The sequence below is a fragment of the Saccopteryx leptura genome, chromosome 7, assembly GCF_036850995.1.
Source record: "Saccopteryx leptura isolate mSacLep1 chromosome 7, mSacLep1_pri_phased_curated, whole genome shotgun sequence".
Taxonomy (NCBI): domain Eukaryota; kingdom Metazoa; phylum Chordata; class Mammalia; order Chiroptera; family Emballonuridae; genus Saccopteryx; species Saccopteryx leptura.
The window spans coordinates 64,647,039-64,708,658 of NC_089509.1; the positions used below are offsets into that span (position 1 = coordinate 64,647,039).

At 41.2% G+C, this 61,620-nt stretch overlaps 2 protein-coding genes across 2 annotated transcripts; one reads left to right on the forward strand and one right to left on the reverse strand.

Moving 5' to 3' along the window:
• Nucleotides 1-3,135: 3,135 nt before the first annotated feature.
• FKBP7 (FKBP prolyl isomerase 7) lies at nt 3,136-14,548 on the reverse strand. The gene is made up of 4 exons (XM_066346264.1): nt 14,223-14,548; nt 12,802-12,953; nt 6,509-6,636; nt 3,136-4,454 (listed from the first exon to the last, which is right to left on the reverse strand). The coding sequence occupies exons 1-4, from the start codon at nt 14,432-14,434 to the stop codon at nt 4,293-4,295; spliced, it is 654 nt and encodes a 217-aa protein (XP_066202361.1). The 5' UTR covers nt 14,435-14,548; the 3' UTR covers nt 3,136-4,292.
• A 3,097-nt stretch (nt 14,549-17,645) lies between these two features.
• PLEKHA3 (pleckstrin homology domain containing A3) lies at nt 17,646-44,680 on the forward strand. Its single transcript, XM_066346265.1, has 8 exons — nt 17,646-17,776; nt 22,193-22,309; nt 27,513-27,668; nt 32,538-32,674; nt 34,154-34,318; nt 36,767-36,810; nt 39,710-39,825; nt 43,775-44,680. Exons 1-8 carry the CDS (start codon nt 17,737-17,739, stop codon nt 43,900-43,902), a joined length of 903 nt encoding a protein of 300 aa, XP_066202362.1. The 5' UTR covers nt 17,646-17,736; the 3' UTR covers nt 43,903-44,680.
• The last annotated feature ends 16,940 nt before the right edge of the window (nt 44,681-61,620 follow it).

A 61,620-nucleotide genomic window follows, 5' to 3' on the forward strand; every position in this document is an offset into this window, starting at 1 on the left:
TCATCTATATTTTTTATTTTTATTTTAAAATTTTATCCAGTGAGAGGAGTGGAAGCAGAGAGACAAACTCCTGCATGTGCCCCGACTGGGATCCACCCAGCAAGCCCACCAGGGCACAATGCTCTGCCCATCTGGGGCATTGTTCTGTTGCTCAGCAACCGAGCTCTTCTTAGCTCCTGAGGTAAGGCCATGGAGCCATCCTCAGTACCTGGGGCCAACTCGCTCCAGTTGAGCCATGGCTGTAGGAGAAGAGGGAGAGAGAGAAACGAGAAGGGGAGTGTTGGAGAAGCAGTTGGGTTAGACTGGGAATCAAACCCAGGACATCCACATGTTGGGCTGACACTGGCCAATTTATAATTTTTTAAAACATAAGTTTAAGCACTGGCTTGTGGTGCAGTGTATAGAACATTGTCCCAGAGCACCAAGGTTGCTAGTTTGATTCCAATTGCTGGCTTCATCCTGAGGGCTGTGGCTTCATCCCAAGGGTATTGGTTCAACCCCGAGGTCGCTGGTTTTAGCCCCAGTCAGGGCATGCATGCTGTAAAACCAGTAGCCGTGGCCACCATCACAGCCGCCTGGTCCATGCACATGCAGGTTTGCATTTGATTCGGACAGATGGTAATGAAACAACGGAGCCAAGAACTGGTGGGCCATCATCTTTAATCCTAGCTTGCACTTGGCGGGCAAGAAATACACACAGTGGAAAAACACTTCCCTTTCCATTCAGGGCTCCCAAAGCCACTGACTTATCCGAGTTTCCTAGAATCAAAGGTTTCTACTTCATCAGCCTTATTCACCTCTGTTCCCCCATCTCCTTCTCTCTGCACAAACTGGCTTCTCCTTCAGCACTCTGCCATCTTGGCTGCCTCTCCTCTCCTCCACATGGCCTTTCTCTGCTCTCCTCCTGCATGGGCTCCTCTGCCCCATTTTATAGTGTAGAAGTCAAAACCTTTAATCCAATATGTAAACAAGGAAGTCTCTGATACAAAGTCACTTATCTGAGGCATAATGGGATTTCTCATGAGAGTGCACCATCCCACATCATGCAACAGTCAAGGGTGTGGGAAAAAACTTAGTCTTAAAACTAAGCCTTAGGCTATAATGACCCTGCCTGCTTACAGCCTGTCCCCCACACTCAATTCAAACTATAAGCGAGCAAACATATATATCATATTTACAAACTTATTTGACCAACACATGAGAAGTAATCAGTGGGTGAACAACTAAGTGGAATGAGTTGATGGTTCTCCCTCTCTCCCTTCTTCTCTCTCAAGAAAAACCAAACAAAAAGAAACATAAGTTTAAAAGCACTTGGTATGAAAACAGTGGACAGAGTTTTGAATTATAAACAGTTGTATTATAATTTTCATTTATATCTTCTGTCACTGTAATTTTGTTTTAGGCAGAGTACCTGCTTCAAATGCAAATATACTAATGAAAAGAAGGTCTAGTGACTTTTTTATGTAAGGAGAATGGAGGCAGTTTCCAAACCAATGTGATGATAAACTTAGTTTACTTCAACTAAGCAAGTTTTTCTAAGTAAAGGGATGAAAGACATGATTGAGCAAGTGAGGAGAAGTTCTAAAGAAGCAGAGGAATGATGCAATATTGGGAGGCAAAAAATAGGAAAAGTTTTTGTTTTATGAAGTGTCAAAGTCTGTGCTATGCATATGTAACATCCATTAAACTGGAGGTTTTTCTGTTATCCCTACACCTTTAAATAACAGAATTTCTGGTAGTACTATATCTAAAGAGGTTAAAAGAAGAACAATGAAAAATGATTTGGAAAGAGCATGTTTGGAAAAAGCTTTGTTTTGAATTCATCTGGTTTGAATAGAGCTATTTACTGCTTGACCTACATATGCAGTAGGCAAAACTTTACATATTCCAATAAATACAGTGTGTTCGTAAAGTCATGGTACACTTTTGACTGGTCACAGGGAAGCAACAAAAGACAATAGAAATGTGCGTTGGCCTAGCGTGCGGAGGACCCGGGTTCGATTCCCGGCCAGGGCACACAGGAGAAGCGCCCATTTGCTTCTCCACCCCTCTGCCGCGCTTTCCTCTCTGTCTCTCTCTTCCCCTCCCGCAACCAAGGCTCCATTGGAGCAAAGATGGCCCGGGTGCTGGGGATGGCTCTGTGGCCTCTGCCTCAGGCGCTAGAGTGGCTCTGGTTGCAGCATGGCGACGCCCAGGATGGGCAGATTATCGCCCCCTGGTGGGCAGAGCGTCGCCCCATGGTGGGCGTGCCAGGTGGATCCCAGTCGGGCGCATGCGGGAGTCTGTCTGTCTCTCCCCGTTTCCAGCTTCAGAAAAATGAGAAAAAGAAAAAAAAAAAAAAAAAAAGAAATGTGAAATCACCAAATAAAAGGAAAACTCTCCCAGTTTCATACCTATTCAGTGCAGTTCGATGTGGGCTCACGCACAGATTTTTTAGGGCTCCTTAGGTAGCTATCCCGTTTAGCCTCTACAGACTCGTCACTGACTGATGGCCTAGCAGAACGGGGTTTCTCCACCAAACTGCCGGTTTCCTTCAACTGCTTATCCCACCAAGTAATGTTATTCCTATGTGGTGGCGCTTTATTATAAACGCTCCGATATTCACATTACACTTTGGTCACGGATTCGAATTTAGTGAGCCACAGAACACACTGAACTTTGCTCTGTACCGTCCACATCTCAACTGGCATGGCTGTGGGCTGCTCCGCTGTATACACGGTGTTACATCATCTGCGCATGCGCATATGCTGTCGCATCATCTTACAGAAACTGGGAGGATTTTCCTTTTATTTGGTGCAGATTTCACATTTCTATTGTCTTTGATGCTTTCCTGTGACCGGTCAAAAGTGCACCATGACTTTACGGACACATTGTACATGCTCTGTCTTGGCACCAGCATTATCTGACACAAAATTTCTTGCCAAGGCATGTTCCCTCCCACCCTCCCTCTCTCCCTCCCTTCCTCCTTCCTTCCCTCCTCCTTATTGTGTTGACATGGTTTCAAGTGTCCCACTCAATGTAACACCCTCTATACACTACATCGTGCCCCCCATACCCCATGCAAAGTTTCTTTACACCCTCATTTCCCCCCTTTGCCCCCTCCCCCTACTGCTACCCCCCTTTCCCTCTGGCTATTGCTACTGTCTTGTCTGTATGTATGTGTTCTGTATAGATGATTTTGGCTAATCCCTTCATCTTTGATCCTGTCCCCTCTTACCCCTTCCCTCTGACAGCTGTCTGGCACATTTATTTCTTTTCTCCTTTGAGAATGTTTAAAACATTTTTAACATAGTTCTGAGAGATATTCCCATATCCTCATTTGTTATTCTTATATATCCTCATGTATAAAATAAATTCTACACATTTATCAAAAACTTGATGGCATGCCAGTTTGTAATGTTCATTCATGACTAATGACAATATCATTGTGAAGTGAAATGGCATAGGGTATGACATAGAATAGAGAGACCTACAGAAAAGGAACTGGAAACCAAGGAATACCATGACATCAATTTAAAATCAAGACAGAAAGTTAGGGATGGTAGATATACAAGTCCACAGGAAGGAAGAGGAGTGGCACATTTATAATGATGTTTGAAGGAGTACAAGATCATTCTAGTATAGGCTGTATTATGCAGCTATAAAAGGCACAAAGTCTTTGGTCTGATCAAATAGAAATACAGTACTCCCACCAGAACAAATGCCTAGGCCAGACACTTGCACCAGAAAGTACAGAGGCCGTGTTGAGGCTCTCTGTGGGACAGAGCTCTACAACTTCTATTTTCCTGCATGCATACCAAAAGGAGACTCTTCAGTCCTATGGTTTTATGTTCTACTGCCCACCAGTAATGCTATGAAATGTATAAACATTGAAATGCTAATTCCTCAGTTCCTACTGAATATTTAAGGATATGTTGCATTTTGACATTTAAAACATTAAAAAATGGTTATTTACATATTTCTACATATTGCTAAGGTTAGAGTTGGGAAAAGTTTTGTAGATTTTGACCCAGGTGTCCTCTTATTTCCTGAAGGGGGAAAACTGCCCACTGGGACACAGTGGTCGATTTCATGGTGCTGCAACTCATGTTCACAGAATAAAGCAATAGGAAACACAATCATATTTCCTGAAAGTTAAATTTGAAAAATAGTCACGTTTATTCCAAAATTACATATATTGAGGAGATCAAAATATGTTCTCATGGGGAAAAATAGAAACTATAACTTGGAGAAAGTGACATTGTTTTATATATAAAGCACAATAAGTAGGTAAGAAAATTGAGAAAAATATGCTATAGTTCATCATGTTGATATACATTGTATTCTTTGGAAGAAATGAAGCCATCACCATCATGGTCGTTCTTCTTAAAAATATCTTCTAGAACTGCGTTCTGATAGGACTTGTCTCGTGGATTCTCATCTTTTTCAAAGTCCCTTTTCAGGTAATGGTCTATCTAAAGGACCAAAATCATATCTTATTAATAAGAAGACATCACAATACATTTCTGGTAACTTTGAGGAAATGTTTACATAAAGAAACTCATATGTAAGACTACCTATAAGTAATACAAAATTTTAAAATCTATTTGAGATGGTATTTTTTTAACTTTGGAAGCAATTTTCTGAAGAGAACCATATTCAGATTAACTTCCCCTGAGGTTATAGATGGTTAGGTACATATTCAAAGATTAATATCTGAATTGAATTTTGTTGCAGCTAAATGTTTTCCAATAATCTTTATTGTCTCTCAAATCTAGAAACTGTGACAATCTCTAATAATAATATCAAATAAAGAACAGGTATTCTGAAGTATTTCCTTTTCTCTATATAATACATTTCTCTAAGCAAAGACACATTATAAGCCCTGCCTAACATGGCAGCTTCTAGTCACAGATGACTATTAAATGTGGCTAAATCAATTTGAGATATGCTACATTAAGAGGAAAAAACAACAAATTTTGAAGATAAAATTACCTTGTTAATTTTTATATTTAACGCTGAAATAGTATTTTAGATGTACTGAGTTAAAACATCATTAAAATAAAAGTTTTAAAGAGGTGGCTCCTAAAATTTTAAAATTATATATGTGACTCAATTATATTTCCATTGAAAAGTGCTAGTATGTATAATTATTAAATGAATGCACAGTCATCTGGACATAATGTTCAGCAAGGATGGGCACTATTGAGGCACTTAACGTTGACCCTGAGTGGTTTGTAGCAATCCATGTCCTAAACTCAATCCAAAGCTGGTAGACTTTATTTTAGAAAGATCAATGGATCTTAATGAAGGAAATATCAACTGTTATCAAGTGGGGCTTTGGTCCTGTATGATGGAAATACATTTTTTTTCTTCCAGTTGAGCCTTAGAAACCCTATGTAGGTGTAAAGAATTTTAAATAGCCTCAAAATTTCCTCAGTACCTAAGTAAACTAATATATCTTCCTACTCAATACTGTTGACTCTCAAAATATACTTTTTTAATACATTGCAATGAAGAGGTACAAAAAGGCAGTGGGTAAGCACATGCCTTTAATTTTGCTGGCAGCGTTTAATTTACTAAAAATTCCCCTACTCTCTCACCTTACCCTCTCCTGTTGCCTTTTATTACTTAAGTGATAAGAGGTATACATGTTAGACTGCCTCCAAATGGGAGGGAGACAAGTGGGTTACTCAGGTAAAGCAAAAAAAATATATAGTCAGTGGGACTAAGTAAGTAAGGCACCAGGCTTCCACGAAACAAACATTAACCCTGACACATTCATGATGCAAGGTCCCTGGAAAAGGCAGGGTGGATTCACGGTTAAGAGCACAGCCGTGGGCCAGACTGCTGGGTTTGCAATCTGTTTTTGCCACTTAGAGCTGTCTAACTTTAAGCTAGTTACTTCACCTGTCTGGATGTCATTTGCTCCTATAAAATGGAGATGATAACAGTGTCTATATCATAAATTGTCAAGGAGATTAAGAGGGTTTATAATTATACATGAGACTGAGAAAGTGTGAAAAAAACTATTTCAACATTTTTATTAATCTCTCAATTCATATATAAGACTAACTGGGATGCAGAAACTAGGCTGCTGAACTCCTGTCCTGTTTACTACCTTTCCAGTCTACACAATTCAAATTCTTGCTAGCTTTTTTCATAATCTCATGAAATCCTTAAAATCCATGAGGTAGGAATCATTTGCTTTGTTAGAAATTCCTACAGTGCTGCTTGAAAGACATCTGCTTCTGCAGTCTAAGTGCTAGAAATGCCCCATGGAGATTAGCTTGGTATTTTAATGACACTTGTAGGGAGAGAAGAAATGAAACAATGACTCAGTTACAAGTTTTTTTCTTTTAATTACATCTTGCAGCTCACATTTTTATTTGTTTGTAACCAGCTCTCTTAAAAGCTAAATACTGTAATCAGCCCCTACTAGGTAGAAGTAAAAACATAATAGTTGTAGCAAGATGTATTTAAACTGTGATAAAAAAGTTAGTGTACACATGAAATCTGTTTGCATTACCTCGGTTTTAGAGAGTAGGCTGTCATTGTCTGTGTCTATCTGTTTAAATGTTTCAATGCTTCGTGGTCCTTTGGTCACAGCATATAGTTCAATTTCAAAAATCAGGGTTGCATCGGGTGGAATCTTGCCTTGTGCAAAAGTATAAATTTTCACAGTTTAACTTACATGAAGATAATATTCAAATATTTATTCACAAATAGCAATTATAGCATTATGATTATATTATATTTATTTTAAAATGCATTCTAAATTGTGTGTGTGTGTGTGTGTGTGAATGTGTATTTATTTATTTATTTAGGAAGAGAGGTGGAGAGGAGGGAATGGGAAGCATCAACTCGTAGTTGCTGCTCATATGTACCTTGACCGGGCAAGCCCAGAGATTTGAATAGGAGACCTCAGCATTCCAGGTCAATGCTTTATCCACTACGAGTCAGGCACATTCTAAATACCTTTTTTTTTTTTTCCCAGAGACAGAGAGAGAGTCAGAGAGAGGGATAGATAGGAACAGATAAGACAGGAATGGAGAGAGATGAGAAGCATCAATCATTACTTTTTTGTTGCGACACCTTAGTTGTTCATTGATTGCTTTCTCATATGGGCCTTGACCATGGGGCTACAGCAGACCAAGTAACCCCTTGCTCAAGCCAGTGACCTTGGGTCCAAGCTGGTGACCTCGGGGTCTTGAACCTGGGTCCTCCACATCCCAGTTCGACGCTCTATCAGTGGATAGAGCCTGGTCAGGCTTAAATACCTTTGAGGAATTTTTACTATAAGTTTTTAAACCAACTCAGGGGATCATTATTTCCTAATTAAATTAAAATAAATATAAATGTTGTAATTTTTATTAATACACCCAATCATTATACAGAAAAGAACTGGTGCAGAGAAGAAATGCACAGGCAGAAAAATCTCAAAGCATGTCTCAATAATCTTTTAGAAAAGATTTTGTAGTTATTTGGGAGCATAAATAAAACAAATATATTTGTCTCTCAAATTTGTATAGATGTAAAAAGAATAAGTACAATGATAATAAACCAGTAACAATTTTATGAAGAAATTTTTAAACACAACAAAAATTTTAAGTACACGTATTAAATTGAATAGTTCTCCTTAATCAAGTTAACCTAATAACTGATATCACACATGATTTTAGCAAGCTATTGGCTATTTCAGATGATCATTTAATAAAAATGACCTGTAGAAATGACTTGCTACAAGGCAGTGGGTGGCTTGTGTCACTGATATATTCCTAGAGTCTCTCAGCATGCCTGATTCTAGTCATGCAAATACTTGTTGAATGAATGACACCTATCCTTTAAAAATGGCTAATTTTGTTCTTTGAAGAAAATATATAATTTCTTTAATAAATATAGAGACATTTTGTTAAAGCGTTATATAATCCAAAGAGAAAAGAGTTTGAAAGTTATAGCAAAAGGAGAGAGGAGTCAGTCCTTTCCAAAGCCAGGACATACCTACCCATGCATCAAATAACTAAAATGTGACTATCCCAACCAAAGTAGCATATATTACCTGATTTTAGAGTAAAAGAGCTAGGGAGAGATTCAATGGTCACTTTTACAAAACCAGTTCTTATTCTGTCTAGTTATGATATTCTTATAACAGAAAAATAACTTCTGATAATTAAAAACAAATTAAAATTTCTTAAGAAAAAATATTACATGTTGAAGTTTCTGAACAATTCTATAAACAGAAAGTATTGCTTATTAAGTTTTATCTTGAAAAAAATATAGTATAAAGAAGAAAAATGTGCATTTGCTATAGACTTACTGTATTTAGAGAAGCAGGTCAAAGATAGAGGAGTTAATATAAAGAATCTATACATACCACATGTATTGTTAATTAAAGCTCTAACAAGTCACATGCATTTCAAGACATGCAGGGGTGGCTCTGTGACATGAGGCAAGGACATTACGCAGAAGAAAGATATCTTCAAGTACTACCTAAAACAAAGTTATAACTAATATTAGTTCTTAATAACAACTTATTTTAAAAAGCTAATTTGATCAAGAAGTTTTGTTAAGCAGTTACATATGTTCTACAACACAGCTTGTAAAATAATCTAATTCAACTTATTGTAGTGCTGGTAAACTAGCAGTTAATTATACTCTAAAAAACACACTATGTTTGGGCCTCAGTTTCCTTATGTGTAAAATGAAAGTGGTGGTGAAGTTACTAGTGAGATTATTTTTTTGTTATTGGAGACACTTCAAATACTATGAACGAACTTTAAGTGAAATTTCTCTATCTCTGCAGCAAGGGTTTGGTTTATTAATTGCTTAGGTAGCCTGAGTAGTTATTTATATCTAAGCATAAATTTGTTTACAGAAAGGATAAACTAGGTAGTCATTTGCCTTAAGGTAATGGGACCCAGGATGAGCACCAATTAATGAAGGCTGACAGAAGAGCAGGTGCAGTGCAGTAGGCAGACTACGGAGGCACCTGATGAGACAACACAAAAAAGGAAAATTCTGAAAATGAGATTAAAGAGACTGAAAGTAAACTTTCCTTGTTATCATTTCACCTAGAATTGGCTTCAACCTATAGCAACATTTTTAGGACAAGTATTGAATTCAATTTAACTTTTTAAAATTTTTTTATTTTTATTTTTTAGCGAGAGAGAGAGACAGGAAGAGGGGGGAGAGATGAGAAACATCAACTCATAGTTGCTTCACTTTAGTTGTTTTATTGATTATTTCTCATATGTGCCTTGACCGGGGTTTGGGGGGGTGAAAGCCAAGCCAGTAACCCCTTGCTCAAGCCAGTGACTTTGGGCTCAAGCTAGCAACCTTGAGCTTTAAGCAAGTGACCTTTGGGCTTAAGCCGGCTACCTTGGGATTGCGTAGATTATCCCACACTCCAGCTGGCAAGGCTGAGCTTAGGCCCAGCTTAAGCCAAAGAGCCCGCACTCTACCCAGCGTCCTCTGGGGTGGGGGTGGGGGGAGTTTGAACCAGGACCTTCAGCTTCCTGGGCTGTCACTGGATCCGTTGTGCCACCACTGGTTAGGCAATTTAAGTTTTTTTATCTCCAATTTTTTAATTCTTTCCTAGCTTCCTCTATAATTACAAACTGGATTTACAAATTATCATTCAGAGGGAGCTATTTTGTTGGGAACCAAATGATTGCTAAAAAGCATTGAAAATGAAGCTATATTTATCTGGAACTGTCTCAAGGAGTTTTAAATGTTAATGGGGCAGACTTGCACCATTACCCTCCCTCCAAGCCCGTCTGGAGCAGTGATCCCTTGTTCTTGCTGAGAAGAAAAGGTGAGGGGATCACTACTCTTAATGAGTAAACCAACAGCCTTAAATGAGAGCACATTTCAACAAAATATTTGGGAGTTAATGGCAATATCTTATCCTAAAAAATTAATTTTTAACTACTTTCATTTATACTAAATATTTCAAAGAGGTGGAGTTGCCAAGGGCTCTAAACAGAATGAAAGGCAAAGATTCTTTATCATCCTCACTCAGCAGTAGGAAGCAAAGACCCAATTGAGAATGCATGATCGAAACTGTCCCTCTGGCTGACTCCCATTTCCCCCCTTTTAAAATTTCTCTGTTTGTTCCACTTTTAATTTTAGCGGTTTTTAAATTTTGGAAAAATACATATACATAGTGAAAAAATTACTGTACAATATATTGTAGAGAAAAAATTTCACCCTTGATCCTCAGGCCTCCTTCTCAGGACCACTTAATGTCACTGGATGACTGTGTATCTTTCTCAGGACCACTTAACGTCACTGGATGACTGTGTATCTTTCCTAATAGTCTATATAGATACATGATGCTTATGTGAGATTTCCTCTCTCACATGTAAGCTCAATGAGGACAGGGAATTGTTTGTTTTATATACTGCTTTATGCTCATGCTTAGAAGAAAGCTGTGCATCAGCTTAATAAATATTCATAGCATAAATATGTTCTACCCCACTTTATTGTTAACATTATTAATAAATATGGTTTTACTTCATTCTCTTTATTGGCTGTACAGTAATCCATTTGCTAGACATACCATAATTTAACTGGTTTCCTATTGATGGATAATAAGATAGTTTCTTCTTTTACTACCAAAAAGACCGCAATGAACTTTCTTTTACCTTTGTGCACATTCCTGGAAATGGAACTATTAGGTTGGAGGACATGTGCATTTTAAATTTTGATAGAAATCACTAGAAAGTTTGAATGATTTACATTTCCAGCAATAATGCATGAGCCTACTGGTTTTTCCATACCTTTGCCAATTTTTATGTCTTTGCAGATTAGCAGAGACATAAAATGGTGTCTTATTTTTATTTTAATTTTTTAAATTATGAATAAAATTAAGTATTCTCATAAATTTAAAAGCAATTTTATTTTTTGTTAGTGGGCCACTTGTTTATAAACTTGTGTATTTCTAAAGTTAGGCCATTTTTATTATGTGTTATTAGGAGTCTTCATATGTATTGCAAACATTTTTCTTTTTAAATTGCTCTACCTAGGTTTTCAGATCTCACTTTAGATTTAAAAAAATAGGTAAGATATTGAAAGCAGCAGTTCAGCTCTTCTGCATTTCAAGGCATCTCCTGAATAATGTGACTGACATTATTCAGTGGAAATAGTGACTGTTTCAGATGTCCTTTTAACTATGGTTCAGTGCTGTCCTTTTACTCTAAAATTGTACTAGTTTCTTGAGGTTTAGAATTTGACTTTGGTACTGCTTACTGAAGGTTTGTGCTATATACATTTATGTTGAAAACGTAAACATTATGCTAAAAACAGAAAAATGACAAAGATAGAGCTTATAGAATATACTTGATCATTATGAGTGCTGCCACCATGTGGGAGGAAGAACTCTGGCTGGAGATTTGTATTCCCACAATAACTTTATATGTAAAAATGGGGGTGGCTGGACTGGATTAGATACAGCTAAAGTTTATTGTACGCTCTAGTTCCGTAATTATTTCCTCCATGACTTTAACTTTTTTAAGAGACTAAAAAAATTGTATTTATTTATTTATTTATTTATTTATTTATTTTTACAGGGACAGAGAGAGAGAGATCAGAGAGAGGGATAGACAGACAGGAACGGAGAGAGATGAGAAGCATCAATCATTAGTTTTCGTTGCAACACCTTAGTTGTTCATTGATTGCTTTCTCATATGTGCCTTGACCATGGGCCTTCAGCAGACCGAATAACCCCTTGCTTGAGCCAGCGACCTTGGCTCTAAGCTGGTGAGCTTTTTTTTTTTTTTTGCTCAAACCAGATGAGCCTGCGCTCAAGCTGGCGACCTCGGGGTCTCCAACCCAAGTCCTTCCGCATCCCAGTCTGACGCTTTGTCTACTGCGCCACCGCCTGGTCAGACAAGAGACTGAAAAATTTTTAATGAGAGAAAATACATATAAAATAAAATTTACCAGTATAGCCTGACCAGGCGGTAGCACAGTGGATACAGCGTCAGACTGGGACACGGAGGACCCAGGTTTGAGACCCAGAGGTTGCCAGCTTGAGCGTGGGCTCATCTGGTTTGAGCACAGCTCATCAGCTTGAACCCAAGGTCGCTGGCTTGAGCAAGGGATCACTCTCTCTGCTGACCCCTCCCATCCCCATTAGGGCAGGTATGAGAAAGCAATCAATGAACAACTAAGGTGTCTCAACAAAGAATTGATGCTTCTCATCTCTCTCCCTTCCTGTCTGTTTGTCCCTCTCTTTGTCTCTGTCTCTGTCAAACACATACAAAAAAATTACCAGTATAACCATTTTAAGTGTATACCTCAGTAAACAGTAAAGTATATTCATATTGTTGGGCAACTACTCTCCAGAAATATTTCAGCTTACGAAACTGAAACTCTATACCCATTAAACAATTCTCTATTCCACCCTCTCCCCAGGCTCTGGCAACCACCCTTCTCTTTGTCTCAATGAATTTAGCTATTCTAGGTACCTAATTAAAGTGGAATCACACAATATTTTTTTTGAAAAAAGTGAAATGTTAGTTTATTAGCATAATGTGCTTAAGGTTCATCCATGTTATAGCATGCGTCTGAATTTCTTTCCTTTTTAAAGCTGAATAATATTTCCATTGTATGTAAATATCACATTTTGTTCCTCCATTCATCTGTCAATGAACACTTGTGCTAGTTCTACTTTTTGGCTTTTGTGAATAGTGCTGCTATGAACATGGGCATAAAAATATCTCTTTGAGACCTTGTTTTCAATTGTTTTAGATATATACCCAGAAGTCTATGATTTATTTTTAAGTATAGCATAGAAACATAAATATTAAAACATCTTACCATAGCCTTCCTTTCCATATGCAAATGAAGGCGGTATTATTACTTTTCGCTTCTCTCCTGGGCACATGTTCATCATAGCAATGTCCAGGCCTTTTATGACTTGCCCAACACCAAGAACAAACCATTTAGGGTGGCCTTCATTTTGTGTCCGGCTATAATAGAAAGCAACAATTAGATTAGCTGATTTCAAGAAAAATGAAATCAAACCTTAAAATACAGCTAAGCATTTAGTTGTATTAAAATTGGAGTCCTCTCTTACCATCTTTCCCCCATACTAGTACCACTCATTCTTAACCCCCTGGTGGGGTGTTTGGCTCAAACTTACCATATAACAGCCAGAACAGGTATGATTTGTCCAAAGGTAGTCATTAGAAGTCATCCCATTTTCTTTTTTGTCACCTTTACAAAAACTATTCAACAGTTAACTTTTTAATGGGTCTCCTGCCCCTACTGAGCTGCATGACTTGTCCAAATGATACATTTAACCTCTCTGTGTTTGTTCTAAAAAACGATGGTGCAGGTTTAGCCTCAAAAAGTTATTTGAAAGGTATTTAAAATTTGTAACTTTCCTTATCATTAAATTTCTCTATTTTCCTCTAAATGGAAAGAACTAATTTTCCCCAATCCAATCTTTATAGGGTAATAGTACAGATGAAGAAAAGACATTCTCTCTCTGAGTAATAAACCATCAATTAAATCAAACTAAGCAGTAGTAGGATGAGTGGTCCGATGGCAGGACATAGGGCCCAGAAATGACTAGGGAAACTCATTGTGTCTTCTTGATACAGTTGGAAAGTGGCCCCCAGCCTGTAAATGCAGTGTTTCTGAAGGCCAGATAAAAATCCCTTAAACTGCCCTACCTAACGTTCTGTAAAGAGACTCCACCACAGCGGAGGAGAAGTGTGACCATCCTTACAGACAGTACCTTGACTTACTTCTGTAGGTCCCAAGGGTAGTGGGTAGTGGTCGGGTTTGTGTGTAGACATAATGTTTTTTTTTATAATTTCTTGGATCAACATTTTTTTTTTAATTTTTAATTTATTCATTTTAGAGAGGAGAGAAAGAGACAGAGATAGATGAGGGGAGGAGCTGGAAGCATCAACTCCCATATGTGCCTTGACCAGGCAAGCCCAGGGTTTCGAACCAGCAACCTCAGCATTTCCAAGTGGACGCTTCATCCACTGCGCCACCACAGGTCAGGCTTGGATCAACATTTTAAATAATTTAGAAATATTCGGTTTAATAGGTAACTTCTGCACCTAATATGATTTTCCCAGTGTAAATAAAAGGCGCAAGCCTTAAAAAGCAAGAACCAACCAACCAACCAACCAACCATCCAACCAATTAAGCTTCCGCTTGCTGGAGGGAGGCTAGATTTCGCGCATCAACTGAGCGCGAGAGCGGTTCGCTACATTTCCTACCTGCAGTAGAACTTTGAGCCGTCTTTGGCCAAGAAGCCGTCGTAATGGGCATTTAGCAGGTCTCCCTTCTTGCTTGGCCTAGAACAGTTTTCTGGACGATGCAAAACTTCTATTTTCACTTCCTCTGCGCGCTCCTCTTCCTTCTGTCCCTGAGCAGCAAAAATGCCCCACATGTAAAAGAAAACGATTAATCTGGGTAAGAAATGCATCATTTCTGGAGCCGGACCCAGATAACCACTGCGTTAGCGTGTCACTAGCGCGGGGTGGCCCCCAGGCAGCTCAGTTCGGACGCGTGGCAGGCATTATCTTACGACACAAAGGGCCGGGGCGGGGCGGGAACGCGCGAGGCCCCGCCCCGTCCCCGAGCTGTACGCTCAGCCGCGGAGTTTTGCCAGGTCTGGTACTCGGCGCTTTTGCTGGCTGTTCTCAGTTGCTAAGGCAACACTGCTCACTTGCACCGTTTCTCCTCGCTGAGTCTGCTTATTTTACAGCCGGTTTCCTCAGGGTTCAGTAGTAACGTTTGCGTTTCCTAAAACGAAACTGGCAAAAGACGACAGAAAACAAAGAGCCTAAGTTAGGATGTAGTAGTCGGAGAATATGGGCGTAAAGGGCTTCTCGTCATACCGGTAGAGAACTAGCGGGCATCGGTGGAGGCATCTTGGGGTGTGTCTGAGCTCCTTTTCAGGGTTGGAGTCGTGCACTAAGAGGCCCCAGGCTAAATAAGCTACACACAACCTGAAGACTACCTGGTCGCTAGTAAAGAGGGGCGCTGTCCCCCTCCCCCCGTCACTTTCCCAGGGAGAGTGGACTCCAGTGATTCTGAAGGGCAGCTGGTTTGCGTTACTTTCTCCCACCACTGGGGTCTATAGAAATGCAGGGGGAGAGGGGTGCGGAAAAGCTCTTGACAGTGTCGCTTTTCTTGTCGACTCTGCCAGATTGGTAATTATCCAGGTTACACGTGGAGAAAACGAGGTACAGTAGTCCCCTCTTACCTTCCTGCCTTCTTATCCAAGACCCCCAATGGATGCCTGAAAGCATACTAGGACTGAACCCTACATATAATATTTTTTCCTATAGTACAGCTATTTTCAACCTTTTCCACCTCATGGCACACATAAACTAATTACTAAAATTCTGCAGCATAAACACCAAAATATATATTTTTTGCTGATCTGACAATAAAAAGTTATAATTTTGATTCATTCCCAAGGGATGGCTATTGTGTTGTCTGTTGTCATTTTTTTTTTTTTTTTTTTTGACAATCAGAAGTCAGTGCCCCTGACTAGTCAGGTATTGCATGTTTTAAAATTTTTTGCAGCATACTGGCTGAAAATTGCTGCTATAATACCTATTATAAAGCTTAATAAATTAGTCACAGTGAGTGATTAACAACTAATAAATAAATAAAACAGTTAAACAGTAGGCTATAATAAAAGTTTATGGATGTGATTTCTCTCTCAAAATTTCTCATTGCTCTGTGCCACAGCATGGCTGTGCTGGTCAGAGGGATGATTCATGTTTTGGTGGGAGGGAGCAGGACAGCAGGAGATTTAATTAGGCTAGTCAGAGCAGGCATAACTGAAAAGTTAGGAATTGTTTGTTTCTGGAATTTTCCATTAATACTTTCAGACTGTGGTTGACTTCTGATAACTGAAACCTCAGAAAGCAAAAATTCAACTACTACTGAAAAGGTTTGGTATTGGGCATTTTTTCCCCAACCTCACAGCCAATAATAAATAGGCAGGAGGAATTTGAGGAAGTCTTACACAAAGTCAGCCTTACCCCTCAACATTTTAGAATGAAAAACTTTCAAACATACAGAAAAATTGAATTTCACTATACTATCAGCGTGGCCCTATACCTACCACTTGGATTCTATCATTTGACTATGTTTGATTTATTACATCAACTATCCATCTCTGTATCAACTCATCATCAATTCACCTTATTTCCAAGTGAATACCCAGAAAGGCTAAGGCCTAGATTAGGTTCAAGAAGGGGGATGTTATTCTACTTCAGTGATGCTAAGAAAAGCCGGAGCACTGAGCCTCCTATAATCTGCTTTGCTTAAAGCCTGCAAAATTCCACGAATCTGAAAATTGCCAATTCTTTGAGATGATGATCATTTTCAAACAGGATTTTTTAAGATCATAAAAGCTAAGGAAAAGATCCCATTTTTAGAATAAAATGAACTCCGAAGTTTGACTCCATGTTTTATATTCTTTTTTTTTTTTTCAGAGACAGAGAGAGGGATGGAGAGATGAGAAGCATCAATTATTAGTTTTTCGTTGCGCATTGTGACACCTTAGTTGTTCATTGATTGCTTTCTCATATGTGCCTTGACCGTGGGCCTTCAGCAGACCGAGTAACCCCTTGCTTGAGCCAGCGACCTTGGGTCCAAGCTGGCGAGCTTTGTTCCAGCCAGATGAGCGCGCGCTCAAGTCCGGGTGCACTCAAGTCGGCAACCTTGGGGTCTCGAACCTGGGTCCTCCGCATCCACCGCCTGGTCAGGCCATGTTCTATATTCTAAATGAAGTTGTGGATCTCAAAGGTTAATTGTTGACTTGATGACAATTCCTTGGGGTCCCTGGCTAATTCTTGGCGGGTCTCAGTGGCAAACTGCCTTCCGGGGACATAGTTAGTTGGGATCCCTGAATGTGAGGACAGAAGGAAAATAAATAGAAGTCTGTTATTTTATTGGGGAGGGGAGTAACCCCCCCCCCCCAAGAAACCCCCAAAATAAAAAAACAAAAACAGCCACCAGAAACAACCTGAGGCTCAGTGATAGCCTGAGCGGCCTAGAAGTCACTGCCCACGGGACAAGTGCTCAGAGAGTGCAAACTCGGCTGGGCCCGGGTCCGAGGTCGCTAGTTCTGGGCCCGGGGCTTCGGCCCCTGGGGAGGGTTGGGCGGCCTTCGGCGGCCGGGGGGCGAATGCGAAGCCAGCCGAGGGCCTAAGGGAAGACGAGGCGGAGCCCGGCGCCCCGCGCCCGAGTCTGGCGGCGGACGGAGCGGCCGCCTCGCGCCCCCGGGGCAGCTGCAGGCCGCGCCCGCTCCTCCAGCCGCGCCGCCGGGGAGGGGTTTCCCGGGCCTCGCAGGCCCCTTTCAACCAGGAAGTGAAAGCGACGTCGGGGTCAATGAAAACAAACGGGAGCCCGGGGGGAAGGAAGGCGGGCGAGCCGGAGGGACCGCTGGGGCGCGGAAGCGAGCAGCCGGGGCGCGGGAACGCGAGCGGGAGGCCGGCCGCGGCTGCGGTTTTGTCGCCGCCCAGGCTCGCCCGGGGATGTGTGAGCCCGCGCGTCGCGGTCGCCGAGCTCCACGCGGCGGCCGCCGTCCCGGCCTCTGAGGCCGCCACGTCCCGGCGGCGCGCGCGGGCTGCGGGGGACTGGGGCCCGCCGGGGCCTCCGGGGTCTCCGGGGAGGGGCGGCGGGCCGGGGCGCTGTCGGGCTCCGCGCTTACCCCGTCGCCGCGGCGGGAGTCGGGCCAGGAGGATGCACGGCGCCGGGCTCTGAAGCATGGAGGGCGTTCTGTACAAGTGGACCAACTATCTCACAGGTTGGAGGGTCGGGTGCCCGGTGGCAGCGGGCGGGGGTCGGGCCGGGCCGGGCCCGGAGGCTGTGGAGCAGGCAGGCCGGGGGCTCCCGCGCCCTCTGCCTGGCCCGCCGGCACCCTCGGCGCGTCGGCTCTCGTTGGTTCTCGGGCTTCATCCCTTTGTGTCCCTCGTTAGAGCCCATCGACCTCTCCCAAGACGGTGGAGGATGGCGCACCTTCCAGATCCAGAGGGTGGGAGCACACCTGACCGCCGCTTCTTTGCCTTTGCCCCTGTGATAATACTGTACCATATTATTACACAGTGTATACAGTTTCCTCCTGTAGCTTCCCGAGTATTTCTCAGTCACTGTACATGTTGTCGCAATCGCGGTCCTCATTCACGCTGAATTCAGCGTTTTGTTAGTAACTGAGTTGTCAGGGTGAAAGTCTGGACCGGACCCTGGAAGATCAAGATTTAATTTTAAGAATTTTTTTTCTGCATTTCTTTTCATTTCTTTAGCAACACGGTTTATTTTAACAGTTCTCTTGTTGAAGTTGGAGTGCGGCAAGCATGATACTGGAAGCTGTCCCTAGATAATGTTGTTAGGGGTTGCTTGTCAACGATGTAGCCTTACGTTTTGGAATTCAAGTTAAGTATGAGAAACAGAAGAAAGTTCAATACAGAAGTGGAGCAGGCATGTCAGTTTTACCTGTGAAGGGGGTTGGAAGGAAAAACGCCAGAGATAAGTGTTTCTGTAGAAATGAGACCAGCACCGGGGGCCCTTTTCCATAATATTAACCACCTGAGATTAAGAATTAATTCTAAATTCTAGTCCCATCTCTGCCATCAACCAACAGTAAGGACAAGTCATTCTCTCAAGAGCTTATTTCAAGCCCAGGATGATCGACTAATTTCTCCTGAAGGTGCCCTCGGGTCCAGAGTTCTATGATCTTACCAAATTAAAGGAAGGGGAATGGATTTTTAAAAGAGATTAAATAGCAAACAGATTTCTTGGTCCAGTGTAATAGACAAATCTTGACTTGCTGCTGCTCACTTCACCGTTCTGCCAAAAGTGTTGAACTCCTTAGTAATTGTATGCTACACTTAACTTGTGTCCACCTGATCTTGCGCAAAATCTGCACGTAAACATTTTGAGACATAAGCATTGAGCTACAGTTGCCTCTATTATTTTTTATTAATTACAGTGCCAATGACAGATTTATAGCAGAACATACTTTATTGTTTATGATGGACGGAGGGATTTTTTTAAATTGCTTTTTCTAGAGAGAGAGGAAGGGAGAGAGACAGAGACACAGAGAGAGAGAAACATCTACCCGTTCCACCCATTTATGCCACTATTGGTTGATTCTTGTATGTGCCCAGACCGGGGGTGGAACCTGTAACCTTGGCATGTTGGGAAGATGCGCTAACTGACCGAGCTGCCCCGCCAGGGCCTGTGTTTTCTTTTTGTTTGCACTAAAATGTCAATTTGTCTCTGTAAATATGATTTTAGTAGGAAATATTTAAAATATGAGGCAAACATTTTTTATTAAGCATTTTCATAGTTTAGTTGAGATTTTGTATTAACTTTAAGAGTAGTGTGAGATGCAAGTGATCATCTCATTCCAAATATGTATAAGCACAGTACCTTTAGAGTAATGGGCGATTACTGAGATGAGTCATAAACTATTCCTATATCAAAATGTGGTCTTGGTGGCTGGCTTTCTCATCTTCTATGGCACTGAGCACCAGTTAATTGTGCATAAGGTTGTAATCATTGCAAAGCATTTAAGTTAAATGCTAGTATGTAATGCAGAAGCTTGATCAAATTAAATCTTTTGTTGGGAAGAATTCCATTTTTAAAATTTAAATTTGGCTCAGTGGCACGCTGATTATTAATTTTAGTTCATCTTAGGTCAGAAGGATGAGTGGCTATTCATACCAAGTGCTCTTTAAGGAACCTTCCAGTTCAGTGACAATCCTTTGAGAATCCTTTGTTAGAGAATAAGGATTTCAGTAACATTTGGTAGTTTGAGATAAAAAAAAGAATATGTTTTTAAAAAAAAAAATTTAGAAGAGGGAATACCTATGAATCTTTTTCACAGATAGAGTCCTGTTTTATAAATGTGTGAATCAATCAAATATTGTTTTATTAAGTATTTCTTCAAGAAGGTGTGAAGAGATAATTAACAGTCTTACATTAATTCACCATGGTCACTTTTCAAGTTGTTACAATTTTTTTTAACAATCTAGGCTTTTTTAAGAGGCTCTTTTTTTTTTTTAAATTAAGTTAGAGGTGGGGAGGCTGAGAGACAGATTCCCACATGCTCCTGAACCGTGATCCACCTGGCAAGCCCCCTACCAGGCAATACTCTGCCCATCTGGGACTGCTGCTCTGTGTTGTGCAACCGATCTATTTTAGTGCCTGAGGCGAGGTGATGGAGCCATCCTCAGCGCCTGGGGCCAACTTGCTGGAACCATTTGAGCCATGGCTGTGGGAGGAGAAGAGAGAAGGGGGGTGGGATGGAGAAGCAGATGGTTGCTTCTCCTGTGTGCCCTGCCTGGGAATCGAACTCAGGACGTCCACATGCTGGGCCGATGCTCTACCACTGAGCAAACTGGTCAGGGCTTGATCAGGCTCTTTTTAAAAAAATTTTTATTTATTCATATTAGAGAGGGAAAGGGAGAGTGAGAGAGAGAGACAGAAACATCAGTCTGTTCCTGTACATGCTCTGACTAGGGATTGAACCAGCAACTTCTGTACATAAGGACAGTGCTCTAACCAACTGAGCTATCCAGCCAGGGCACAAATTCTGAATGAATACTTTTTCTTAATATTTATTTTAAAGACATATTGAATCACAGTATTGCAAGCTTGCAGAATCATACTGGATCTGGGGTGGTGTTTCACGTACTCCGCTTGTAATTCATTTGCCAGGGTGAATTAGTGTTTGGAAAGTTAGCGTTTTCATCATTTCTATGCATGCTCAATACAAGATACTCTCACGGATATACTGCATATTTGTACTCTCATGGATAACATGTAATATCTCACTTTTCTGCTGTTTAGTCATTCAGTCAGTCAGTCATGTGAAAAATACATTTTTTAGTACCTGTGTGTGCCAGGCACACTTCTAGATGCTAGAAATACAGTGATTAATAAAATAAAGTTCATGTACTAAAAGAACTTATCTTCTAATTTGCTAGGCCTCATTAGGGAATATAGTGTTTCATAAAAAATTTTTCTTAGCATCTGAAACTTTTTTTTTAGTTATCCATCTCTCTGAACTTATTATGACATTCCCTACTATGAAATTTAACCTTTTTATGATGACTCAGTGTTGTCATTTCAAAAGGCTTTGGGGTAGGTAAATCCTAGGTCTGTATCAGGCTGTAAGAATGATTTCTCCCCATCTGTCACTGTCTTGTAATATTTGCCCTGGAAAAATGAAATTGAGTAATCATATAGTGGGCTCCAAAACGAGCAGGCTGAATTGTGATTAATAGTCACAGAAAGAACAGGGACAGTCACTCTGCCTGCAACATGATCACCATGTTATTAATCACTGAAGTGTTATAAATTGGTAACATGCTCAGTAGGATTTCAGGGAACACTGAGTTTAGCTTGCAAGAGTGGGAGGTGAGCTCCGAGGAAAGCCATCATCCTCACCCCCAGCTTTGCCTTAGAGTCAAGTCTGTGACAATTGTGTGCTCAATTCACTGAATAAATATTAATTAAATGAATGGTTGCAGTTTCTAGCATTTTTGCCAGAGCTGCGCAGCAGCAGAGCAAGGAGAGAAGGATGGTAGGGGCTCCGTGCCCGTGCCACAGGGTATGCAGCTTCTGTGTAATAGACTGGACTTTGTCCAGCCGCACTCACTGTGTGCAAGGGAGTTTGCTTAGGAAGTATCTTTTATAAGAGAAGGTAAGGTCACATTGTAGAATTAGAGAGCCAGGTGGCACCTGAAGATCCTTCTTGTTCCGTCCACTCATTTTAGAGATGGGCATTTTTTATATTTATTGAAATGAAAAGATTTGTCTCAGGTTGTCCAACTAAAGCATGTAGTAGAGCTAGGGCTAGAATCCAGCTTTTGTGTTGTTTTTTCCTGTTATATCATGACCTACCTCTGTTCCCTTTTGAAAAAAGGGGACAGCAATATTGTATCCTGTGCAGGGCTGTATTTGAGGATGGGTCTTATAAGTTGGTAATGAAAAGGTTATGAGCCAGAATAAAGGTAATATTTCCCATATTTATGCTGATTTAGAGATTTCCTCAGAAATCTCTTCCAACCAGACCATTTTTGGCAAGTCTTGTCAATGAAAAAATTCCTTGTCAGAATATAGCCGAGAAATAACCTGGATGGTAAGTTTTTAAATCATAGTTTCCCATGTGGTAGAAGAAATTTCTTATTAATTTTCATTATTTATGGTTTTGTAGGTTGGCAACCTCGTTGGTTTGTTTTAGATAATGGAATCCTGTCCTACTATGATTCACAAGATGATGTTTGCAAAGGGAGCAAAGGAAGTATAAAGATGGCAGTTTGTGAAATTAAAGGTAAGTGAATATTTGGAATTAGAGGAATTTGAAGTTAGGTAAAGTTAAGTACAGGGGTCTGCAGCATACTCCAAAAACAGGAAAAATGTATTTCTAACCAAGTGGGGGTCTTCTAATACCATTTACTTTCTTATCATCCAGGAATGGCACTTAGCATTTTTAAGCACAGTTTCTGGTATTTCTATCTATAAACACTTTGAATTGAACTTTAGAGTACTAGTGCAGGTCTTCCAATTTGGACTTCAGAACAGTTTCTTTGGATGCCACTTAAGTGTCCATGCTGAGTCCACAAGTGTTCCTTTTCGTTCTCGTAGAAAGATATTGTAAAGATTGGAAGCTGAACTCGAGAGAAGCTCTGTAGGTTTTTGATAGAGTATGAAGTCAGTCAGTAACTGGTTCTTAGCTAAGTCAGGGATACTCTTTTGCTTCTTTTCCTTCTTTTTTGGTGATCTTCAGAGTTTGAGGAGTGCTGATCAGGAATACTGTAGGAAGCCCCTCTGTTGGAATTTGTCCGGTGTTTTCCCCATTTGACTGCGGTTATGAGTTTTAGGGAGAAGGTCACAGCGGGGAAGTGCCATTCTGATCACATGTCAACAGTGTACACTATCAACCTGACTTATCACTCTAAATGCTAACCTTGCCCACCTGGCTGAGGCAGTGCTGGCAGGATCTTACTGTACAGTTACCCTCCCACCTTCCTTTCCATACTGTGTTCTGAAATGGGAGAAATAAAACAAGTCATGCTGCAATTTTCATGAAAGAAGGTTTGTTTCATGGACCATGGATCATTTGTCTGTGTGGTTGAGGTGTGTAGGTTGGAAGTAGTTAGGGAGGAGCGGTCAGGCAGAATGATAATGACAAGTACAAATTCTTCAGAGAACTGAAGGAAAACTAGAGCTCCAGGAAGGTAAATGTAAAGCACTTCAGGGAGTCGTGGCTGAATATGATTTGGGAACACTTTAGCCTGGTGAGCTGTTACTTGAATGTTTCCTGAAATATATGGGGTTAATTTTGTTGTTTTCATGACAAGTCTTTTTTTTTTTTTTGTATTTTTCTGAAGTGAGAAGCGGGGAGGAATTTTGTTGTTTTATTTTTATAAATCACACAAGAAAAGTACATTCAACGCAGGAGTTTTTATCTTTTTAAAAAGTGATGGTTTTATCTCATCTTATTCCCTAGATTTAATTCCAAATAAGATTTGATGAGAATCAAATCAAACTACATTCAAAGTTCAAAATTTTTCCAACCTTGAAGATTTTAAAAGATGATTAGTGTCAGAATTTTAAGGCAATTCCAAAATGTTTTTAAGCCCTGGCAACATTTTTGTTGTTTTCTGTTTAAAGTAATCATTTTATTAAAGAATAATATACTCATAGAAAAGGGCACAAATCTAAATATTCAGTTTGAAGGATGTTTACAAAGTGAACCTGCTTGTGTAACCACCACCCACATTGAGAAGTTAGAATGTTAGCATCCCAGATGCTGAGATATTATCATGTCCCTTCAGCTACAAATCCCTCTAAAAATTAACCATTACTCTGACTTTTAGGACCATAAATAAGTATTGCCTGCTTTTGAACATGTTATAAATGGGATAAATCAGTGTTTTCTCCTGTATCTGGCTTCTTTCACTCACCATTATGTTTGTGAACCTCATACCTATTGTTCTGTATAACTGTAGTTCAGTCATTTTTATTGAGGTGTAGTTTTCCATTGTGTGAAATCCCACAGTTTGGCTATCCATTCTGTTATTGATGGATCTGGCTCCATATTTTGGGACTATAATAAATAAAGCTGTCACAAACATTTAACATATTTTGTTGAACATATGTATGTATTTTTGTTCATTATATGTCTAGAACTAGAATGTAATGGCTGAATCACCTTTAACAGATATTAAGAAAATATTCTTGATATTTGTTAAAACAGACAGATTTTGTTCAGCCCTATTGTAATAGGTATAGGAATTGCAACAATGGGGTTTTGCAGGAGGGGAGAGAGATTGGGATCAACTGTGAATACAAGGAAAAGTGGGAATTTATAGCCAAGGAGCAGAGTGGGGGGGGGGGGGCAGGTGGATGGAAAATTACTGAGGAAACTTTGGGGATACAGGGGGATTCTGGTCAAACTAACCTAACAGGATTCTTGTGAAAGGCAGGCCAGGGCGATCAGATATCACCTGGGGGATAGAAGGGAAGAGGAATTTGGTCAGATACCCAGAGTGATCAGATATTGATGGTGGTGGATTCTGGCTCAACTGACTTGGCAGGATTCTTGTTAAAGTTGGACTATAAAAAGACAGAGATGGAAGTCCAAGTCCTAGTCAAGCAGAGGGCGCAGAGGAACTTGACTGAGGCTTGATCAAAGAGAGAATCTTTGTCATAGATAATGCCAAACTGTTTACCAAAGTGGCTGTACCGATTTATTTTCAACTGGCAGAGTATAAGAATTCCAGTTGCTTTGCATCCTTGCCAAAATGTGGTATTAGATAAGATTTTGAATATTTCTAGTGTATAGTGTTATATCATGGCGGTTTTAAGTGGTTTTTCTCCAGTAAATAGTGATGTAATATTTTTTTAGATATAATTAGCCGTTTGAACATCCTCTTTTGAAGACCCTTTTCAATTCTTTGGCCTATTTTCTAAATTGTGCTATCTTTCATGTTGATTTGTAGTTCTTTACGTAGTCTGAAAGATATTTTGTATTGCAAAGGTAGTCTCCCACTATGTAGTTTCATTTTCATTCTGTTAATGATATCTTTTGATGAACAGTTCTTAATTTCAATAAATCCAGTTTGTCAAAATTTTTATTAGAACTTTTTATGTCCCACTTTAGAAATCTTCTGTTACCTCCTTAAAGGTTTATTGTTTTACCTTTTCTATTTAGGTTCATGTTAGGTTTGTGATTGGCTTACAATTTATTTTTATATGTGGTCTCAGGTAGAGGTCAAGATTCATTTTTTTTTTTTTGCCCCAATATGGATATCCGTTGATTGAACACCACTTATTGAAAAGAGCAACCTCTCAGCCATGTAGTGTAGGGAAATCTTTATCACAAAGTGAGTGACTATGTATGTATGGGTCTTTTTCTAGTTGTCTTTGGTTCCATGGGCCTGTTTTCTTATGCTTTTGCCAATATCACACTATCTTAATTTCTTTAGCTTTATACTTCTTTGTATTGGAGAGTCTAAGTCTAAGAGAACTTAGTTCTCTTTTAGGATTCTATTGTCTATTATTGGCTCTTTGCATTTCCTTATACATTTTAGAATCTGCTCGTAAATTTCCACAACTATTTGTTGGAATTTTGATTGGAATTGCATTGAATCTATACCTCAGTTTGAGGAGGATTGTATTCTTGACAATATTGAGTCTTCTGAACCATTAATGTGGTGCATTCCTATATTTAATTTGGGTTTTAATTTCTCTCAATAATGTTTTGCAGTTTTACATATAGAGGTCTTGTCCATTTTTCCTAGAAGTTTGTGTTTTGGAAGCATTGATCTTAAGTTTGTTGCCGCCTTTGGTTACTACTTTGGAGAGTACCATCTTGACTGATACATAAAAATGTATGTTTAAAAATGAGTCATCTTGGCCCTGGCCGGTTGGCTCAGTGGTAGAGCATCGGCCTGGCGTACAGGAGTCCCAGGTTTGATTCCCAGCCAGGGCACACAGGAGAAGTGCCCATCTGCTTCTCCACCCAGAGCTCTCCCTCTCCTTCCTCTCTGTCTCTCTCTTCCCCTCCCGCAGCCAAGGCTCCACTGGAGCAAAGTTGGCCCAGGCGCTGAGGATGGCTCTATGGCCTCTGCCTTAGGCGCTACAATGGCTCTGGTTGCAACAGAGCAACACCCCACATGGGCAGAGCATTGCCCCCTGGTGGGCATGCTGAGTGGATCCCAGTTGGGCGCATGCGGGAGTCTGTCTGACTGCCTCCCCGTTTCCAGCTTCAGAAAAATACAAAAAAAAAAAAGAAAAAAGAGAATCATCTTATTTTAGTTTCATTTTGTAGAACATCATTGGAAATTAGAGCATTTTTTTCTTTTAAGGTGGCTACTGGTGCTTTCACTAGTATTAGCAAGTAGCAAAAAAGAGTTGCTCTTGGAGCTCTGGGATTTTAGTAGTTATAACCTAGCCTAGAAATATTTTGTGCCCATCATGAATTCTTGTCCATTCATGAATATCATTACTTTGTAATACAAAACACAATGCTCCATTTAGGCCCAGTTAGGTCTCCTGATAGTCTCAGTACATATTATATTTGTTTCTTCACATAGAACTTTTCTCATGTAGTTTCTGTTACAGTTTTAAGCAGATCTTTCTGTCATCAAATCCCTCTTCTTGAAGTCTTTTATATTCTGCCTCTTCTTACCTTTCTCTCATTGTAATTACACATGAAGTCTCTGTACCAAAGAGTTCAACATTTAGGTGTTTTGATTGTTTTTAGTGTGTCAGTTTGTTTCCTTGGTTAAATTGTCACTTCTATCAGAGCCAAGACTTATTTTTTCTACTGTCCTATCTTCCCCCCTACCATCACAGCTGTGAGCTGAGTTAATACTTGTTGATTAATTACAATGTAACACAAATTTAGTTTTACAACAAAGATGTAGGATAGACACAGTGTAATTCTGGATTAGCTCTCTTGGTCAAAACATCAAGGGGGCTGTGCAGGAGAGGAGGAGGAGGGTTGCGAGGGAGAGGGTCTCCAAAATACCCGTGCTTTCCAGGAGATTACAAGAAGTCCATGAGTTGAAAACTGTTGTTCCATCGGAACATGGCCATAGTTACCATTCATGGTGCTTCATCTGTATGCCGGGCTCTATCCTAGGCTTGGGGGATACCACGGCCCAGACACTGCTTTCAGAGATCAGTAAAAAACCATGTGATAAGTATAATAATGCATGTGTATTTAAGGTGGTAGAGTTCACCCCAAGGAAGGGAGTTCATGGTTCTCACTTCTCAATAGTTAATTTGTTGATGTTTTCTCTTTCATATGGCACCACGGCTAGCTGGGGTAGATATGAGAATGGGGGTTTGGAGGGTGCCACTAGGTAGCACCTTAGAGAGCGGCAGTGCCTGCAACTTAAGTCATGTTTTATTGTTTTAAGTCATATTTTATTGTCTGAAACATTAATACTGTGTAAGGGTGATGATTTGATTCTCCCCAACTGAAGTCCATGACTGCATTTCCCCTTTGTTTATCATCGTAGTCCATTCAGCAGACAACACAAGAATGGAGTTAATCATTCCAGGAGAGCAGCATTTCTACATGAAGGCGGTGAATGCAGCTGAAAGGCAGAGGTGGCTGGTTGCCCTGGGGAGCTCCAAAGCCTGTTTGACTGACACTAGGACTAAGAAAGAAAAAGGTAACTTCCCTTGCAGTGAGAATATTTTCTTAAACATAAATATAACATGTCATGTTCACTTATAGGAACCTATCCCAAATAAATAATTAGAAATATAAAAGATTTATGTATATACATGTTCATCATGGTTTAAAAAAATGTAAGCAATGTAAAGATTTGAATTCAGCGGAATGGTTCACCTTCTATAGGCTGATATAGGCAGTGAGATGTTTACAAGGAATTTTAATGATTTGAGGAAATGCCAAAGGTTAAATGATTTATCCATTCATTGGACAGCTCAGCAAAGACATGTAAGAATTGGTCAAATTGTTAGCTTTGGAAAGGGAATTTGTGGAAGAACACCCTCTTTTAACTGTTTACCATTTAACTTTATCATGTACTGATACATTCCCAATTTCAAAGGGCTAAATAAAAATCAAAAAGCAAATCATTTGATTCCCGGCCAGGGCACACAGGAGAAGCGCCCATTTGCTTCTCTACCCCTCCGCCACGCTTTCCTCTCTGTCTCTCTCTTCCCCTCCCGCAGCCAAGGCTCCATTGGAGCAAAGATGGCCCGGGCGCTGGGGATGGCTCTGTGGCCTCTGCCTCAGGCGCTAGAGTGGCTCTGGTCGCAACATGGCGACGCCCAGGATGGGCAGAGCATCGCCCCCTGGTGGGCAGAGCATCGCCCCATGGTGGGCGTGCCAGGTGGATCCCGGTCGGGCGCATGCGGGAGTCTGTCTGACTGTCTCTCCCTGTTTCCAGCTTCAGAAAAATGAAAAAAAAAAAAAAAAAAAAAGAAAAGGAAAAAAAAAAAAAAAAAAAAGGCAAATCATTTATGGTATTGTTATATGCAGATATAATATGAAAATAACAATAGTACTTACAGCTTAGTAGTGAGATTGTAGTTCAGATTTTGAATTTGAACTATTTTTTTGATTTTCCAAAATTTTTCAATTACCTTATATTACTTTTATAATAAAATAAAAAACAATAGAGGTTATCTAAATTAGTGAAAATGATTATTGAAAAACGAAGGCTAAAGATTGAATTTTCAACATTTCAAATATATGAAAAGAACATCATGGAAAGAGCATGGCCAAAGGTAGGCTAAGAAGGAATGACTACTAACAACAGCCAAAAGGTGGGGACAGTGAAAATATCCGTAGACAGATGGGTAGTAACATAGCGCGGTGTATACATACAATGGCATATTTTTTAGCCTTAAAGAGGAAGGAAATTCTGACACATGCTGCAACATGGTTGAATCTTGAAGATATTATGCTAAGTGAAATAAGCTGGTCCCAAAGGACGAATATTGTGTGATTGCACTTAGTATGGGGGACCTAGAACAGTCTAATTCATAGAAACAGAAGAACGGTAGTTTCCAGGGAATAGAGGATGGTAGAATGGGAAGTTAGTGTTTAACCTACACACAGTTTTGGTTGGAGAGGATGAAAAGGTTCTGGAGCCTGACCTGTGGTGGCGCAGTGGATAAAGTGTTGACCTGGAACACTGAGGTCACCGGTTCAAAACCCTTGGCTTGCCTGGTCAAGGCATATATGGGAGTTGATGCTTCCTGCTCCTCCCCCCTTTCTCTCTCTCTCATTCTAACTCTCTCTCTTCTCTAAAATGAATAAATAAATTAATTTTTTAAAAAAAGAAAAGGCTCTGGAGATGGATGGAGTAATGGTTGTGCAACAATGTGAATGTAATTAATGCCAGCAAACTATATGTTTAAAAATGATTAAAATAGTAATATATTTTACTACAATTAAAAAGAAGAAATGCAGTTACATTTGGATAAGAAGTTAGATTAAATGGGCAGACACACTACTTTGGTGGCCTCTGGCAAGAGCGTCTTTGTGGCTAGTACCACATAGCAGGGCCACTGGCTCAGGCATGAAGTAGCCTCAGGATTGCTATGTGTATTTTTGTATTTTATTTTTTCATTTTTTTTTCTTATTTTTTCTTATTCTTGCTATGTATATATTTTTTCTCCTTCTTCTGCTGCTTACACCTCTAGTTTGGAGTAAGTAAGTGGCTGAGATTATGGCTGGATGTTTGGTCTGTCCAGAGATATTAAACAGAAGAATGTAAGCTCCTAGTTCAAGAATTCTGAAAAGAATATAATATGAAAATGAAGCTGTGAAAGGAACCAAAGAAAATAGATGAATGTTTAAGTACAATAGTTTTAACTTCACAAAATTTAAAAACTTTTTTTTTGCCAAAATATACATTAAAGAAATCTGAGGCCCTGGTTAGATAGCTCAGTTGTTTAGAGCATTGTCTCAAATCTCAGAGGTTGCTGGTTTAATCCCCAGTCAGGGCACATGCAGGAACAGATTGATGTTCCTGTCTCTTCTCTCTTCTTTCCTCTCTAAAGTGAATAAAATAAATAAACATTAAAAAAAAAAGAAAAAGAAAACTGAGAACTGACAGATCTTGAAATGTATTTGCAATATATAAGACAGGTAAAGGATTGCTAAATTTAGTGTCTAAGACATTTTATAAATTTTTACGTACTTTTTTTTTTTAAGATGGTCTATTTAATATTAAATCTATCTGCATATAGAAATGAATAAAGAATACAATCTTTTTTTTTTTTTTACAGAGACAGAGTCAGAGAGAGGGACAGATAGGGACAGACAGACAGGAATGGAGAGAGATGAGAAGCATCAGTCATCAGTTTTTCGTAGCGACACCTTAGTTCAGTGATTGCTTTCTCATCTATACCTTGACAGTAGGCCTTCAGCAGACTGAGTAACCCCTTGCTTGAGCCATTCGACCTTGGGCTCAAGCTGGTGAGCCTTGCTCAAACCTGACCAGGCAGTGGTGCAGTGGATAGAGCATCGGACTGGGATGCAGAGGACCCAGGTTCGAGCTTGAGTGCAGGCTCATCTGGTTTGGGTAAGGCTCACCAGCTTGAGCCCAAGGTCGCTGGCTCGAGCAAGGAGTCACTCAGTCTGCTGTAGCCCCCTGGTCAAGGCACATATGAGAAAACAATCAATGAACAACTAAGGTGTCACAACGAAGAATTGATGCTTCTTATCTCCCTTCCTGTCTGTCTGTCCCTATCTGTCCCTCTGTCTGACTCTGTTTTGTCACACACACAAAAAAATAAATAAAAAAGAAATCCAAACATCAGAGCTGTAAAAATGAGTTAAGGACAAGAAAAGCCAATTCACAAAAGAAGAAATATAAGCACTTTTCAAATGAAAGATAAATGATGGAATGGAAATATCTTGAATAAGACATTAAGTGGTCATCACCTTGTCCCTGGAAATGAATCTACCTAATTTCATGTTAGACATATGACTGCCAGCTGTGGCTGGTGGCTCAGTGGTAGAGCATCAGCCTGGCATTTGGAAGCCCCGGGTTTGATTCCAGGCCAGGGCACACAGGGAAAGCACCCATCTGCTTCTCCACCCTTCCCCTCCCCTCTCTCTCTTTCTCTCTCTTCCCCTCCTGCAGCCAAGGCTCCACTGGAGCAAAAGTTGGCTCGGGTGCTGAGGATGGTTCCATGGCCTCCGCCTCAGGCGCTAAAATGGTTCCGGTTGCAGTGGAACAATGCCCCAGATGGGCAGAGCATTGCCCCCTGGTGGGCATGCCAGGTGGATCCGGGTTGGGCGCATGCGGGAGTCTGTCTCTCTGCCTCCCCGCTTCCCACTTTGAAAAAAAAAAAGACACATGACTGCCAATTTTTTTTTTTTTTTTTTTTTTTTTTTCTGAAGCTGGAAACGGGGACAGTCAGACAGACTCCCGCATGCGCCCGACCGGGATCCACCTGGCATGCCCACCAGGGGCGATGCTCTGCCCCTCCGGGGCGTCGCTCTGCCACAACCAGAGCCACTCTAGCGCCTGGGGCAGAGGCCAAGGAGCCATCCCCAGCGCCCAGGCCATCCCCGCTCCAATGGAGCCCTGGCCGCGGGAGGGGAAGAGAGAGACAGAGAGGAAGGAGGGGGTGGGGTGGAGAAGCAAATGGGCGCCTCCCCCATGTGCCCCGGCCGGGAATTGAACCCGGGTCCCCTGCACGCCAGGCCGACGCTCCACCGCTGAGCCAACTGGCCAGGGCCGACTGCCAATTTTTTAAAATTGAATATATTGAGATGACATTGGTTTGTAAAACCATACAGATTTCAAGTGTACAACTCAGTAAAACATCCTCTACATACTTCACTGTGCAGCCATCACCCCAAGCAGAGTCTCTTTCCATCCCCATTTGTCTTTTTTGTTTGTTTGTTTGTTTTGGGTTTGTATGGGGGTGTTTTTTGTATTTTTCTGAAGTTGGAAACGGAGGCAGTCAGACAGACTCCCGCATGCACCCGACCAGGATCCACCCGGCACGCCTACCAGGGGGCGATGCTCTGCCCATCCGGGGCGTCGCTCTGTTACGACCAGAGCCAGTCTAGTGCCTGAGGCAGAGGCCATGGAGCCATCCTCAGCGCCCGGGCCAACTTTGCTCCAATGGAGCCTTGGCTGCGGGAGGGGAAGAGAGAGACAGAGAGGAAGGAGGGGGAGGGGGTGGAGAGGCAGATGGGTGCTTCTCCTGTGTACCCTGGCTGGGAATCGAATCCGGGACTCCTGCACGCCAGGCCGACACTCTACCACTGAGCCAACTGGCCAGGGCCTATATTTATTGTCTTATCTTTTTTTTTTTAACTGTTTAGGAGAAAGAGGGAGAGAGATATGCTCTTTGACCAACAGAAAAGGGAGGAGAGCTGGTAGTGTGCTTCTGAAAAGTGAGAGTGAGCTTGCTGGAGAGAGGAGGTGGGGGATAGGGTGTGCTCCATAGAGAGAGCTACTCTCTTTTTTAATGATTTCATTTTGTTGTTTTGCCCTCAAAACAGGGAAATGATCTAATTGAATGTTTATGTATGTTCCTTTCAGAAGTAAGTGAAACCAGTGAATCTCTGAAAACCAAAATGTCTGAACTTCGCCTCTACTGTGACCTTTTAATGCAGCAAGTTCATACGATTCAAGAGTTTGTTCACCATGATGAGACTCATTCAGCTCCCAGCATAGAGGTATGACAGAGACAACCCTTTCGTGTCTGAGTACCCTTTACAGAATGAGTGAGGTTCTTCTCATAAGATGACAGGGAAGCATTTTCAAAATCAGTTATTTTTAGCTATTTTGAGCTCTTCATACTGTAGACTTTCTGGAAATGTATAGGATCATCTGGATTGCATCTGTGCAGGCAGAGTAGAGCAGGAAGCAGCACATTCCTTCAGGGAATCAAACTCTGTCTTTGCAGCTGATCAATAATTAGGTGGTTGGAGTGGTGAAGAAGCATTCCAGGGTTTGTTCTGCAGGCTTACTACTTGAGTTCATCGGATATTTATTATTTTCTGTCTTTTGTAATAAGGTCATAACATAAGTATGGAGAATTGATAACTTAGCTTTATAATGATATAACTTAAAAAATTTTTCAGAACAGTGATGTAATTATCAAAACTCAGAACGTGGACCTGGCCGTGAATTAAGCTCACTCTTTCTGATAAATTTGGATCAGTGAACCCTACTGCTCTTGGGCTGAAAGGCCAGAGTGGTTTCCAGTTCCCTTTTGCCTAATTGAGAGAAGTGGGACCAAAAATAGTCCTACCTCTCCTGTGACCTTCTGTTGGGAAGGAGTCTTGTGTGAGGTGGGTCGCATGTGGTTGTAGGCATATTGAATCCTATGGCCGCATACTGTGTCACCATGAGCTTTCTGGAAGTAGGTGCCCTCACATTGGCTCCATATCATAGGGAAGGTATCAGGGACCCAGGCCTGTTTCAACTTTCTCCTCTGCCATTCTTGCTCTGTTGGGTTTTTCTGTTCATGCTCCAGGCTTCAAGGTGACTTCCAGTGCCACAGACAGGCATGGGGCAGTTGGGTAGCTGGGTAGAGAGAGGCATTCTCAACCTGATGACCTTGCTTTTTAAGGTCAGAAACTTCCCAGATTTCTCATCATCATTTTTGTCTGGGTCAATAAAAACTAGGAAAAATGAGTATTTGACAAAGGGTCATTAGAATAACCATGACTAGCTTAAACCAGTCTGTATTTATCCCCCAAGGTCAGGGCACTTGCTGTCCTAAAAAAAATTAGAAGTTTTTATTCTACTAAAGGAAGAAATGGAAGATTGGGCCTGTGGTCGACCCGAATCATGCCTGCCACTGAGCAACTCTCAAGGTGTCCACTGCTGTGATCACCTTCGGAATTCAGATGCTGTAGTTGTAAAATTACTGTTTAGGTTAGGTTTATCTAAAATAAATTCTATACAGTTTTTCAATATAATATCTGGTTTAAATGCAAATTTTATTTATTTTTGAAATCTAATTTCATACGTTGTTTACCTGAGAGACAATTATTATTCATGTGTTGCTTTAATTTTCTCATTTAATGTGTGTTAAACAGATTTGAAAATAACCTAGTCAGGTGTCCTACTCAGTGTTTGATTATAAGGGAGTGCATGATTCCACATAGTTGTGTGTGAGTCTGTTCATTCTGTGTGTAATTTTTCAGAACATGAATGAAGCCTCTTCTCTGCTTAGTGCCACATGCAACACGTTCATCACAACTCTTGAGGAATGTGTGAAGATAGCAAATGCCAAGTTTAAACCTGAGATGTTTCAGCTGTCCCATCCGGATCCCTTAGTTTCTCCTGTGTCACCTTCTCCTGTTCAAATGGTTGGAACTTATTATTTTCTTCTATTAATATTGTGTGTAGTTCTGTCCTTGTTTTCATTTTTAAGGGTGGAATCTGGCAGTGGGAGGGAAATAGTGAACAAGTTGAAAAAGTTTTCTTTTATTGTACATACTCATATTTTCTTTTGGAGCCTCTGATCGGATGGGCTCAGGTCACGGTCCCCTCCCCTCAGAGGGGCTGTGCCATTTACCCCAGTGTGCCAGGGAAATATTATAATGTTCTCTGGGTGCTATGGCATGGAAAAGGTTGGGGAGAGCAGTTCTATTTGGTAAAAACATACAGTGGGGTCATGTTTTACCCACAGTGCGATAAAATTAAGCGAATCTTTACAAAAGTAAAGAATTTGAAAGAGCATGTTACAAGGCAAACAGTATTTTGTATTCTGCATTTGGATTTGAACCTTCTGAGTAGGCAAGTTTCTTAATCTCTGGACCTCAAGTGTCTGTAAAATCAAGTGTCTTCTACATTGGGCTCATTGCAAAAGATCTGACCATTTATGTTCCATGCTTACTGTTGTTTTCTTATAAGCTGATCATTGAACAAGTTCTTTTAGAACAATTGTAGATATACTGTGTAATGTTAAATAACATGTATAGCTGAACAAAAGAAATGATTTTTTGACATGGATATTTTATGTTGTGTTTTTGAAATTGAGTTACAAGGGGTACACTGGTTTTTTTGTTTGTTTTGTTTTGTTTTTAAGGTGTACTTTATAGTCAAATGCAATAAAAAAATATCTCAAACTTGCCTTGTTTTTGCATTGAACTTCTGAGGAAAATGCCTTCTGTTACAAATGTTCTCCAGTCCAGAGAGGTCATACATGCCTTTATGTATAAGAAACTATAATAACTGTCACTTTAAACCCAAACCTTTTATCAACAGAAACATTAAACCCAAACCTTTTATCAATTGAAACATTACAGCAAATCCAGTTAGAGTATGCTTATTTTCCCTTGCTATGTCATTTTCCTTCATACATAAAGCACACATCATAGCTTATGGCAATTAGTTCTGAGACATATAGTATAAAAGTAAGGTCAGACAGCCTTCATGGGAAAATCCTTTTTTTAAAAAAAAATAAATAACATGAGTAAATGAAAAATAAAGCTGAAACATTTGAGAATTCCAAAATTAGCCTGATATTTATGAGTATTTTATGTAGTTATTTTCATGTCTTCCTCTTAAAATTATTTGTATTCAATTATATTTCATATCATTATGGAAGTTCAAACAGTGGTCACTTTGATGCAGATTTAGTGTTAATTGTAGTGAGAATGTCATTGAGTGCGTAATTCTACAGGGAGTGATTTTTTTCTTTCTTTTTCATTTTTGAATTTTTATAAGAGTTATACTGACAACATATGCTGGGGAGCAAGATCTCAAATGCTTTTTTTTTTTAATTAATTAATTTATTTTTTTGTATTTTTCTGAAGCTGGAAACAGGGAGAGACAGTCAGACAGACTCCCGCATACGCCCGACCGGGATCCACCTGGCACGCCCACCAAGGGGCGAAGCTCTGCCCACCAGGGGGCGATGCTCTGCCCCTCCGGGGCGTCGCTTTGTCACGACCAGAGCCACTCTAGCGCCTGGGGCAGAGGCCAAGGAGCCATCCCCAGTGCCCGGGCCATCCTTGCTCCAATGGAGCCTCGCTGTGGGAGGGGAAGAGAGAGACAGAGAGGAAGGAGAGGGGAAGGGGTGGAGAAGCAGATGGGCGCTTCTCCTGTGTGCCCTGGCCGGGAATCGAACCCGGTACTCCCGCATGCCAGGCCGATGCTCTACCACTGAGTCAACTGGCCAGGGCCTCAAATGCTTTTTTAAAGGGAGTGATTTCTGTTAAGGGAGACGTTGATGTACAGTTACATCATAACGTCATTCATATTAGATGTCTCTGGACTACAAATTGGAAGGTTATAACTGTTACTATTTCAGCTGGGATTTCTGGTGCTCATGTTACAACTGGAGAAGGCATTTATTTTACATAATACAAGTATTAAACTTGGGTTGGACACGTAAGACTCTTGAGCCCTGTATATAAAAGCTACCATGCCTATCCCTTAGAACGATTTATTAGAATATTCTCTGGCTTGCCAGGTACACCTTTTTGTCAAAAATATTGTGATTTTTGGGGGGTTAAGTATACTGTTTTTTAAATTTAATTATACATATACACAAACTCATATAATATAAAAATATAACATTTTGTTTTTAGTTTTGAGAAAAGAATCTAGCATGTTCTTGGTATATGTTAAGAAAGGTTCCTATTAATAGTTATTACGGAGAAAGCTTGACATGTTAATAATATTACTCAGTATGTAAAAAATTTTTTTGGCCAGCCACCTTTTTCTCTGAATAAAGATAATACTATATTAGAGCTGCTGTATTCTATTTCACTAATGGATTATGCTCATTTTTTTTTTTTAATTTCTAGATGAAGCGTTCTATCAGTCACCCTGGTTCTTACAGTTCAGAAAGGTAAAATAAGCTTTGACCACGTTTTCTTAAAGTTATACCTACTTAGGGAGATTCTTTGAACCTTTAACATAAACTGGTGGGGAATGTAGATTCTGTGTGGGCAGAGTCTGGTTCTGATTTGCTTATTAGCATTTTTATTTCTTAGTGCTTAGTATAAGGCTTGGTCCCAGTAGGTAGTCAGTAAAAAAAAAAAAAAAAAAAGAATGAATAAATTAACCAGCAATGTAAGCACCTTGCCAACTATTACTGTACCTTTTTTAGATATTTGAAATTATATCAAATAATGGTTTATATAATTCCATTTTTGACATATCTAGGCTCCAAAAATTAGGCTCATTTTACTATATTTTTTAAAAATTTATTTGTTTATTTATTATTTATTTTGTGACAGAGACAGAGAAAGACAGAGGGAGGGACAGATAGGGACAGACAGGAAGGGAGAGAGATGAGAAGTATCAATTCCTTGTTCTGGCAACTTAGTTCATTGATTGCTTTCTCATACATGCCTTGACCTGCGGGGGGGGGGGGGGGGGGGCGCTATAGGAGACCAAGTGACCCCTCGCCCAAGCCAGTGACCTTGGGCTCAAGCTGGTGAGCCTTGCTCAAACCAGATGAGATTGTGCTCAGGCTGGTGACCTTGAGGTTTCAAAACTGAGTCCTCCGCATCCCAGTCCTATGCTCTATCCACTGCGCCACCTCCTGGTCAGGCTTGCTACATTTTTTATAGCATCATGTATTCATGCTGAGCTATTGTTTTATTAGGAGCTAATGATCCTACTGAAAAGAAAGAAAAACCAAATGATTTTTTTTTTTTTTTGTGACAGAGAGAGGGACAGATAGGGACAGAAAGACAGGAAGGGAGAGAGATGAGAAGCATCAGTTCTTTGTTGCGGCATATTAGTTGTTCATTGATTGCTTTCTCATATGTGCCTTGACCAGGGGGTGCTATAGCAGAGTGAGTGACCCCTTGCTCAAGCTGGTGAGCCCGTGCTCAAGCCAGTGACCACGGGGTTTTGAAACTGCTCCTCTGTGTCCCAGTTCAATGCTCTGTCCACTGTGCCACTACCTGGTCAGGCACCAATTGATATATATATATTTTTTTTGTATTTTTTTTTTCCTGAAGTTGGAAACGGGGAGGCAGTCAGACAGACTCCCGCATGCGCCCGACTGGGATCCACCCGGCATGCCCACCAGGGGGCGATGCTCTGCCCATCTGGGGGGTCACTCTGTTGCAATCAGAACCATTGTAGTGCCTGAGGCAGAGGCCACGGAGCCGTCCCCAGCGCCTTGGCTGTGGGAGGGGAAGAGAGAGACAGAGAGGAAGGAGAGGGGGAGGGGTGGAGAAGCAGATGGGTGCTTCTCCTGTGTTCCCTGGCCGGGAATCGAACCTGGGATTCCTGCACGCCAGGCCGACGCTCTACCACTGAGCCAACCTTGGCCAGGGCCAATTATGTAATTTTTTATTGAACTATCATGTATGTGCTCAGAGGAGTCTAGTGATGTATTGTATATATCCAATCTTATGGGAAATGAAGAGTTTAACCAACTGAATTTTCCGGAAAAATAGACACTTCATCACTTTGACAAATTTTATAGTTATGATAGAAATTTTTATGAATGGTATTTATACTTTTTACCTTATTAACTAAGATATAAGAATTTAAAAACTTTATTTTCTTCTTGATGAATCAAAGTTGTCATTAAGAACAGTAATGTCGGGCCCTGGCCGGTTGGCTCAGCGGTAGAGCCTCGGCCTAGCGTGCGGAGGACCCGGGTTCACAGGAGAAGCGCCCATTTGCTTCTCCACCCCTCCCCCGCGCTTTCCTCTCTGTCTCTCTCTTCCCCTCCCGCAGCCAAGGCTCCATTGGAGCAAAGATGGCCCGGGCGCTGGGGATGGCTCTGTGGTCTCTGCCTCAGGCGCTAGAGTGGCTCTGGTCGCAACATGGCGACGCCCAGGATGGGCAGAGCATCGCCCCCTGGTGGGCAGAGCGTCACCCCTGGTGGGCGTGCCGGGTGGATCCCGGTCGGGCGCATGCGGGAGTCTGTCTGACTGTCTCTCCCTGTTTCCAGCTTCAGAAAAAAAAAAAAAAAAAAAAAAAAAGAACAGTAATGTCGGACTTTCATGTAATGATAGCCAAGATGCTGTTGAGTGGTGGTGATTTGTTTCTGTGCTGAAATTTTTAGATTGATTTTTCTAGTGTTTTTATTTTCTATATTTTTTAAGTAGTTGTTTTTATCCTCTGTTTTCCATCTTTGTCTTGCTGCTGTCAGTGAGTTGACCTCCAGGATGTTCCCAAACTTTCTGCCCACCCCCTTCACTCTGCTGTTTTTAATCAGATGCCGACTGACTAGATCTGTGCATTTGTTAACGTGTAACTTGCAGTTTTGAAACATTTGTCAACCATGTGATACATGTATTGTCGGAGCCAGGGGTCGTCAAACTTTTTATAAAAACCGCCCACTTTTGCAGTGCTGGTAGACCTGGTCCCTACCACCCACTAGTGGGCGTTCCAGCTTTCATGATGGGCCAATCGCGGCGCTGTTTGGTTGCACGGTAGGGACCAGGTTGACCAGCACTGCAAAAGTGGGCGGTTTTTATAAAACGTTTGACGACCCCTGGCCGGATCTTCCTTTATAAAAAGAAATTAGTTTCATTATATACCTTTTCCATTTAGTTTGGCTCAGAGGTTCTATTCTCTAGGTTACCAGGTAGATTCTAAACAATTTGACTTACTTGTGGCTTGACTTCTGAACAAGTAAAATTTACTAAAATAGAACTTTGGACATAAAAATAGTTCCTCTTTCATTTAAAGAGAAGTCTTTTAAAACTCCAGATAAATTGAGGATGTTTTCATTTGTTTAAGGCCCTACAGTTTAATGCTTTTTATTTAATTTGCAGGGGTAGCCACTGCGTAAGAGAACCAGTGTCTACACTTCACCGACTCTCCCAGCGACGCAGAAGGACCTACTCGGATACAGACTCTTACAATGATATTCCCCCCGAAGACCCAGATCGTAAGTTAGATTGAGTCTGTCTTTTTCTGTGGTTTATTCAGCTAAGTTATTATAGGGGTTTGTAATTGTTGAAATGAAGAATACTGACAAGTGAACACTGCCCTTGGGCCCTTAGTTTAATTCTATAATTCAGAGCTAAGCAAACAGTACAAAGTCAACAGAAGCTCATACATCCTCTTACAAACACCTGTTATTAACTAAGAAGTGCCGAGTGTCTCTTTGTAAATACCGTATATTAGACTTATATATGATACTAAATCTTTTACTCTCACTACATTTTAGTAATCACTAGTTATTTTCTACTCCCACTACCTTTGCATTTAAAAAACATTTTAGAAGAAAAATAGTAAATTGTAGGTGGGATTTAGAGCAAGTTCAAAGAAGAAAATAAGAAAAAAATAAAGATAAGTTCTAGGTTCAAAGAAAAAAAAATCAGCATTGTTACTTAAATAATTTGAAATGGCCAAGGAAAAAAATTTTATTCAGTTGGTGGTAATGCATTATAGTAGAATTTATTCCTGTATCTTTTTATCCCTTACTATTTAAAGAGGCAGCATACTGTGATTGAATACTTTTGGAAAGGTTTTATGATTTATATTAAATATGTTTCTTCAGAAAAAAAGCTTTTTTTTTTTTTTTTTTTTTTCATTTTTCTGAAGCTGGAAACAGGGAGAGACAGTCAGACAGACTCCCGCATGCGCCCGACCGGGATCCACCCGGCACACCCACCATGGGGCGGCGCTCTGCCCACCAGGGGGCGATGCTCTGCCCATCCTGGGTGTCGCCATGTTGCGATCAGAGCCACTCCAGCGCCTGAGGCAGAGGCCACAGAGCCATCCCCAGCGCCCGGGCCATCCTTGCCCCAATGGAGCCTTGGCTGCGGGAGGGGAAGAGAGAGACAGAGAGGAAAGCGCGGCGGAGGGGTGGAGAAACAAATGGGCGCTTCTCCTTTGTGCCCTGGCCGGGAATCGAACCTGGGTCCTCCGCACGCTAGGCCAACGCTCTACCACTGAGCCAACCGGCCAGGGCCGCAGAAAAAAAGCTTTTAAAGTGTGTCAGAATATCTAGTTATATAGTAGTGACCATGATTTCTACTTAACACAAATATGGTCTTATTATTACTTTTCCTCTAATAGGCGTAAGTCAGTTGTGTAGAACACAGATTTTATTTCCTTTATAGAAATGACATGAAAAATGGTGCTTTAATTCTTTAGATTGCCTAGAAATGCTCAGCTTATTTATAGTATGGCTAAAATGGGATGAAACAAATGGTGTTGGATTTCTAGTATGTATATTTGAATATATTGAAAACGTTGATTAAAATAGCTGTTTTACTTAATCAGGTTAAACAAGTTTATTTGGAGGATCATGAAGATGGTGGAGATTGAAAAAGGACTGCTGGCCATTTTCAGATCTTTAGAGATGATATCTTTTTGTTATGCTCATTTTTATTACAGAACTGATAATCTATTTATTGATATAGTACAGTGATTTTCAATCAGTGTGTCTCAAGAATTTTTAAAACATGCAATACCTGACTATTTAGAAAGGGACACTGACCTCTTTTTTCTTCGATTGTCAAGTAAACCATGACAACAGCCAACACAACAATAGCTGTCCGGTGTGAATGAATCAAAATTATACCTATTTTTTTGGTCAGACCAGCAAAATATATTTTTTGGTGTGGTGCCAAATTTTAGTCATTAGTGTATGTGTGCCGTGAGATAAAAAAGGTTGAAAATTGCTGGTGTAGAGCAGTACTCTGTGCTCATTACCATTTTGAATTTAAGTTGGGACTATGGGTAAAGAAATGAAGAAAGGAAAAGGGTGAGGGGGATAAGGGGAAGGGGGAAAGGAACTTTCCTGGACCAATTTAGTACAACTGGAGGAGGTTAGGAAAAGAGAAAGAGGGTTGAGAGGTTAGGTGTGAGGGGGAAAATGTTAGCTGAGGCAGATAATACGTATTCTGATTGACCTTGTTCATTCTGCCTTCTCTGCATGACCCTTTTAATCCAGAGCTCAAGTTCTGTACTGCCTATACTTTTCTCTAGCTGTCACTTCTTTTTTTTTTTTTTTAAAGGAGAACACTTTCATTTTTGATAGCTAAATTAATTTTTTAAAAGATAGCCATTTCCGCCCTGGCCGGTTGGCTCAGTGGTAGAGCGTCGGCCTGGCATGCAGGAGTCCCGGGATCGATTCCCGGCCAGGGCACACAGGAGAAGTGCCCATCTGCTTCTCCACCCCTTCCCCTCTCCTTCCTCTCTGTCTCTCTCTTTCCCTCCCGCAGCCAAGGCTCCATTGGAGCAGAGTTGGCCCGGGTGCTGAGGTTGGCTCTATGGCCTCTGCCTCAGGCGCTAGAAATGGCTCTGTTGCGACAGAGCAACACCCCTGATGGGCAGAACATCGCCCCCTGGTGGGCATGCCTGGTGGATTCCGGTCGGGCACATGCGGGAGTCTGACTGCCTCCCCATTTCCAACTTCAGAAAAATACAAAAAAAGCCATTTCCTTAGCTCTCTTCTGTTGTAGCCATTGTGGTCTTTGAAGACAGCTTTTGTGTTTTTATTTTATTTTTTTGCATTTTTCTGAAGTTGGAAACGGGGATGCAGTCAGACAGACTCCCGCATGCCCCCGACTGGGATCCACCCGGCATGCCCACCAGGGGCGATGCTTTGCCCATCTGGGACATTGCTCTGTTGCAACTGGAGCTATTCTAGCGCCTGAGGCAGAGGCCACAGAGCCATCCTCAGCACCCGGGCCAACTTTGCTCCAATGGAGCCTTGGCTGGGGGAGGGGAAGAGAGAGACAGAGAGGAAGGAGGGGGGGGTGGAGAAGCAGATGGGTGCTTCTCCTGTGTGCCCTGGCCGGGAATCGAACCCGGGACTCCCGCACGCCAGGCTGACGCTCTACCACTGAGCCAACCGGCCATGGCCACTTTGAGGACAGCTTTTATATGATATAATATCTAAGTATAAAGCCTATTCCATTTAGCACTCCCCAGTTTAGTTGTTAAGGAATGTAACAAAACTAGTCACATACATGCCCGCACACATGCATGCATATTCATATACATACATATATCTCAGTTCTTTAACTTTTTTAAATTGGCAGCTGTGGGCTAGGTCAGAAGTTTATCCTTAGATTTCCTTCTGTTAATCCTAAAGTTTAGTGTCTCAGTTGACAAGGCAGAGACTGAATTAGTGCTTCTTCTTAGAAAGTACATTTTACAATTGGCAGTCTTAGTTGAAAGTGTTTATTCCAAAATATTATTTTCTTTGAGAGATGCAGCTGCTCCTATTTTTTATTAAGTAGATTAAAAAAATAAAAAATATAAAAGTGCAGATGCCTTGGAACCCGACCATGGCAATGTGTTTAGCTGTGTTCACTTGCAGCTACAGTGATAGTTTTGTGAGTTGCATTCCAAATGGAAATATGGGAAGTTTCGGTATGAGGTACCTTTTCATCTTTCCTCGGAAAGTCTAATGATGAAAAGAGCAAGACCTGAGTTAGTCCTAGTCCTGTTACCAATAGTGTGATCTTGGGTTAGACGTGTAACCTTTTTTGGGTCTTGGTTTCTTTGGCTAAAAGCAAGAAGGTTACTAATAGTACTAAAATTATCAGTCTGAAAAAGCCATAATTAATTAAGAAAGACTAAATTCAGTTCCACAAATTTTTGTCATCATATGCCACCATGGTTCTTCCAGTGAACAAAAGAAATATCTTTACTTCAGGTAGTTTCATCATTTATCTGATGAACTCTGAAGCTTCTCCTTGTGCTTGCCAGTACTTGAAAAGTTAGATTTTTCTCTGTTAAACAATAAAAAAATTAGTAGGAAACTAAAGGAATTAATGTCTGAATAGAAAACTTAAAATATTCTTCATAGAGGATTGGAATTATTGCTAGGATGATATGTTGATAGAATGTTTAACCTTTTAATGATTTCTTAATAGGGCCTGTTCACTGTTCAAGAAATACACTTAATGGAGATCTGTCATCAGCAACCATTCCCGAAGAAAGCAGACTCATGGCCAAAAAAAAATCTGACTTGGAAGATCCTCTTTCATCCTTCTCTTCATGAGGAAACAGAAGTGTCCAACTTCCTCTTAAGTATTGCTATGCAAAAGCTGCTGTAATTAAACTATGTTATAGGGAGTAGTTTTTCCCTTAGGATTTCTCTGCACTTTATAGACTGTTGTAAAACAAACAAAAAAATCCACATACCTTTGAAGTGTATTTTATCTTTATATAGTTTATTTGCAAGAGTATTTTCCTAATAACTTCACAGTATGAATGTGCATCCCTTTTCTTTTTAAACAAATGATGGTGTAACATTTTGACATCCATAAGGCCAAATGTAGATATTTTTCTAAAAAACTGTGAGGGACTGACAGTTTAGTCAGTGTATTGTAGCTTATAAACGTGAAATCTTATAAACATAAGGTTTCAGTTTGACAGAAGTGTGATATATGTACTTGTGCCATGGACCAAGTGGTCACTTTATCCCAGCTGAAAATGCATTATATGATAGCAGCTTGATGGTGATTGTACTGTATTTCGTTAAGCAAAAAGCAAACATTTAATATTTTAAATATTTTTAGCCCAAATACCATGACATTGAGGAATTTTTTACAAACTAGACTGTGCTGTCCTTCATATGTGAAGTTGACACTACTGATTTGTCAATACCAAATGTTGGGTTAAAGTATTTAATTTTAATTTATTTATTTTTCTGTTGCATCAAAAAATGACTTACCAAATTTGTGTATACATTGTTATTTACACTGTTCTTGAAAAGAGGTCAATATTGTAATGACCTTGCTCACTTCTAACAGAAATAAATGACTTTCAATGGAAGAGTATTTTAGTGCTTTATTTTCTAATATAGACATTAAGCTGCTGTTTTAAGGTATTAATGTTTGCAGCTCTGTAGAATATCCAGAGACATTTTTTAAATTTATGAATATTTATACAAAAAACATATTCTGTCAAAGTAACTGCTCTACATCGCTTGAGAATAGCATTATTTAATGAAAGAAAAAGTAGCATTTGGGGGTAGTTCCTGTCCATATCTCTTGTCAGTGTTTGCCTTATAAACTATTCCTTTTTTAAATTCACCTTGGAGTGACAGTTTTATCCAAGGTCTTGGATGAGGAGCATTTTAAAACAAACTGGTTTGGTGTTTTAAAGTTAATCATGTGTTTAATAAATATGTGGTTTTTGCATTCAAACGCATGACATAATACATTGTATTTTTTTACATAATACATTGTATTGTTTTACATTTGTTAATATTCTGTCTAATCTTTATTAAGTTTTAATATATTCTTTATTGCTTTGATTTTGTTTGTATATTCAGACCTCATAGTAAAAACACAAATGAGGCATACTTTTAGTTTTGTTGCCTGTGAGCTTAGAATAGTGTGGCCTGTTTCACTTTAAAATTCTCTTATAAGTTTATGTGAGAATTTTTTGGAGTCAATATTTGGTATTTACTAAATTAAATCTGTAATTGTAGGCTTTCTCACTTAAGTTTAAAATGGACATGTGCAATCTCTATTCATTAATATGCATTTAGAGCCTGACCAGGTGGTGGCGCAGTGGATAGAGGCGTTGGACTGGGATGTGGAGGACCCACGTTGAGACCCTGAGGTTGCCAGCTTGAGCGTGAGCTCCTCTGGTTTGAGCAAGGCTCACCAGCTTGAGCCCAAGGTTGCTGGCTCGAGTAAGGGGTCACTCGGTCTGCTGTAGCCCCCGGTCAAGGCACATATGAGAAATCAGTCAATGAACAACTAAGGAACTGCAATGAAGAATTGATGTTTCTCATCTCTCTCCCTTCCTGTCTGTCTGTCCCTATCCGTTCCTCTCTGTCTCCCCCCCCCAAAAAAATGCATTTAGATAAGCTATGCTACTTAAAGTTTTTGTGATTTTAAATAGTACACAAGTCAGTTAGACTATATTAAGTGGAATTTTTTTCTGCTCATATGTTTTACTTCATATATCTAATTTGAGAAGAAAAGTTTGATAATGTAAGTTTTCATGTTGAGTGAATAATCAGAATTTTTTTCTTTTTTTTTCTTCTTATCCTTCTTCTTTCTTCCTTCCTTTCTTCTTTTCTTCGTTCTTCTTCTTTTTTTTGTAGTAAGAATATGCATAATGATAGTCCATGAAGTTCAAGATGCTATGGATAGGGAGTTTTTCTGGTAGATTTTTTTTTGGCGTCAATAGTTTTATAATGAAAACACTTAACAAGGTTTTGAACTTCTAGAAAATAAATCTACTTTTTGTTGCTTTATCCCAAAAGCTGAGTTCTTGAACAGTTTTCTGTAAATATTTAAAAAATAAAATGGAGTCATTTCTGGTACATATCATTCTTTCCCTTCTTCAAACAGGTGCTTTCAGCAGGTTTGCTGTATTCCCAAGTATAGCATCTGTTGTGATGTGAACCCGCTCTTTGTTTCTCTTAGGAGCCAATATCATGGTGAAATCATTTTTTTGAGGGGATATAACTGCATCTTAAATTACATCTAGGTTTTGATCAGTGAATGGGTAGCATGAAGCAACCTGTACTGCTTCAGGGACCCTTCCATGTTGAGGAGCCCTGTGCATTTTCAATTGTGCTCAACTTTCCTGAATTTTAACAAAAATGTGGAGCAAATAAGAACAGTTCTATAATGATTTCAATTTGTCAGGATTTTTTTTGATAGTGTACAACTATTGGTCGTTCCTGTTTTGCTTTGTCTAGGCCAGTGTTTTTCAACCAGTGTGCCGTGGCACACTAGTGTGCTGTGAGACATGGTCAGGTGTGCGGTGGGGAAATTAAACCTGGGTCCCCAAACTACGGCCCGTGTGCCAGATATGGCCCGTGGAGGCTATTTATCCGGCCCTCCGCCAGCTGCCTCCATTCGAACATAAACATTCCCCTCACAATCCCTCCAGCTATCAGCCACAGGAAGAGTGGAGGCACAGGGAACGCTCACTGACCAATCACCTTCTAGGATTCATCCCGTCCACTAGCGATGAACCAATAGTAGGCCGCCTCTCATCCACACCCAGGAAGGTCCCTGCTCGGGCTGCCGCGCACTTGTCATTGTGTGGCCTGTGAGTAGTTGAAGCTGCTGCTCCTCCCCATGGTCCTGATTTCTAATCCTGGTCAGGACTGGAGGTAAATGTTGCCACCACTAGATGAAGCCTCAGCCTCAGCTGGTTATGTCTATCCTGATGGTGTATATACATAGTTGACCTTTTTTTTTTTTAAAAGAGGCCCCCGCAGAGGGTGATATACAATGCATCATAATTCATCACAATGTTATATAACTTTAAAGCTAAAGTTTGCTGATCTTCCTTTGGACAGTTTTTGGTTATCTGTTGCCAAGGAGTTCCCCATTCTGGCCAACAAAGCTATTTTGACATTGCTCCCGTTTTCAACCACATATCTATGTGAGCTGAGCTTCTCAAGCTTGACTGCGATAAAAACTAAAAACAGAGAGAGACTGAGAACTGTTGAGGAAGAGCTTCGTGTGTGTCTTTCTACCATTCCTGCCAGGATATCCCTTTTGTGTTCATCGAAACAGGCCCAGGTTTCACACTAAGTGAGTATAAATACATTTAGAAACTATATTATTAACTATATGTATAACATGTACTGTGTTAGAGTGTCATTTTGTGTCATTTTGGTAGGTGGTGTGCCCCAGGATTTTGTAAATGTAAAAAATGTGCCGCGGCTCAAAAAAGGTTAAAAATCACTGCTCTAGGCCATAGGATTATTCAGAAATTTGGAGAGACTTGGTGTATCAGTGAGCCAAGTAAAACCAGTACATGCATTCCTTTTAAGTACCTGGTTTCTGCCACGTGAGACCACAGACCTCTGTGATTAAAGCACCATTCATGAGATTTACTTTGTAAATGGACAGAATTTGAATTTTGTCATATTATATTGAATTATTGTGTTATCTTCAATCAGGACAAGTTCAGACGTGGATATATTTGCTTAAACTTAAGTTCCAAGGCAGGAGATCAAGTATCTTCATTTCCACAGTTGCTGTGAAAGCTTTGACTCTGCATTGTAGTTTTTCACCATGCATTATTACATTTAGTGTTTAGCATTCACCACAAGATCTCAGTAATGTTATCCTTGTAATATGTTACTATTATACCACTGTTTCTACTAATTCTATATACATTATAATACTACTTTGGAGTCTACCAGTTCTTTACTTTTATTAAATGAAGTGCCTCTGGGTCTGTCCTTTGAGCCTTGCTTATCACCAGTTGGTGCGGACGGAGTGTCCTGGCTCGAAAGCGGGTTCGGCTGCAGGAGCTCCTTTGAGGGGGTCTCTCTTTCAATAGCCCTGGTGGGTAAGTAAACTGTAGCTGGCAGATAGGGCTCCTTTTCATGTCTTTCTAGTTCCTTTCTTTGAATTCATACTGAATTTGTAAGTTTAACTTTTTAATTTTTTTAAATTTAGCTTTTTTTTTCCTAAAGTAATTCATGCATATATTTAAAAAAATCAAATAGACGGCTCATATCTAAAGGAGTAGCTTCCTATTCCTCAGCCTAGCGCCCCAGAGCTAAACACTCTCAGCTATTAGTGGTGTGTTCTATATTTACCTGCCTATTTGAAAATAGTAGTTTTACTTTTTCTTGATTTATCAATTTCAGAAATGATTCTTAAGTTCCTTTTATGGCAGAAAAGATCTACTTTTCTTATATCCCTGCCTCCTCCAATCCCTCCTCTCAATATAGATTAACCACAACTTTTTAAATCAGTAGATGTTGACCTGGAAATGCTGAGGTCACCGGTTCGAAACCCTGGGCTTGCCTGGTCAAGGCACATATGGGAGTTGGTGCTTCCAGCTCCTCCCCCTTCTCTCTCTCTGTTTCTCTCTCTCCCTCTCTCTCTCCTCTCTAAAAAAAAATGAATAAATAAAATTAAAAAAATAAAATAAAATAAATCGGTAGATGACAAATGTTTACTGATGAATCCAATGATGAACTAGCATTATTTCCTTTCTACTGGAATCTTATTTTTCCCCAGATTTTAAAATCTGTGTAGTGTTTTTATGTACCTATCACATGATTACTCAAAGCTTAAATGTTCAAAAACATAAGCTAATCTATCAGTTCCTTTTTTTTTGTTTTTTCCTTTGCTGACATGGGGACATTTCTTACACATCCCTTCATCTTCCACCATGTGGACCATTGCTCTATCACTCTCCAGGCCTGTGCACAGCGCAGTGGACATTCTGGGACCTCCTCCCTCTGTTTTCAGCCTCCCAGGGCTCTACCCCACCTGCCCCCGTCGTCTTCTATTGGTGGTGGTCCTCAGGAGCTTCCTCCTGTGTGGAGCTTGGGGCTGTCTGCCTGTGGAGAGTGGGGAGAGGCCCTGGGGCCCAGTTGCTCTTTTACAGACCTCAAGCCCCAATTTCAGTCCTGTACCTCACTCCCTTTTTCCATAATACCTGGTGCTTCCCAGTCCTGAACTTGTTAGCGGTTTGGTAGGGTGTATTTTGGAGTATTTGGGATTTAACTTCCTCTACTCTGCTAGGTAAGTTATTACACCGCCTCCTGGTTTTTATTTTTATACACTTTGTTGAAATCTTAGAGCTATGTAGTCTGTTCTCTGTTTTTGGATTAATAGCATTTATATCCTTTTAATGTCTTTTGGTGAGGTTTTAGAAGTTGAGAAAATAAATACATGTGGCCAATCTATCATATTTAACTGGAAGCCTAGATTTAAATTCTAATAGTGGGTAGAAAGTAAAATTTCTTTTGGTATTCTATAATTAGGCCTTTTAATTAATATGATTTTACTACCTACCTCATAGGATTGTTGTGAGGATTAGAAGAATAAACATGCATAAAACACTTAGAGCAGTATGTGGCACACAGTATATGTAAAGTGTTGGCTATTATTAATAGATACCATTATTATTGTTACTACTATCATTCTTAATTCAGTAACTCAGACTTAAATGAAGAAGTTTTCACCATAGGAAGAATTGTTGATACCTGCAAAAACCTAGTGTTTGATCATATTGACCCTACGCTTAATTAGACTTTACATGAAATGTTCAGGTATTAAATTTTATCTAAGACATATTTAAAGCCTTAAAAAATCCAATCAGTAAATAGTTAGTTTAAAAGTTTTTAAAAGTGTATAAAAACAATTTTGATGTGCTTTTAAGTTTTATTGGTAATGTGTTTTGTTTTTGTCATCTAGATATGAAGTTTTAGAATTAGGTCTTTATCTATGGGCTGTAGAGATAATGTTGATTTTGCCTTATCTACAGACAGTGATGTAACACACTGATATAAAGAGAGAACTAGAGAACTAGAGATGTAGTGACTCCACTCACTACATCTGCGACCTTCTCGTGGGTGTCTGTACACTTCAGAAAATGTGAATTTATATAAAGCAAAATGCCTGTATTTGTTTATTTATTTTGAGTATCTTCCTTGAGTCTTTTTTTTGTATGTGTGACAGAGTCAGATAGAGGGACAGATAGGGACAGACAGACAGGAAGGGAGAGAGATGAGAAACATCAATTCTTCATTGCAGCTCCTTAGTTGTTCATTGATTGATTTCTCATATGTGCCTTGACTGGGGGGTTACAGCAGACCAAGTGACCCCTTGCTCAAGCCAGTGACCTTGGGCTGGTGAGGTTTGCTCAAACCAGATGAGCTCGTGCTCAAGCTGGTGACCCTGGGTCTCAAACTGTAAGGTATTTTTCCCCACTGAGAAGGAAGGAACGGGGCTGGAGCCATGAAGTGTGGAATAACAAAAGGCTTTATTGAGTACAGCACATCCTGTCCGGCAAGGTTCCCTGGCCCCGAAGAAAGAAAGATAGAGGCCAGGGAAGTTGCAAGGCTTAAACCGCATGGGAGATATTTAAAGCAGTCCCTCTAGGGAAGTCGAGCTAATATGACCTGGTGAAATCTCACTGGCTGGCAGACGGTTGCTTTTTTCCAAAGGGTTCCTGAGAAGCTTCTTTTGGCGTGCTTGGTTGTGGGCGGTCCTAGCCAAAGTTCTCGGGTCTGGGTTCCCCACGTGACCATCCCCCATTATCCACCGACATTACACAAACCTGGGTCTTCCGCATCCCAGTCTGATGCTCTATCCACTGCACTACCACCTGATCAGCCTTCCTTGTGTCTGTCTTGAGTGTGTGATAACACAGAAGCCAACCTTTCAGAGGTGAAATGGGAGTAGAGGATCCCGCTCTCTTTTTTTTTTAGATTTTTTATTTATTTTTTAGAGAGAGGAGACAGAGAGACAGAGAGACAGAGAGAGAGAGAAGGTGGGAGGAGCAGAAAGCATCAACTCCCATATGTGCCTTGAACAAGCAAGCCCAAGGGTTTGAACCAGCGACCTTATTATTCCAGGTCAACGCTTGTACCCACTGGTGGGCATGCCAGGTGGATCCCGGTCAGGCGCATGCAGGAGTCTGTCTGACTGCCTCCCTCATTTCCAGCTTCGGAAAAATGGAAAAAAAAAAAAGAGAGAGCGGGCGCAGTGGGTACAAGCGTTGACCTGGAATAATAAGGTCTGTGTGCCCTGGCCGGGAATCAAACCCGGGACTCCTACACGCCAGGCCGACGCTCTACCGCTGAGCCAACCGGCCAGGGCCCAGGCCCGCTCTCTTTTTAAGGCTAGTGAGCTGTGTATGTTGGAGGAGGGGATTTTTATTTGCAAGGAGATTTGTATTTTCTTACTAAAGTAGAACCCCATGGTTGTGACAAACTACAAATATAAATATGGATACTATTAGAGGTGAGAAACTTTTCTACAAAACGAATGGCCAGTTGCTCTGTGTGAATAAACTTGTTTGAAAATCATCAGGATAACCTTGGTGGTACAGATGAAACTGATAGATATGGTTGTGGTAAAACGGCGTCTGCTGTGAGCTCTATTTCCTTGTTGAGTTTCAACTCTAAAACTACTGCAGTCACATACAATATTCAGAGGTGAAACCAAAAAGAATATTCATTCCCATTCTTTTTGTTTAGAATCAGAATAAAGTTGTATTTCAAACATCTTTAAAAAAGTAACAACACAAAGGCCTCCCTAGATGTGAATATAATTGTCTTTATTGTGTCCCCTTACTGTTTGCTTTCATATTTCATCTCGGAGCTTTGATGTCTACATCTTTGGAGCCTTATACGGCCTCTTCTCCAAATGCAGTAACTAATCTACATTATTTCAAGGGATGGAATTTGCCCTTTCTGTCCTATAATGTGCTCCCCTTCCCCTCAGAACGACTTTCGTTGGTCTCTTTGATAACATTTTGAACACTTACTGTGGGCCGGTTGCTTCAGCTCATTTTAGCCTCATAACAAAGATATTAAAAGTACAAGAATACAAGAGCAAACATGATGCACAGAATCAGGATTATCTCACATGTGATTGATTAGAATGATGAATGTTTTGTTACTATATCCTGAAATACTAAGTATTTAAATGATCTGTTTATTTTATTTTGTGTTTTAGTTCTGGACTAATGTTAATTGCTGATTAAACAACTAAGAATTGAATCACAAAACACAATATTTCTGGTGGGGCAGATTAAGTTTTAATTAATTGTGATAGGTAAATCAAATGAATTAATGTACAGGGATATTAACGCATTAAGCAATTTTTAACATCAACAAGGGGTACTTTTCATGAATAATATATTCAAAATATCAAAGATGAGTAAAATATATGACTGTTACAAATTTTCTCCTTAGTTTTATACTGTCAGAGTGAGAGGGGTATACTGTTGATATTCTTTGTGTTGTTATTTTTTTTATTTTTTTATTTTATTTTATTAATTTTTATTTTATTATTATTTAAAAAAATTTTTTTTTTAACTTTTATTAATTTTTAGAGAGGAGAGAGAATGAGAGAGAGAGAGAGAGAGAGAGAGAAGGGGGAGGGAGGAGCAGGAAGCATCAACTCCCATATGTGCCTCGACCAGGCAAGCCCAGGGTTTTTACTGGCAACCTCAGCATTCCAGGTCGACGCTTTATCCACTGTGCCACCACAGGTCAGATTTTATTAATTTTTAGAGAGGAGAGAGAGAGGGAGAGAGAGACAGAAAAAGAGAAGGGGGGAGGAGCTGGAAGCATCAACTCCCATATGTGCCTTGACCAGGCAAGCCCAGGGTTTCGATCCGGCGACCTCAGCATTTCCAGGTCGACGCTTTATCCACTGTGCCACCACAGGTCAGGCTGTGTTGTTATTTTTTAAAGATGTTTGAAATACAACTTTATTCTGATTCTAAACAGAAAGAATGGGAATGAATATTCTTTTTGGTTTCACCTCTGAATATTGTGATGTGACTGCAGTAGTTTTAGAGTTGAAACTCAACAAGGAAACAACTGAGTTCCAAACCAGCTAAGTATGCAAGTCCATAAACTGAAGGTATTTCTCAACTGCCACATTCGCTCTGAAGTCCATCATCTCCTTCAGCACCCCAAAGAGCAAGCACGGGTCCTGCTTAGCAGTGTGCAATGTGGCAGCGTGCCGCAACTGACGTCTGCACCACTGGCAGACCCAGCAGATGGTCCAGGGCCCCTAACTGGGATGCCTCATCTTGTCTGAGGTCTGAGGATACCAGTCACCTACAACTTCTAATTGTCTTTATTCTTTTTGGTTTGTTTTCTTGTTTTGCCATGATGGGCCAGAGAGAAATATGTGGCAATAAATGCCTGTTTTTTTAGCATTATGACTATGGGTGTCCTACTGTTTTTTTGTGTTTTTTTTCCCCCCTCTGTACTATGATTGGTGGTGTGTCTTCCAAGGATTCTGAGATTGAGGCTAGATCAGTAGAGAGTGACCTACCCACTTGATTAATGATGTTGGCCATGGGCTTCGTGGGAGGGTGTGGAGAATGGTGGCTAGGATATTCTGTCATACAGAATATAAGGCAATGATTGTGGTCTGACTGCATAACTTTGCTAGATTATATTGAAATACAACTAATAATAATAAGCAGAGTGCTGCAACTCACAATTGATTCCCTTTTTTCAGTTTCTACCATCACACTAGGATGAACTTAATCATTTGTATATTTTTAACATGGAAACAAAAATAGCCCATCACCTCTATTTCAGGCCAAGTGTGCCTGCGAGCATAAGTAACACACACCATTCACATACCAGCAGTGTCTTTGTGAGTTTGAAGACCTTCGCAAAGTTGACATGCTCAGGAAAAGAAAGCACTCTGCATTCTTTAGCAAGTGAAATTCAGTAGCATACCAGGGCTTGACATGTCACCGTTTGTGTTTAGATTACCCTTAGCCATCACCTTTAGAGAAGCATTTTAGTTCATTTCAGTTTTGTTTAAGTAGCAAACTTCCTTAGGCAGACTAGTTGCACTTCTTTCTTCTTGCTGTGTTTTTTAAATATAGTCCATGATATTTGGAGGGAAATTTACAGATTGCAGCTTTTCTTTGCTTTTGTGAATCAGGGCCGCTTAGCCACACAGAGATAAAAATCATGGTGAATATGAAAAGTAAATCTCGAAGAGCTTTCCAGTATTATCCATGATTATCCAAAGTGAAAGTCATGTGAACTTTCCACATTCTTTCCTTTACTATTTTTGTTACTTTGTTTTATCTTTTCTCCAGTTTTGATTGATTATAGTATGTCTCCCCCTTCCCCAAAATAACCTCTTTGTTGGTCAAAAAAGTTTGTAAAATAGGATTTTTATGTTTGCTCGCTTATAGTTTGCATTGGGGGGCTGGGCAGTACCAGGTATATGTGATCTGTGAAATTGCAAATTACCTTCCTGCTTGGGAAGGGCCGTTGTTTTGCTAATGTTTGCTGGAGGAGAGGTTTTGCGCCAGAAAGTTTTGAAGAAGGAGAAGAAAGAGAAGCTATGTTTGCAGAGTGAGAGAGAGAGGGTGTGCAGATGGGGAACCAGAGCTGAGGGGCTTTGGGAACCCTAGTGAGGTTTTGGGGGCCTTTGATTCTAGGAGAAACGAGAAGATTCTCCTGGTTGTGGAACCAGAGAATGTGTCAGGGCTTTAGAGCCCTGTGTGTTTGCTCGTCAGCCAGTGTGAGACTCTAATAAAGGAATGACTCACCATTCTTTAGTTCCACTGTTTCTTTACTGTCTGCCCGAATCCAATGAGAACTTGCATGGCCACAATGGCGGCAGTCACTGGCCATACAAGTACCTTAAATATTATTGGCTTTCCTAAATTTTCACAATTTAGTTGAATAGTATTTATTACTCACATTTGCATACCAGCTGTTATTTTTTCAACATAAAGAGGCAAGCATTAGAAAATACCGTGTTTGTTTTAAAATAGCTTTATCCTTGTATATTTACATATTATTGAAAACATAAGCACATGATATATATTTTTTGCTTTATAAATGTTTTTATTTTTGGTTAGTCATCACAAATATATATATATATATACACACATATATAATGGTTCTTGCAACAAGAGTTTGTAGGTGTTTAAATGAATTGTTTTTAACTTTAGAAGTTAAATAAATTGGAAATATCAAAACTGATGGAAAAGCTAGTCTCTAAACTTAGTAACCTAATAGCTAATATGGCTTTAAATGGATATACTAAGATATTTAATTTTGAAACATCTTCAGAATAGTTTTATTCACAGGAGAAAAATAAATTTCATTAAAAATATATGTATACTTATTTTGTGAACCATTTTTTTTCTCTTTCAAATGCCAAATGGTATACTTTATATTTTGTTATGAAAATTTTGCTTGTTTAAAGTATTGTTGCAATTTTATAAATCAATAAGACTGAGTCATATCAACAGTGTGGGGGGAAAATGTTTAATAAATTTGCCAGGTTCATGAGAAAAATTTAAGTATAGCATTTTTTGAAAGTTTAAGGGAAGATATCCCTGAGCTTATAAAAAAAAAAAAGACAACTATTTTGCTGCACACTTAAATGTAAAATCTGATTGGTTAAATTAAAGTTAGTGCTATGATGTAAGAAAAGATAGGAGAATATTGAACCTTGACAAGGAAACATTTGGGTGAATCCTACTTGGCTGGATCAGTGTTCTCCTCAGTGGCTGCACATCAGAAAGCCCGGGGCGCATTTACACTTCCCGATGCCTAGGCTGACTCAGCCAGAGTCTCTGGGCGTGGGACCCAGTCACCAGTACTTTTTAAAGCTCTCAGTAACTCTAATGGGTATCCAAAGTTGAGAACCAGTGAACTAGGTGGAAACTGTTGTATTTAAGAAGAGGTATGCTTATGTAGCATTAAAGGTTGGGGCCATCATCTCACAGCCCGAAGGGCCAAACATTCTTCCAGGTCTCTTGAAGCATGGCCTGAGGATGGGCAGCATCGGCTCCACTTGGGAGCTTGTTAGAAATGCAGACTCTCAGGACCTCACCCCAGATCTGCTGAACCAGATTTTGCATTTGAATAAGACCCCCAGTCGATTCCTCTGTACTTGGAAGTTTGAGGTGCACCGTTGGAGGTGATACCAGGGCAAATGTCCATCTTCATACACCCAGCCTTTTTTTTTTTTTTACAGAGACAGAGAGGGAGGGATAGACAGGGACAGACAGACAGGAACGGAGAGAGATGAGAAGCATCAATCATTAGTTTTTCGTTGTGCACTGCGACACCTTAGTTGTTCATTGATTGCTTTCTCATATGTGCCTTGACTGCGGGCCTTCAGCAGACTGAGTAACCCCTTGCTCGAGCCAGCGACCTTGGGTCCAAGCTGGTGAGCTTTTCCTCAAACCAGATGAGCTCGCGCACTCAAGCTGGCGACCTCAAGGTCTCTAACCTGGGTCCTCGGCATCCCAGTCTGATGATTTATCCACTGCGCCACCGCCTGGTCAGGCGACACACGCAGCCTTTTGTTGCTCACTCTGGGTTTCAGTCCTAAGTAAGTCGTGCCATCTTCATACAGGGTTGGAAAATAAAACAAATACTGGGTGCTCCCCTCAGCAGGTTAATAGCAAGAGGTGATTCTCTGACCTGGAGCGCAGGTAAGGAAACGACCACTGCCATTGCCATCACCACCAAGCTCCGCTCTCCCCAGTATGGGGAACAAGAAAGGAGCTAAGAGAATGGCCACTGGACTGACAGCCATGCTCTTCCAGTCTTTTTCCACAGCTGCCTTATATAAAAAGTATAGCCCTTGCAAGGACACTTCTTCACATGTTCACTTACTTTGATAATTCTTTGAAAGTGAGATTCCCCTTTAAGTAAGACATTTACTTATTCTAGTCTCAAATAGAGAACTGAATGCTCCCCGTTCTCTGGAATTTCCTTTCTCTTGGAGGCTGTTTCTACCGTGAACATATCACATATTGGAGCTCTCAGCCGGCTTCCCTCTGTTTCACTCAGCACCACCCAGAATCAACACATTGTGTTGTCAGGATACCTCCTTCCTGGAATGTTGGAAAGGTTCTTTTCTGTTATTTCTTTAGAGCTGAGAACCCATAACATCATTGAAGGAGTCTTTTGGCTGTCCCACTGCTGTCTGCACACACGACGTGCTGTCAGAGGAGCACCCTATTTCCTGGCATACTGCAGATGCCAACAAAGGGCTCGGCATTTCCGGCGCTGGCTTTCTGAGAAGAGGAACTGACAATGCTGGAACTGAGGGGCCTTTTACGGGGAGTGACCTGAAAGGATGTTGCTGTCTATCCTGTCCTGGAGCTAATGACCCTGGAAGTGGAACACAGCCTTCTTTTCCCTGCACGGGTGCTGTCTCTCCAGCAGGCTCAATTTTTGGTGTTGTGAAGGCGTGCCAAGAGGACACTGGCACATGGACACTTGACTTTTAGTTCTGGCTCTGCTACTCACTGTATGACTCTGGGCCTGTTATTTGAAGACCCTGGATCTCAATGTTCTCCACTTTCAGCTTTCCTTCCAGTGGATCTCTTTTCCTTCTCTTCCCTGTAGTGGTCCTTCTGGTTATTAGGACAGGGCATCTCAGTCTCCCACGTGGTCTCAAGCTGATGAACCAGTGGTGTCCCTTCTCTCCAGCTTCTCCGGGTTGTTGTAGGCAGGAAAGTGAGAGTAGAGGTGGGACGGCCAGCCCCCCCCCCCCCATTTAAGGGCCAGGTTCTCAGCAGGTTGGGGAATGAGGCGTACCTGAGTGCCTCACCTGACTACAATCTAAACACATTACGGAAATTTCAGATGGAGCTGGCTGCCAACAAAAACCTGACTCATCCATGCATTGCAATTACAGAGAATTCTGTCCCCATGTTCCTCTCTAAGGCTGAGACTGGTGTTAGACAGGGTCCCCTCCACATCCTTGGTGACTTCCCTGTAACTCAGGGAATTTGTACCTATATATTACATCTTTAGCAAAAAGCATTCGTCTTTGAGTCTCTGCTGGTTTGGAAGGGCTTTTAGATAAGGCTCATTAACATTGACCCCTCCTGGATGTAGAAGGAAAGGAATCCTGAGCCCCAGAACCCCACTGGGTTTCCAAAGTGGAGCTTAGCATGGCCCTTTCCTTTTTTTCTTTTCCTTTTTTTTTTTTTTTTTGTATTTTTCTGAAGCTGGAAATGGGGAGAGACAGTCAGACAGACTCCCGCATGCACGTGACCGGGATCCACTCGGCACGCCCACCAGGGGCGACGCTCTGCCCACCAGGGGGCGATGCTCTGCCCCTCCGGGGCGTCGCTCTGCCACGACCAGAGCCACTCTAGCACCTGGGGCAGCGGCCAAGGAGCCATCCCCAGCGCCCGGGCCATCTTTGCTCCAATGGAGCCTTGGCTACAGGAGGGGAAGAGAAAGACAGAGAGGAAGGAGGGGGGCGGGGTGGAGAAGCAAATGGGCGCTTCTCCTATGTGCCCTGGCCGGGAATCAAACCCGGGTCCCCCGCACGCCAGGCCGACGCTCTACCGCTGAGCCAACTGGCCAGGGCTCTTTTTCTTTTTAAATCAAGATCCTTTTGAGCCCTGACTGGGGAATTGAACCAGCAACCTCCACGCTCTGGGAGGATGCTCCAACCAACTGAGCTATCAGCTATCTGGTAGCCAGGGCTTAATTTTTTTTTGTTTGTTTTTTGTTTTTTTTTTTAGAGACAGAGAGAGGAAGGAAGAGAGAGGGGATGGGGAAGGGAAGCATTCATTTGTTGTTCCACTCAGTCATGCATTCATTGGTTGCTTCACGTGTGAGCCCTGACAGGGGTCCAACACATTGTTATTTTGGGATGACGCTCTTAACTGACTGAGCTAACGGGTTGTTGGGCAGACAAAATATATTATGCTCACTTTGTTAAAGATGGCGCTGCCCACGTGGAAGCCCATCGCCCAGGTGATAGTATTAATTACCCTTCTTGCTTGGGATGGGCTTGATTGTATTAATGTATGTTGGGGGAAGGTTTTTGCGCCAAAAGGTTTTAAAAAGGAGAGATCACGTTGTTCAGGAGAAGAGTGATTACATTCTGAGAAAGCAGGTAGGAGAGCAGAGTAAGGCCACGTGGAGGAGAAGAGAGGCAGCCAAGATGGTGGAATGCTAAAGGAGAAGCCAGTTTGTGCAGAGAGGAGATGGGAAACAGAGGTGAATAAGGCTGGTGAGGTTAGAAACCTTAGATCAGGGGTCCCCAAACTATGGCATTCGCATCCTGTGCTCCTGGAGTACTGTATGTGGCGGCGTCCCTCACGTACAGTACTACTTCCGGTGACACGCAACGCATGCGTCATGGCTCTGGAAGCGCATCATATCACTTGTTACGGCTAGCAGTGACAAATATGGAACCGGACATTGACCATCTCATTAGCCAAAAGCAGTCCCGTAGTTTGCATAGAAATACTGGTCAGTTTGTTGATTTAAATTTACTTGTTCTTTATTTTAAATATTGTATTTGTTTCCATTTGGTTTTTTTACTTTAAAATAAGATATGTGCAGTGTGCATAGGGATGTGTTCATAGTTTTTTTTATAGTCCGGCCCTCAAACGGTCTGAGGGATAGTGAACTTACCCCCTGTGTAAAAAGTTTGGGGACCCCTGCCTTAGATTCTAGGAAACACGGATAAGTCAGTAGCTTTGTGAGCACCGAATGAGTGGGTTTTGGAGCCCAGTGTGTGTTTTTACTTGTCCGCCAGGTGCAAGCTAGGATTAAAGATGATGGTCCACCAGTTTTTGGCTCCATTGTTTCATTACCATCTTTCCAAATCCAAGGTGAACCTCCACAGGCCAGGCAGCTGTGATGGTGGCCGCGGCTACTGGCTTCACATTTGGTGTAGTCTGTGGCAGGATTCGATACAGTTCAGTATGGAGCTACCACCACCTTTGAGCGGTGGAGTAGAGGATTGGCTGCTGTTATGGTTCCCCATGGCTGTCCTTTTGGGGATCGTAGGCTGGCTGACTTTTATAGCCATGTGTGAGGAAACTGAGAGCTCTGTGGAAGAGGCTGCCCGGGACCTGCAAACCAAGCTGTGGAAGGAGCTGGAGCAAATGTGGGAGAAAGAGATGCCGACCCTGGAGCTGAAGCAAGCACCGGAGGAGGCCGACCAGGTTCGTGAAGATTCGCTTGGAAATGGAGTAGCTGCTGGAGAAGGAACCACAGGTTCATGAGTTGGAGATTGCCCTGGACGTTGTGGAGAGCCAGCAGCAGTGGGAGGTCGGGGCAGAGGCCAAGGCCGGAGCTACAAGGCCTGCGGAGTAGAAGGCGGCAGCAGCCCAGGGCTCAAGCCCGGCAGCGGGAGCTGGTATTTTCAGTTCCTCTTTGAACGATGAGGAGAATCGGGCTAAAGTTGCTATCTGCAGTCTCCAGAAGGTGAGAGCCCAGCAGCAAGGAGTACTTACTATGCCCCTGGTAGGTCTGCGATTTTGGGACATAGGGCTGGATGCCATCATGCTCTCCGGAGCAGAGATGGAAATGCTGACTGCCATTGCCACGTGCTCCTCTTTGGGACAGTGTAAGACCTGCCAGGATGGCAGGAATGAGGGGGGTGGCTGACACTCCATGTGCGTTGACTAATTTTCTGGACTACGACTGGAATGGGCACTGGCTCCTTTGTTGGATGGACTTACAGATTTTGGACAATGTGAAATACCCTGATGGGGGTGGGGGTTGGCTTTGCTGGAAGTACTCCCCCGCCCTGGGAAGCTTTTCCCATGGCTAGAAAGAAGGCTGAGAGGCCCTGGCCGGTTGGCTCAGCGGTGGAGCACCGGCCTGGTGTGCAGGAGTCCCGGGTTCGATTCCTGGCCAGGGCACACAGGAGAGGCGCCTATTTGCTTCTCCACCCCTCCCCCTCTCCTTCCTCTCTGTCTCTCTCTTTCCCTCCTGAAGCCAAGGCTCCATTGGAGCAAAGATGGCCTGGGCGCTGGGGCCTCTGCCTCAGGTGCTAGAATGGCTCTGGATGCAGCGGAGCGACGCCCCCCTGGTGGGCGTGCCGGGTGGATCCCAGTCGGGTGCATGCGGGAGTCTGTCTGACTGCCTCCCTGTTTCCAGCTTCGGAAAAATGAAAAAAAAAAAAAGAAGGCTGAGGACATTTTGCACTTTTGGTAAAGTGCTCAGAAACTGGTGAAATGTACCTTTGTAATTGCTGAAATTGTATGATTTGTCATGTTGTTGTAATTTGTGTAATGTGCCTAATTTCCTTGCACAGGGATGCCGGTGGTGTAGATTGTGGGTAGTAAAGTGAGCATGGGGGTGGATTGTTGGACAGCTAAAATATATTATGCTCACTTTGTTAAAGATGGCACTGCCCACGTGGAAGCACGTCACCCAGGTGATAGTATTAATTGCTCTTCTTGCTTGGGATGGGCGTGATTGTATTAATGTGTGTTGGGGGAGGGCTTTCGTGCCAAAAGGTTTTAAAAAGGAGAGATCACGTTATTC

Coding starts and splice junctions, on each gene's coding strand:
- FKBP7 (XM_066346264.1), bottom strand. CDS start 14,434: ATGATGCATTTCTTACCCAGATTAATCGTTTTCTTTTACATGTGGGGC. Junction 12,954..14,222: donor GGCTCAAAGTTCTACTGCAG/GTAGGAAATGTA, acceptor TTTCTATTATAG/CCGGACACAAAATGAAGGCC. Junction 6,637..12,801: donor ATATGGAAAGGAAGGCTATG/GTAAGATGTTTT, acceptor CTTTTGCACAAG/GCAAGATTCCACCCGATGCA.
- PLEKHA3 (XM_066346265.1), top strand. CDS start 17,737: ATGGAGGGCGTTCTGTACAAGTGGACCAACTATCTCACAG. Junction 27,669..32,537: donor TAGGACTAAGAAAGAAAAAG/GTAACTTCCCTT, acceptor TGTTCCTTTCAG/AAGTAAGTGAAACCAGTGAA. Junction 39,826..43,774: donor TCCCCCCGAAGACCCAGATC/GTAAGTTAGATT, acceptor ATTTCTTAATAG/GGCCTGTTCACTGTTCAAGA.